The following is a 60948-nucleotide window of genomic DNA, read 5'->3' on the forward strand; positions in this document are numbered from 1 at the left end:
CTTAAGCTTGGTCTCAAGAATTTGCCTATGAGTCTCGAATCTTTCGACTCGAGCCAGATCTTGGAACATGTTCTTCAACTCACTGATGATTGTGAAAGCATCTGAGTTGATGAACGTTTTCTGCAGATCCGCACTCATGGTGGCGAGCATTAGACATTTCACATCCTTGTTGGCATCAATCCAACGATTGAGGGCTGCCTGAGTGACCCCGTCGCCTGCGGCTTCGGGCATCGCCTCATCTAGGACATACTCCTTTTCTTCCTGCATAAGAACTATTTGCAAGTTCCTTTGCCAGTCAAGGAAGTTTTTTCTGTTCAACTTCTCCTTTTCGAGAATTGATCGAATGTTGAATGAATTTTTGTTTGCCATATTAAAAACTACAATTGAAAAGAATAAACAAATAAATAACCATTCACAGTTTCTCTTAATAAACTTAAATTCTAGCATACATGCATAATTCAATGTTTACTAAGCATTTTATTCAAGTTATGTGTTCCGGCAGGTGTGAATAAAATGATTCCAAGATCCTAAAATCATTGAAGAACTAAGCACAGTTTGTCGACTTAATCCTAAAACATCTTAGGTAAGCAAAAGCCTTTTGCTAATAGTCTAGAAACTATTCTTGGTTGATAGGTACGTCTAAGAACTTATTAGGTAAACCTATCGATTTTGCCACGACATAAAAGGACTCCTTACTTATATCGTTGAGTTTCACCAAAACTAACATGTACTCACAATTATTTGTGTACCTTGCCCCTTTAGGACCAATAAGTAACACCTCGCTGAGCGAAAACTATTACTAAATTGATGTAAAGGATATCCAAGCAAGTGTATATTTTGGCATGGCACCTTTTAACTCAATTTTTAAGTTTGGAACTTAAGGCTCTTACTATGTTGGTTAGATTTTAAGTGAACTAAAATCCTTAATCATGCAACATAATCAAGCCACAATCTTATGCATAATTAAGACATATTTAAAGCAATAAATAACTTAAAGCATGCATAAGATAAATGTGATCTAGTATGGCCCGACTTCATCTTGAAGCTTTGACTTCAAAGTCCGTCTTGAAAATCTCCGTGGGAGGCACCATTTTCTTCAAATAGGATAAGCTATAACTAATTACAACTATTTGATGGTACGCAGACCATATTTGAATTGAAAAATAACTTTGGTACTTTAGACCAATTACATTCAAATTAATGGTGCGCAGACCATATTTTCTATCCTATTTGGGCCATACCAGTCACTTCACAACCTGCAATACAGTACATATACAATATATACCATTCACCCATTCATTATCATGAATGGCCCACATAGCTGGTTAGTAAAACACATTATGCATCACGTAAACATTTGCAGCAATTAATCAAGGGCACCAATAATCTACCAATTATTCAGTCCTTATTAATTCTAATCAAGTTGTTTTAACCTTAAGGATTTGTAGACCTAATCAAGAGTTTATGACTAAAAGGGCTCCCACTTAAACCAATAAATTCGTATGCTTTACTAATTTTAAACATAAAAATGTATTTCTAGTCTAACCGGAAACATACAAATTTAATTAAAATTTAAAGCTCATATGAATTCATAATTGAATCCAAAAAATTTAATTTAATTTCAGTCGTATTTAAATTAATTCATGATTTTAATTTTAGTAAAATAATTAGAATAAATAAAATTTATTATAATTACAATATTCAAAATTAAAATCCAAGAAAATAATTTAAATTATTAATTTTAAAATTAATTAAAATTACGTAAACTGAAAATTTCAAATTAAACATTCAAAACGATCTAATCGCAACGCAAACACCCTACGCATCGCACGCCCATGGGCCACACGCACACAGCCATCGCTGGCCATGTGCGCGCAGCCCATGCGCTCGTCGCATAGCTGCTGCATCTTCCCATCGCAAGCCATCGCACAAGTGGTGCTCGCTGCGCGCGCGCCAGCGCTCGACGCACGCGAGCCATCGCTCACTGTGCGCGAGCAATTGCGCGCTGCGCGCGATCAGCGCTGGGCGCAGCGCTCGTGGCACGCGAGCTTGCGCTCGCTGCGCGCGAGGCTACGCGCGCTTGCGCGAGGCAGTGCGCGTTGTGGCGCAGCTCGCTTGCTGCCCACACGCGACTGCCATGCCTTGCCTTCGCCCATGCCCATTCATCCATAGCTCGTGGCCCACGACACAAGGCAGGGCTGCTGCCTTGTGCTCGTGCACCATGCCCCTGCTCATTGCATTCGTGCCGCACGGGCGACGAGCTCCCTTGCTCGTCGTCGCATGCCCGCACTATACAACACCCCTTAAGGGTAACACGAAGCGTCCATTGCTTTGTGCGTGCAAGTTATATGAACGAATCGCATAAAAATTTAAAATTTATATTTAAAATTAATGACAAATTAATAAATAATATTAATTTCATAATTTTAGGGCGAAAAATCGAAAATTTATTATTCAATTGATTTCCGATTATTATGGATTCAAGCCTAGGTCATAAAAATTTAAAATTTAACATAAATTTACAATTTTTATGGTGGTTTTTAATCATAGGTTTCTAATTAAATTATAATTAATTATGAAAATCAAATTAATTCTAAATTATTCTAATTTTCAATAAATTAATCATAATTACAAATTAGATTGCATAATTAACAAGGCTAGGCATTCAAACTTGTTAAACATATACAGTAGGTCAATCAAAAATTCAAGATTTATCAACAAGAAACGCAAATATTTAATTTAACATCTTAAATTTACGAAATTTTGCATTCGAAAAACTAAAACCTTCGAAAAGTCATAGTTAAGCTTCGAATTTGAGAATTCTGGGTTCGGCAGGAAAAAGTTATTTTTGTCAAAATTTTAGAATGCCTTTTACATGCGGAATTGACACAAAAATCACTCGATTTGGTTGAGTAACGAAGAAACTGCCGAAAAACTGCGTACATATAATTAAATAAACGCAATTTGCAATTAAGTAACAATTACGAAAATTAATCACCCCTTTTAATTCTTGCAAATTTGTAATATTTAACCATGTTCATGCAATTTAGATTATGAAAATAATAAGGGGCTCTGATACCACTGTTAGGTTATGATACATATGACAATTCATAAATCATGCGGAAAAACCATTTAGCCAGGAATACATATTATTTACACATAATCATATAGCATAGTTTTAGATGCATACTCTTTGTTGCGTGCCTTCCCTAGCTGCGCCCGAACCGAACAAGAACAAGTCTTTAGGACTCCAAGTGTCGTCCCTCCGTAGATAGTCCACAGCACGTCCGGATCCGCCTTAAGATTGACCAACTAGAATCGCCCTTAAGGTACTAAAGATTTTCGGCACTTATAGTCAAGAAATGTGTCTGAATTTTCTCTCAAAAACTCACTTTGAATACTTGAATAATCTATGAAAATATGTGACCCTAGGCACCTATTTATAGAGTTATGGAAAGGGTTTTGGAATCCTATTAGGATACTAATTTATTTAATTATAACCCTACTAGGACTCTAATTAAATAATCATTATCTAATAGTTTTAGGATTTAATCACACTTCGAATCCCGATTGCTTCAGGATTCCCGCACAAGCATTGCACGAGCACCGTACACCCGCGCAAGCCTTGCGGCCCACGCTAGGCGCACAGCACTCGGCCCACTGCTGTGCTCCGCGCGCGCGCCCAAGGCCTTGGCTGGGCCTGGCCTTGCGCTGGGCCTGGTCGAGGCTTGGCGTGCGCTGGTGCGCGTTGGCTCGCTGGGCGACGGCCTGGCTTCGTGCTGGGCCTTCGTCTAGCGGGCCTCGTCCGATGCTAATTCGTACGATACGCTTCCAATTAAATTCCCGATTCCGGAATTTATTTCCGATACGAACAATATTTAATATTTCCGATTCCGGAATCAATGTCCGTTTCGAACAAATATTCAATATTTCCGTTTCCGGAATTATTTTCCGATTCCGATAATATTTCCGTTTCCGGCAATATTTCCGATTCTGGCAATATTTCCATTTCCGGTAATATTTTCCGATACGTACCATGTTTCCGTTTCCGGCAACATCTACGACTTGGATAATATTTATATTTCCGATACGATCCATATTTCCGTTTCCTGCAATATCATCGTTTCCGGAGTATTCATTTCTTGCCTGTGACGATCTCAGCTCCCACTGAAACCAAGATCCGTCGATTCCGAATATCCATAGATGGAGTATTTAATGACATTAAATACTTGATCCGTTTACGTACTATTTGTGTGACCCTACGGGTTCAGTCAAGAGTAAGCTGTGGATTAATATCATTAATTCCACTTGAACTGAAGCGACCTCTAGCTAGGCATTCAGCTCACTTGATCTCACTGAATTATTAACTTGTTAATTAATACTGAACCGCATTTATTAGACTTAACATAGAATGCATACTTGGACCAAGGGCATTATTTCCTTCAAAACGAACCTTAGAATGGCTACAAACCCTCCCAAATTCTAAGCACCACTTAGAATATATAAAGTCACCCCACTAACAAGGGTAACTGAAAATCGCGAGTCACCAAAACTCCGATCAAGCCACTGCACATAACGCTCGCCCTATAAAGCGCCCGTTACACAGTCTACATCGTTCCAAAGCAAAAGCGAAAGAAAAAATACTGTCAAAGTTCTGCCCAGAAATCATTTTCAACGCCCAGAGCTGGGCGCCGATATCTGTAACGCCCCAGCCTGGGCGCTGAATCTTTCTGCTAGCCAAGTTTTGCCCAGATATAAAAATAAGAAAGAAACACCTATGAAATCTCGCATCGAACGAAGTAATAACCCGTGCAAACCCACGCAGAAGGTGCTACGCTTGTTCGAAGACCTGAACGAGGCGTGTTGAGGTACTCCAATGCAAAAAATAATAATGTTATATCCCAACACCTGGAGAAATGTTCTAATACATGCGGTTAGGCCGCACAAGCCTACGTCGCACCATAAGTTCAACCGTCCCACGGTACAAGTCTAAAAGAAGAGTAAGGCATGTTGCACTAATGTAGGCACGACCAAGAGCACGTGTAAAAGAGGCAAAGACTACTTATCGCCCAAATTCAAAATGCAAGCCACACGACTTCTACATTAAGGATTAAAGGTAGCAAAATATTACCTACCACGGAAGGGATAGCTCGCACCTACACGAGCGGAACCCCAAGGCATCTTTCTCGAAAGAACCTACAAAAATCGTACGCCAAAAGGAAGCATCCCAACATGCATGCTTGGGAGCTCCAAGCTATGAAACAACCATAGCAAAATAAAAAGAAAATCTCGAAGCAAATGTTTGAACAATCGAAAGGGCACGATGTTTGAGCCCACTTCATGAATGGGCCTGAACCCTATCAAGCTTCTAAGCAAACTATTCAAAATCAGTCGTTGCTCAAAAAAAAAAAAAAATGAAACAATTCAAGCAATCTGATTAATGGACCGCACACAACGGCCATTCTATGAACGCTCGTTCACACATACATATCATCATTCACGAACACGTTCAAAAAAAATATAAGAGCGATCAAAGTCTTACACCTCAAGGTATGTTCCTCGGGCCATATAGACTCGCCCAACTATCGCAATAACTGTACGCCTTAAGAGCAACAGTTCCTTAAAATAATCACCCCAAAGCAACAAAGTGTTAGGTTATGATACATATGACAATTCATAAATCATGCGGAAAAACCATAAAGCCAGGAAAGCATATTATTTACACATAATCATTTAGCATAGTTTAGATGCATACTCTTTGTTGCGTGCCTTCCCTAGCTGCGCCCGAACCGAACAAGAACTAGTCTTTAGGACTCCAAGTGTCGCCCCTCCGTAGATAGTCCACAGCACGTCCGGATCCGCCTTAAGCTTGACCAACTAGGATCGCCCTTAAGGTACTTAGAATTTTCAGCACTTTATAGGCAATTGTATGACTGAATTTTGCTCTCAAAAATCACTTTGAATACTTGAATACTCGATTTAAATTGTGAGCATTGATCACCTATTTATAGGGCATGGGTATCGGATATTAGAATCCTACTAAGAAACAATTTAGTGAATCTGAATTAATCTAATCTAGTAGACTTAGGGAATTAATCTTATACGAATCCTAACCGATCAAGGTTTCGTACGCAAGCACAAACACTCACGCAGGCGCAGCAGCCCACGAGGGGCGCCGTGCGCGCGCGCGCGCTGAGCCCAGGCCCAGCAAGTGCTCGCAGCCCACGAGGGGCGCACGCCTGTTGGCCTTGCTCTCGCGTTTGGGATTTGCTTGCTTTGGTCGCGCGCGGGCTTTGCTAGGCGTTGGGCCTAGCTTCGTGCTAGGCCTTGCGTCTAGCAAGCTCGTCCGATGTTTATTCGTACGATACGCTTCCGATTAAATTCCCGGTTCCGGAATTCATTTCCGATACGAACAATATTTAATATTTCCGATTCCGGAATCAATTTTCGTTTCGAACAAATATTTAATATTTCCGTTTCCGGAATTATTTTCTGATTCCGACAATATTTCCGATTCTGACAATATTTCCGTTTCCGGCAATATTTCCGATTCCGGCAATATTTCCATTTCCGATAATATTTTCCGATACGTACCATGTTTCCGTTTCCGGCAACATCTACGACTTGGATAATATTTATATTTCCGATACGATCCATATTTCCGTTTCCGGCAATATCATCGTTTCCGGAGTATTCATTTCTTGCCTGTGACGATCTTAGCTCCCACTGAAACCAAGATCCATCGATTCCGAATATCCATAGATGGAGTATTTAATGTCATTAAATACTTGATCCGTTTACGTACTATTTGTGTGACCCTACGGGTTCAGTCAAGAGTAAGCTGTGGATTAATATAATTAATTCCACTTGAACTGAAGCGGCCTCTAGCTAGGCATTTAGCTCACTTGATCTCACTGAATTATTAACTTGTTAATTAATATTGAACCGCACTTATTAGACTTAATATAGAATGCATACTTGGACCAAGGGCATTATTTCCTTCAGTCTCCCACTTGTCCTTAGGGACAAGTGTGCATTTCCTAATTCCTTTGTCGCTCGATGCTTGCTCTTGAACATAAGGTAAGAGTTGTCATCCTTATTATGTCCAGAGGTGTTCCTCGGTTTCAGAGTTCAACTGATCAAATAAACAGATAATCATAGCCTATGATTCATCCGAGCACGGCCATGCATTTCACAGTTTCTAGCTCTCCGAGTGGCCTTGTACAACTTTTAAGCATCTCATCCCGATTTATGGGAGGACAATCCCAATCTTGAGATTAGACTTCGTTTGATAGGTGATTACCTGAGCGTTGCCTTTATAGCCTCCTTTTACGGTGCGACGGTTGGTCAACGTCAAAGCAACCAATTCTCAAACAAGTAATCTCAAATCACTCAGGTATTGAGGATTTAGTGTCTAATAATTTTAATGAAATTTACTTGTGACAGATTTTCATCTCTTACAGTAAAGTTTCATAGGTCTTGTCCGATACTAGTCTTCCCAAAGTAAGTATCTATGCAAATAATTATGACATTGCCATGTCCACATAGTTCAAGAAACAGAACTACTAGTCATCTTGTATTCTAATCGTCTAACGTTTTCTATGCGTCCAATTTTATAGAAAACTCCGACTAGGGACCATTTTCAACCTTTGACATTCAAGTTCACTTGATAGACATTTCTTAGTCACAGGACTGGTCCTGACAGTCTATCTTGAATATATCGTCAAATTGAAGGGACTCATCATTTAATAAACCACAAATTAAATGGAAAAATGAATTCTTTCATTTATTGTGAATGATTAACCAATAATGTTTTACAAAGATTTAAACTCTAAAACTTTAAAACATTAAACAGGGATATCAAAGCCATTCTCCAATATGCTTGATTCCCATAGCTGCAGTGTGCGAGTTGTGCTTCGCCTGCGGCAGAGGTTTAGTCAATGGATCTGATATGTTGTCATCAGTTCCAATCTTGTTTATCTCGACTTCTTTTCTTTCAACGAACTCTCGTAGAAGGTGAAATCTACGAAGTACATGCTTGACTCTCTGGTGGTGTCTAGGCTCCTTTGCCTGTGCAATAGCTCCGTTATTATCACAATACAGGGCTATTGGTCCTTTAATGGAGGAGACTACACCAAGTTCACCTATGAACTTCCTTAGCCATATAGCTTCATTTGCTGCTTCATGTGCAGCAATGTACTCCGCTTCAGTTGTAGAATCCGCAATGGTGCTTTGCTTAGCACTTTTCCAGCTTACTGCACCTCCGTTGAGGCAAAAGACAAACCCAGAATGTGATCTGAAATCATCTTTGTCATTTTGGAAACTTGCGTCCGTATAGCCTTTAACAATTAATTCATCATCTCCACCATAGACCAGGAAGTCATCTTTGTGCCTTTTCAGGTACTTCAGAATATTCTTGGCAGCAGTCCAATGCGCCTCTCCTGGGTCTGACTGGTATCTGCTCGTAGCACTGAGTGCGTACGCAACATCCGGGCGTGTACATATCATAGCATACATTATTGAACCAATCAATGATGCATATGGAATCCCATTCATTCGTCTACGCTCATCAAGTGTTTTTGGGCACTGAGTCTTGCTTAGAGTTATTCCATGAGACATGGGTAGGTAGCCTCGCTTGGAGTCTGCCATCTTGAACCTATCAAGCACCTTATTGATATAAGTGCTTTGACTAAGTCCAATCATCCTTTTAGATCTATCTCTGTAAATCTTGATGCCCAATATGTACTGTGCTTCTCCTAGATCTTTCATCGAAAAACATTTCCCAAGCCAAATCTTGACAGAGTTCAACATAGGAATGTCATTTCCGACAAGTAATATGTCATCGACATATAATACTAGGAAAGCAATTTTGCTCCCACTGACCTTCTTGTATACACAAGATTCGACTGCGTTCTTGATGAAACCAAAGTCACTGACTGCTTCATCAAAACGTATATTCCAGCTCCTGGATGCTTGCTTCAATCCGTAGATTGACTTCTTTTGAGAACATGTGGACTTACGGGCTCGCCTTTCTTAAGCTTGGTCTCAAGAATTTGCCTTAATCTTCTTGCCTAATTGATTCTCTACTTCACTCTGAAATTCCTTGAATTTGTCAAAGGATTCAGACTTATGCTTCATTAGGTAGACATAACCATATCTACTGAAGTCATCAGTGAAAGTGATAAAGTAGCTGAAACCACCTCTAGCATTTGTACTCATTGGTCCACATACATCTGTATGGATTAAACCCAATAGTTCATTTGCTCTTTCTCCAACTTTAGAGAAAGGTTGTTTTGTCATTTTGCCAAGTAAACATGATTCGCATTTACCATAATCCTCTAAGTCAAATGGTTCTAGAATTCCTTCCTTTTGAAGTCTTTCTAAGCGTTTCAAGTTTATATGGCCTAATCGACAATGCCACAGATAGGTGAGATCTGAATCATCCTTTTTGGCCTTTTTGGTATTTATGTTATATACTTGTTTGTCGTGATCTAATAAATAAAGTCCATTGACTAATCTAGCAGATCCATAAAACATCTCTTTAAAATAAAACGAACAACTATTGTCTTTTATTAAAAAGGAAAATCCCTTAGCATCTAAGCAAGAAACTGAAATGATGTTTTTAGTAAGACTTGGAACATGGAAACATTCTTCCAGTTCCAAAACTAGCCCGGAGGGCAACGACAAATAATAAGTTCCTACAGCTAATGCAGCAATCCGTGCTCCATTTCCCACTCGTAGGTCGACTTCACCCTTGCTTAACTTTCTACTTCTTCTTAGTCCCTGTGGATTGGAACATAAGTGTGAGCCACAACCTGTATCTAATACCCAAGAAGTTGAATTAGCAAGTATACAGTCTATAACGAAAATACCTGAAGATGGAACGACTGTTCCGTTCTTCTGATCTTCCTTTAGCTTCAAGCAATCTCTCTTCCAATGCCCCTTCTTCTTGCAGTAGAAGCATTCGGATTCAGAAGTGGGTTGACTGACCTTCCTCTTTACAGATTTGGCGCCAGTTTGCTTAGTTGGGCTGGCCTTGTTGCCACCTTTCTTAGCATTCCTCTTCTTTCCAGATTTCTTGAATTTTCCCCCACGCACCATAAGCACATCCTGCTTATCACTTTTGAGCGTCTTTTCAGCGGTCTTCAGCATACCGTGAAGCTCAGTGAGCATTTTGTCCAGACTATTCATACTGTAGTTCAGTTTGAACTGATCATACCTGCTATGAAGAGAATGGAGGATGGTGTCTATAGCCATTTCCTGAGAAAATTGCTGATCCAGCCGACTCATATTCTCAATGAGTCCAATCATTTTGAGAACATGTGGACTTACGGGCTCGCCTTTCTTAAGCTTGGTCTCAAGAATTTTCTTATGAGTCTCGAATCTTTCGACTCGAGCCAGATCTTGGAACATGTTCTTCAACTCACTGATGATTGTGAAAGCATCTGAGTTGATGAACGTTTTCTGCAGATCTGCACTCATGGTGGCGAGCATTAGACATTTCACATCCTTGTTGGCATCAATCCAACGATTGAGGGCTGCTTGAGTGACCCCGTCGCCTGCGGCTTCGGGCATCGCCTCTTCTAGGACATACTCCTTTTCTTCCTGCATAAGAACTATTTGCAAGTTCCTTTGCCAGTCAAGGAAGTTTTTCCCGTTCAACTTCTCCTTTTCGAGAATTGATCGAATGTTGAATGAATTATTGTTTGCCATATTTAAAACTACAATTGAAAAGAATAAACAAATAAATAACCATTCACAGTTTCTCTTAATAAACTTAAATTCTAGCATACATGCATAATTCAATGTTCATTAAGCATTTTATTCAAGTTATGTGTTCCGGCAGGTGTGAATAAAATGATTCCAAGATCCTAAAATCATTGAAGAACTAAGCACAGTTTGTCGACTTAATCCTAAAACATCTTAGGTAAGCAAAAGCCTTTTGCTAATAGTCTAGAAACTATTCTTGGTTGATAGGTACGTCTAAGAACTTATTAGGTAAACCTATCGATTTTGCCACGACATAAAAGGACTCCTTACTTATATCGTTGAGTTTCACCAAAACTAACATGTACTCACAATTATTTGTGTACCTTGCCCCTTTAAGACCAATAAGTAACACCTCGCTGAGCGAAAACTATTACTAGATTGATGTAAAGGGTATCCAAGCAAGTGTATATTTTGGCATGGCACCTTTTAACTCAATTTTTTTAAGTTTGGAACTTAAGGCTCTTACTATGTTGGTTAGATTTTAAGTGAACTAAAATCCTTAATCATGCAACATAATCAAGCTTTTGATCTCATGCATTTTAAGACATATTTAAAAGCAATAAATAACTTAAAACATGCATAAGATAAATGTGATTTAGTATGGCCCGACTTCATCTTGAAGCTTTAACTTCAAAGTCCGTCTTGAAAATCTCCGTGGGAGGCACCATTTTCTTCAAATAGAATAAGCTATAATTAAAACTAATTACAACTATTTGATGGTACGCAGACCATATTTGAATTGAAAAACAACTTTGGTACTTTAGACCAATTACATTCAAATTAATGGTACGCAGACCATATTTTCTACCCTATTTGAGCCATACTAGTCACTTCATAACCTGCAAAACAGTACATATACAATATATACCATTCACCCATTCATTATCATGAATGGCCCACATAGCTGGTTAGTAAAACACATTATGCATCACATAAACATTTCAGCAATTAATCAAAGGCACCAATAATCTACAAATTATTCAGTCCTTATTAATTCTAATCAAGTTGTTTTAACCTTAAGGATTTGTAGACCTAATCAAGAGTTTATGACTAAAAAGGGCTCCCACTTAAACCAATAAATTCATATGCTTTACTAATTTTAAACATAAAAATGTATTTCTAGTCTAACCGGAAACATACAAATTTAATTAAAATTTAAAGCTCATATAAATTTATAATTGAATCCAAAAAGTTTAATTTAATTTCAGTCGTATTTAAATTAATTCATGATTTTAATTTTAGTAAAATAATTAGAATAAATAAAATTTATTATAATTACAATATTCAAAATTAAAATCCAAAAAAAATAAAATAATTTAAATCATTAATTTTAAAATTAATTAAAATTACGTAAACTGAAAATTTCAAAACGATCTAATCGCAACGCAACAATCCCACGCAACGCACGCCCATGGGCCACACGCACACAACCATCGTTGGCCATGTGCGCGCAGCCCATGCGCTGCCTCGCATTGCTGCTGCTCACCATCGCAAGGCATCACGCGAGCTGGTGCTCGCTGCGCGCGCCAGCGCTCAAAGCACGAGCATGCTGCCGCAGCCCATCGCTGGGCGCAGCGCTCGTCGCACGTCGCAATAAGCACTCGCACGCCATCGCTGGGCGCAGCGCTCGTCGCACGCACAGCAAGCACTCGCACTCCATCGCTGGGCGCAGCGCTCGACGCACGCACAACAAGCACTCGCACGCCATCGCTGGGCGCAGCGCTCGTCGCACGCACAACAAGCACTCGCAGCGCGCGAGCGATCTGTGCTTGGCGCAGCACTCGTGGCACGCGAGCTTACGCTCGCTGCGCGCGAGGCTCCGCACGCTTGCGCGAGGCAGTGCGCGCTGTGGCGCAGCTCGCTTGCTGCCCACACGCGACTGCTCGTGCCTTGCTCTCGCCCTCGCCCATTCGCCCATTGCACACAGCCCACGACACAAGGCAGGGCTGCTGCCTTGTGCTCGTGCACCATTGCCTTGCTCATTGCATTCGTACCGCATGGGCGACGAGCTCCCTTGCTCGTCGTCACATGCCCGCACTATACAACACCCCTTAAGGGTAACACGTAGCGTCCATTGCTTTGTGCGTGCAAGTCATATGAGCGAATCGCATAAAATTTAAAATTTATATTCAAAATTAATGACAAATTAATAAATAATATTAATTTCATAATTTTAGGGCGAAAAATCGAAAATTTATTATTCAATTGATTTCCCATTAACATGGATTCAAGTCTAGGTCATAAAAATTTAAAATTTAACATAAATTTACAATTTTTATGGTGGTTTTTAATCATAGGTATCTAATTAAATTATAACTAATTATGAAAATCAAATTAATTCTAAATTATTCCAATTTTCAACAAATTAATCATAATTACAAATTAGATTGTATAATTAACAAGGCTAGGCATTCAAACTTGTTAAACATATACAGTAGGTCAATCAAAAATTCAAGATTTATCAACAAGAATCGCAAATATTTAATTTAACATCTTAAATTTACGAAATTTTGCATTCGAAAAACTAAAACCTCCTAAAAGTCATAGGTAGGCTTCGAATTTGAGAATTCTGGGTTTGGCCGAAAAGTACTATTTTTGTCAAAATTTTAGAATGCCTTTTACATGCGGAATTGACACAAAAATCACTCGATTTGGATGAGTAACGAAGAAACTGCCGAAAAACTGCGTACGTATAATTAAATAAACGCAATTTGCAATTAATTAACAATTACGAAAATTAATCACCCCTTTTAATTCTTGCAAATTTGTAATATTTAACCATGTTCATGCAATTTAGATTATGAAAATAATAAGAGGCTCGTGATACCACTGTTAGGTTATGATACATATGACAATTCATAAATCATGCGGAAAAACCATAAAGCCAGGAAAGCATATTATTTACACATAATCATTTAGCATAGTTTAGATGCATACTCTTTGTTGCGTGCCTTCCCTAGCTGCGCCCGAACCGAACAATAATAAGTCTTTAGGACTCCAAGTGTCGCCCCTCCGTAGATAGTCCACAGCACGTCCGGATCCGCCTTAAGCTTGACCAACTAGGATCGCCCTTAAGGTACTTAGAATTTTCGGCACTTTATAGGCAATTGTATGACTGAATTTTGCTCTCAAAAATCACTTTGAATACTTGAATACTTGATTTAAATTGTGAGCATTGATCACCTATTTATAGGGCATGGGTATCGGATATTAGAATCCTACTAGGAAACAATTTAGTGAATCTGAATTAATCTAAAATTCAATCACTTAATTTATCTAGTAGACTTAGGGAATTAATCTTATACGAATCCTAACCGATCAAGGTTTCGTACGCAAGCACAAACACTCATGCAGGCGCAGCAGCCCACGAGGGGCGCCGTGCGCGTGCGCGCGCTGAGCCCTGGCCCAGCAAGTGCTCGCAGCCCACGAGGGGCGCGCGCCTGCTGGCCTTGCTCTCGCGTTTGGGCTTTGCTTGCTTTGGTCGCGTGCGGGCTTTGCTAGGCATTGGGCCTAGCTTCGTGCTAGGCCTTGCGTCTAGCAAGCTCGTCCGATGTTTATTCGTACGCTACGCTTCCGATTAAATTCCCGGTTCCGGAATTCATTTCCGATACGAACAATATTTAATATTTCCGATTCCGGAATCAATTTCCGTTTTGAACAAATATTTAATATTTCCGTTTCCGGAATTATTTTCCGATTCCGACAATATTTCCGATTCTGACAATATTTCCGTTTCCGGCAATATTTCCGATTCCGGCAATATTTCCATTTCCGATAATATTTTCCGATACGTACCATGTTTCCGTTTCCGGCAACATCTACGACTTGGATAATATTTATATTTCCGATACGATCCATATTTCCGTTTCCGGCAATATCATCGTTTCCGGAGTATTCATTTCTTGCCTGTGACGATCTTAGCTCCCACTGAAACCAAGATCCGTCGATTCCGAATATCCATAGATGGAGTATTTAATGTCATTAAATACTTGATCCGTTTACGTACTATTTGTGTGACCCTACGGGTTCAGTCAAGAGTAAGCTGTGGATTAATATAATTAATTCCACTTGAACTGAAGCGGCCTCTAGCTAGGCATTCAGCTCACTTGATCTCACTGAATTATTAACTTGTTAATTAATACTGAACCGCACTTACTAGACTTAATATAGAATGCGTACTTGGACCAAGGGCATTATTTCCTTCACAAAGTCCACCAATCAGCTACGGCTTCTCAAGAAAATCATCAAGTTCTAAAAACAAAGAAAAAAAAACAAAAGAAGAGAGAATACATAGAACTTCCAAGTGAAATAAGCGAATGAACAAGAGGCCAACTGTGTCATCAAAAGACCAGCCCAAACAACACTTTCAACGCCCCACCTGGGCGTGAATTATTTCAACGCCCAGGCCTGGGCGCCGAAAATGAACCCAGGCTCAAAAAGGCCCTAACTTCTATTGGGCCCTGCCATATTCATTCGGCTTGAAAATTGCCGATTTCGTCACTAAAAGTCGCACCTCACGGCTTTGTTAAGAGTAGCACACCACTATAAAGATCGCTCGCACATACGAGCGTGACCCAAACATGATTACAAAACGCAAAAAACAACCGACGAGCCCCAACGCTTGGGGGCTCGCAAAAATGGACTCCAACAAGGAGCGCGCAATCAAAATCACATTCCTAGACTGCGCCACGCGCCATATCATGTGTGGATGTCTCATAAAAAATATATTGTTAAACATAAATATACACAGTGTGGACCCACTTACAGGACACATCTAATCAGGAAATATTACGACCCACCAACAGGTTGTAATCACCAAAAGCTCTTCTACATAGACAAAATAAGAAATTCAAAATGGGCCCGCCCACCCTCAGCGGGCGGGGTCTGCGTCATTAGCCGCGCAGGTCCTCAGTTTTCGAAAAATAAAGTTTTCAAATTTAAAATAGGCTCGCCATCTTCAGCCGGCGGGGTCTACGGCGCAAACCACGTAGGTCCTTATTTTCAAAAAAAAAAACAACAAAATAAAATTTCAAAACAGATTCGTCCACTTCTATCGGACGGGGAGTCCACCCTCAGCGGACAGGTTCGCCATCTTCAGCCGGCGGGGTCTACGTCACAAACCACGTAGGTCCTTATTTTCAAAAAACATCAAAACAGATTCGTCCACTTCTATCGGACGGGAGGTCCACCCTCAGCGGACAGGCTCGCCCACCTTCAGCGGGCGGGGTCTGCGTCACTAACAGCGCGGGTCCTTAGTCGCTGCAGCGATAACTTTTATCGGTTTTCCCTTTTTCCGAAAATCAAAGGATCGGTTTTCCCTTTTTCCGAAAATCAAAGGATCGGTTTTCCCTTTTTCCGAAAATCAAAGGATCGGTTTTCCCTTTTTCCGAAAATTAAAGGATTGGTTTTCCCTTTTTCCAAAAATTAAAGGATTGGTTTTCCCTTTTTCCAAAAATTAAAGGATTGGTTTTCCCTTTTTTCAAAAATTAAAGGATTGGTTTTCCCTTTTTTCCAAAAATTAAAGGATTGGTTTTTTCGTTTTTCCAAAAAAGAGCGATGTGTTGGATTTTCCTTCGTTTTACGTCCTATAAAAACAAGGGGGTTTTCTCGTTTAGCTAGCCCTGAAAATGAGAATCTTTTAAAACGTTTTACCTCGTGATTGGGCTTGGCCAGGCCCAATTACACTTTACAGCTTTAATTTTGAAAACATCTGTAGTTACTCCCAATGACAAAGTGAGGGAGTTTCTACGCATCTTTAGATCCTTCCAATGACAAAGTGAGGAAGTTTCTATACTATCAGTTGACAAATCCCAATGACACGTGAGGGATATGTCGACACTTCAAGTGATGACCCTTAAGTCAAATGTTATCACTCGGGGGCTCGTGAGACCCTCGCAAAACAGGTCACATACACCATGGCTTGTGTGACGCACTCCGTCTAATACTTTGACCATCGTCTTACTCCAAGACTCAGTCAAAGTGGGGGCTAACTGTAGACACCTACTTTTGTCCCCGTTCCCGCAAGGGAAAGGTTCGATGATGAAAGCATAAAAACTCCACTTGACAACGCATCTCCTATAAAATAAACGAATCTCGATTCCCCATTTCATTTCACCCGAAACCTGCTACTTATGGAAACCTGCTAAAAATAGTAATTGCCGTAAAAGGTAGCTTCTAAAAGTGGCAAAACATAAAGGATAGAAACCTGTCAGAATTAGGTGTTGCATTCCAACATAAATCCTAAATGAGATAGAAAACTGCGAGAATCCTATTCCTAATATGATTCGGAAATAAGAGTTACGTATTAATCGAAATCCTAACGAGCCTAGAGTTCGTAACGGGCCCAGACGCATTCCGTCATGAAATTGATACGCGCTAAAAGACTCGAATTAATCTCAAACTCTCCGGATTCTAGGAATCCGAATTTGACAAAGAAACGGCCCAAACAGCAATTTCAACGCCCAGCCCTGGGCGCTGAAATTGCCAGGATCCTATTTTCAACGCCCAGAGCTGGGCGCCGAAATCTTTGACGCCCAGAGCTGGGCGCTGAAAGTACCTGGGTACGTGTTTTTTCCTAACTCTTTGCGGATTAGAACTCTGCAATTCTATCTTTCCACGAACTCTTCCCTATAAATAGACCCCTAGTTTCGACGTGAAACAACACACAACAACACATAATATATTCTGAGTATTGACTCGAAACCCCTTAGCCTAAGCCTCTCGCTGCGAAACTGTTCACGCGTTCTGTCGCAATCGATCCATAAATCGAACAGAACGTATCCTGTCCCATAATTAAGATTCGTTAAATAAAAAGGAGAAATAGAGAAGTCAAAGTGGTTAGTTTTCTGATAACCGTGACGCACCTCTCAAGGGTGCGTCGTAACGTGTCCCTTTTCGATGATTTAACTGCTTTCCTCGCCCTTTTTATGAACTGTTAAACTAACCTAATCTGAATGTTCTATCACGCCTAACAAGTATAATATTTTTGGGAAATCGGATTATCATGCTAGGTCCCTTAATGCTATTTAAATCAGATAATCACGATCGAATTAGTATTACATGTTGCATATTGTTAAAATCAACTCAGATTAGTTTAATAGTTAACGCATGTCCCTTCAATTATTTATGCTGAGCTAGTAAGGATATCCTGCCTCTGGAGTTATCGACGAGCGAATTACTCCTCTCGGTAATTACAGTCCCCCGAACCCTCAATCTCTACCTTGCGGGTGTATATTGAGAGATCCCCACACCAGGGATCACAAGGGAATCTACGGCCGTCGTGGTCAAACATAATTGCACTACCTTTATGTCACGATAACCGAGTTTTGTCAGTTTTTCTCATTGTCGTTAAAAACTGAATGGCGACTCCTATATTACTAGTCAATTGGGTGTATACTCACAGGAAATCCAATTACACTTGATTGAATAAAAAGAATCGTCACACCCACGAGGGACAAGGTCACGCATTAGCCTCGCGCTTTTTCGACCCCCTCACAACCATAAACAAAGAAGTTTTAAGTAACACCGGCTAAGTATTATTATGTTTAATGTAATGAATATAAGTTCGTAATGGGTTTCAATTCGTAACCAAAGAACGATAGATTTATCAAATAAAAAAAATAAAAAAAATAAAACAAGAAATGGCTAGCCATAGGATTCGAACGTACAACTAGAATTTTGGCAGCTAACACCAAATACCAACTCAGCCAAGGGAGAGAAGTTATTCACAAGTGCAACTTTTATTATATATTTTTGGAATCTTGGGGGGGGGGGAGGGGCATGGCCTACCTAGGCCCCCACATAGCTTCGCCACTACAAATTGTGTTTTTTTTGGAACCCATCCATCAAGCATCCAAATGTGATGCTCACATAGGGTTGGCAAATGAGATATACACAATTTAGTTTCTATCTTTAAAGAATACAAAAGGTCTGTTAATGGCCCATAAATAAGAGATCACAAATCAATTGTCTGTGTGTTTAGTGGTGATTGGATCTGAACTTGGTAGGGAGGAATCGTGTTCGATCCCTCACAACAACAATTGGGAGGGCACTGGAACCTATACACCCAAAATCCAGATTACCCGTAAGGGTGAACCGGGTGCTAACACCAAAAATAAGATATCACAATCCTAAAAGGTATGATGGAAGTTGGCCAACTAAAGCCCACAGAAAAGAAGCCCATACTCCAAACAATGAAAGTTGGCGCCAACAGAAAAGACATAGATAATTTATTGTTATTTTTTTTGATAAGGAAAGGTACACGGTTCTAAGGTCTCCCTATCTCACGAAAACACCAAAAAATCTAAAAGCCACCCTATCTCAAGGAAAGGCTAATAGATGAGAAAAAAAACATAAAAATAAAAAAGAAAATAATACAACCAACTAAAACTTCTCAAGGAAGACAGAGATACAGAGCTTCTCAAGGAAGCTAATACAAGGTGTCAGGGTAACTAGGAAGTTTAACTCGACCCGAGTCTAGCTGATCGACGTTGAATAGAAGATCTTCATAGTGGTCTCGGAGGCAAATTACTGACTTGGGTTAAAGAGGTGCAGGGTTGGCCGACTAAGGCATGGCCTACCTAGACCCCCACATAGCTTCGCCACTACAAATTGTGCTTTTTTTGGAACCCATCCATCAAGCATCCAAATGTGATGCTCACATAGGGTTGGCAAATGAGATATACACAATTTAGTTTCTATCTTTAAAGAATACAAAAGGTCTGTTAATGGCCCATAAATAAGAGATCACAAATCAATTGTCTGTGTGTTTAGTGGTGATTGGGTCTGAACTTGGTAGGGAGGAATCGTGTTCGATCCCTCACAACAACAATTGGGAGGGCACTGGAACCTATACACCCAAAATTCGCCCGAAATCCGGATTACCCGTAAGGGTGAACCGGGTGCTAACACCAAAAATAAGAGATCACAATCCTAAAAGGTATGATGGAAGTTGGCCAACTAAAGCCCACAGAAAAGAAGCCCATACTCCAAACAATGAAAGTTGGCGCCAACAGAAAAGACATAGATAATTTATTGTTATTTTTTTTGATAAGGAAAGGTACACGGTTCTAAGGTCTCCCTATCTCACGAAAACACCAAAAAATCTAAAAGCCACCCTATCTCAGGGAAAGGCTAATAGATGAGAAAAAAAACATAAAAATAAAAAAGAAAATAATACAACTAACTAAAACTTCTCAAGGAAGACAGAGATACAGAGCTTCTCAAGGAAGCTAATACAAGGTGTCAGGGTAACTAGGAAGTTTAACTCGACTCGAGTCTAGCTGATCGACGTTGAATAGAAGATCTTCATAGTGGTCTCGGAGGCAAATTACTGACTTGGGTTAAAGAGGTGCAGGGTTGGCCGACTAAGACCTGTTTAGTTCACCTTATTTCTCCTGATCTGATCTGATCTGATCTGGTCTGATCTGATCTGATCTGAACTTATTTTTTCTGATCTGATCTGATCTGAACTTATTTTTTCTGATATGATCTAATCAGATCTAGTCTGATCTGATCTGATCTGATTCTTCATAACTAAGTTTAAACAAAAATCTACATTTATTAATATTAAACGACTTACGTGTAAAATAAATGTTACACAAATTTATAATATTGATATTATTTATTTGACTTTGCTCATGATTTAACTATTCCTTATACGGAGTATCAGATAGACCTAGACATGATCTAGATAGATAGGTTATGATCTAGACATATAAGTTCTGATCTGGATATGATCTGTATGGATCGATTCTGATTTGGACATGATTTGTACAAATCGATTCCGACTTGGACATGATTTGTACAGATCTGTTCTGTTTGGACATGATCAGTTCTGATCTGGACATGATATGTACAGTTCAGTTTAGATCTGGACATGATCTGTACAGACCTATTCTGATCTGGACATGATCTTTACAGACCAGTTCTGATCTGAACATGATCAATACAGTTTAGTTCTGCTATGGACATGATCTGTACAGATAAGTTCTGATCTAGACATGATCTGTACAGGTCAGTTCTGCTCTGGACATGATTTATACACACAAATTCTGATCTGGACATGATCTGTACAGACCATTTCTGTTCTGGACATGAGTTGTATAGTTCAGTTCTGATCTGGACATGATCTGTACAGATTAGGTCTGATCTGGATATATCAGTTCTGCTCTAGACATGATCTCTACAGATCATTTTTTATCTAGACATCATATGTACATATCAGTTCTGATCTATTCATGATCTGTACAGACCAGTTCTGATCTGGTCATGATCAGTATAAATCAATTCTGATATGGACATGATCTTTGTCGATCAATTCCGATCTGAACATAATCTGTATAAAGCCGATATCTAGACCAGTTATAATCTGGACATATCGATTCTGATCTGGACATGATCTGTACAAATCGGTTTTGATCTGGACATATTGGTTATGTAAGGATTGGTTCTGATGTATACAAGATCTTTGCATATTTGAACATGATCTGGACATGATCTGTACAGATCAGTTATGATCTGGATATTATCTGATTCTATTAGTTCTGGTCTAGATATATAATAGTTTTGATCTATAAAAATCAGTTTTGATATGGACATGACATGATCATATCGTTTCTAGCTGATCTGGACTTAATGGTTTTAATTTGGACATGATGAATTTGAATGTTTTGTTAATTTTTTTTATGCCTTAAGTAATAGATTTTAATTGCACCGACAACAACATTCTTTTTATTAAAGCAATAATAGTAATAAATATTAAATATAATAACAATGATATAAATAATATAATAATAATCATCATCACAATAATCTGATCTGATCTGAACTTATTTTTTCTGATCTGATCTGATCTGATCTGGTCTAATCTGATCTGATCTGATTAAATCTGAAATAAGTAATAAGGTCCTAAAATAAGGTGAACTAAACATGGCCTAAACTAGAGAGGCATAGCAACGACCCACCATCACGAGAGAGACAGAGCAAGATCAGTTGTAAACAATCGATTACAGTAGATTAATCACCCAAACAATACCACATTGCAACAATCGATTTCAGTAGTAAACGATAAAATAGGAAGGCAAGAACTTTCATTTAAAATTGACATTTAATGTCAAATGCATCAGATGATGCTATTCATGGCCTGAAGCCGGCCAGAAGCAAGAAATTCTTGCTTAAATTTTCCAAAGAAAAAAAACCAAACTAAAATAAATAAAGGCCACCAAAGCTTCTGAATCAAAACTCCCCAACAAAGAAGGATACAGTAAGGAGCAGAGGAGAATAAAAAGCCATAGACAAGGCAAAAGATTTGAAAGAACTATATCTTTTTTAAAAGTTCTCAAATTTGATTGTTATAGCATCTTCGATGAAATACATATCTGATATGTATTTGTACTTCCTCTCTTACGATGTGAGCCATGGCTCATAAGAGGTTGTTTTTTCGCATATCACATATCAACTAAAAGACAAATAGCTAAAAGACAAAATAGGAAGTACCATTCATGTTAAAAAAAGTTCCATTCTGTAAAAAATAGTACCATTCTATAAAAAAAAAGTATCATTTTTGTTTTAAAAAGTACCATTTTTGTTTAAAAAAGTACCATTTAATTTATTTTTTTGTCCTTTTTCCTATTTCGTATTTTGTTCTGATATGTATTTGCCCATACATATCTGATATGCGTTTGTACTTCCTCTGGCTCATAATGTCTGAGTTTGAGGTTTCTTTAACTGGTCGTAGTTTGAGATAAGCTAAAAAATGAAACAAACTGCAGTTAATTGCCAGAGGTTGATTGGTCAGGTTTTTTTTAGGATTTTTTACGAAAAAGGACCTTTTATAAACGTTTTTTTGCGAGAAAGGACCTTTTATGACGAAATTGGTGAAATGGGACCTAAAATATAAAAAATTTTGTTGACTGGGACCTTTTACCGGTTTATTGGAGTTGACCCAAGATTCCGGCAAAGACTTTGACACGTGGCAACCGGAGAAGGCCACGTGTCCATTTAATGATTAAAAAAAAAATTGCCCAATTTTTTTTGACCCCTCTCAATTAAAACAACCATCAAAACCAGCTCCTACTCATTTTCTCTCTCCTCACACCAGAAACCTCGACGGATCTTCTTCGAGAGTCCAACAATGGTGGAAACCCAGCCAGCAAGCGGAGCAGCATTCTGGGACACTGTCCTAGAACTCACCAGGTCAGCTCAAGAGAAGAATATTGACCCTCTCGCCTGGGCGATTCAACTCGGCGCCACCCTCAACTCGGCTGGCTTGACTCTTCCCTCTGTCGAACTCTCACATCTATTAGTCTCTCATATTTGCTGGAATAACAATAATCCAACTACTTAGAAGTTTCTTGAAAAGGCCATGGTTCTTAAATTTGTTTTCCTCCTCTCATAATAAGATTCCTTGAGGAGGCGCCTTTCTCTTTCTCTCACTTCCATTCTTTGTACGCCGCTGCGACCGACGAACAAACCCTAGGGTTTCAATCTAATCGGAGCCCGCCAAAGATCCTTTTATCATCAGATCTTCAACTCAATTAGAAGGATCTACAGTCTTCAGATCTTTCGATTTAATTTTTAGGGTTTCTACGATTGGAATCCTTGTTGATTAGAGAGGAATTGGGGAAAAAAAAGAGGGGTTTAATTTGATTGTTGTTGCTGTAATTGATATTGTTGGGGAAGATGGCTGGATGTTTTCCATTCCCGTCACCTGGGTATGCTAGGAAGTGCTCAAGCCACGAGGCCTTGATCTTATCGATTAAGCTCCATAAAGAAAAGGAGAAGGCCAACTTGAACAGGGAAGTAGAGAAGTGCATCTCAGAGAGGGGAACAGAAAAAGAAAAAGAAAAAAAATTCTTTTTTTTTGGGATTTTTTTTTAATCATTAAATGGACATGCGGCCATCTCCGGTTGCCACGTGTCAAAGTCGTTGCCGGAATCTTGGGTCAACTCCAAGAAACCGGTAAAAGGTCACAGTCAACAAAAAAATTTAATGTTTTAGGTCCCATTTCACCAATTTCGTCATAAAAGGTCCTTTCTCGCAAAAAAACGTTTATAAAAGGTCCTTTTTCACAAAAATCCTTTTTTTTAAGATATTTGAACTTTTGGATAAGAACTGAGCAAGTCTAATTTAGGATTTGAGTAGGGTCTAAGTCTTAAGGGTTTGGGTACAGTATAGGTGTGAAAACATTGAACCCTTATCCTAAGAATACCTCATAAACCCATACTCTAACCTAATTCATAGGGTCTAAAAAATAAGACTTTGGATTTGTTGCACTCCCTATGCTTCGGGGTTTATTAGGCACATTGTAAAAAATTTACACTTATTTTTTGAAGTTACCCTTTCTCAAAAAAAGTTATCCCAATATAATTATAAAGTTATTACCCTTAATCTTTACGACTTTTACGAAGTCCAAGCTTGATTTTTATCACTTCGTAGCCGTTACATTTGCTTTAGAAATTCATATCTTGATTCGTATGTGTGGAGAATAAGGGGGTAGGAGATGACAGCTACAATATATGAGTACGAGAAAGAGAGCCCCCATTCTACGGAGTACAAATTAGCATACACTTGATTTTTTTTAAATGTTTGACAAAAGTTTTGCGAGCCCACGCTTTACAATATATACTACTCTTATGAGGTGCGGCTTATTAGGCATAAAGTGAAATGTTACCCTTAACTTTATAAAGTTCTTACCTTTTAAAGAAAAACATAATAAAGTTCTTACCTTTAATTTTACGGATTTTTCATGAAATGCCCCTGAGGTTTGCCTTAATGCACAAAATACCCCTAAACTTTCCAGAATGCACCAAATACCCCCGAGGTTTAGTATAAATACACAAAATGCCCAAAAGGCTAACGAACGTTAAGTCCCCGTTAGCGTATGTTTACCTTTTTGCCCTTAATAAATCGTTTTATCTATTTATCCTAACATTAACCCTTAATTACATAAATTAACCCTTAATTACATTAATAAACCTTAATTAAATTAATTAAACTCTTAACAAATTAATTAACTATTATCTAAAAAAATCAAAAATCAAAATCAATTACCCCTAATTTTTTTTGGATTCTCCATTGCTGCTCTTCTCTCGATTTTCTCTGTCTTCACCACCTTCTTTCTCTCCAATCCCTTCTTCAAACCCATCACTCAAAACCCCATTTTCTCCCTTCTCTCACACACCCAAATCGATTGAACAAGACCAAAACCGAGGCTCAGATCTGCTGCTTTGTTTCTCGCGACGATCTGGGCATGCCTTTGGTCCGCTGGAGCACGCTGGTGTTGGTGGCGGTGTGTGGTGTTGGTTGCGGTGTGTGGTGTTGGTGAGGAAGAGACGGGATGGTGTCGGTGGTGAGGAAGAGAAGGCGTTGGTGTCGGTGGCGGTGTGGGGTGGTGGTGAGGAAGATAAGGGGTTAGCTAGCGGGGCGGTGTGTGGTGGTGGTGAGGAAGAGCAGGGCTGGTGTCGGTGGCGGTGTGGGGTGGTGGTGAGGAAGAGAAGGGGTTAGCGGGACGGTGTTTAGTGGTGGTGGTGAGGAAGAGAAGGGCTCTTCCTTCTTCCTGCCATGGAAGCCAGTTGCTTCCACCTCCACAACTTCACAGGAATTTAATCACCATCTTCATACCCATCAAACAACAACAAAGATTTTCTCTCTTTTCCCAACAAACAATTAGATTAAGATGCAAATTTGATGATTTTCGTTCTCAATTGAGAAATCCCATTGGAACATGGTGGTGATATGGGCTTCCATGGTACTTCCATGGAGGACAGGGAATAAGGAAGGGGAGAGAGAGAAAAAAACAAATGAAAAAAATTAAGAAATAAAAAAGGAAAGAGAAAAAATAAAAATAAAAAAAAATAAAAGTTAAAGTTAACGGATAAGTTAACGGAGTTAACGGAAAATAGGCATTTTGGTCATTTTGTGTATTTATACTAAACCTCGTGGGTATTTGGTGCATTCTGGAAAGTTTAGGGGTATTTGGTGCATTAAGGCAAACCTCAGGGGTATTTCATGATATAAGTAAAAGTTACCTTTGTTGTGAGGTAATAGAAAGAAACAGAAGTTTATATCTGATATAAGTAAAATACAATACAAACTTTTGTGAAGCAAGTGTATTGCTCGTATCATTTGCAAAGGTAAAGCAAGGAGTATTTATAGCCAAATACTCTTACTATTCATGCCTAGTAGCTCTACTATTTACTAGGGTAGGTGGTAGAAAACCTTGTGTAAAAATATGACATTCACCTAAGTATTAGTTACAATTGTTGACTCCTACAATTGTTGACTCTCAACACTCCCCCTTGAATGTCAGTTTAAGCATGGTGTCAGTTGCCTCATTACTTTATAGAACTTAGTGGAACCAAAAACCACTGTTAGGGGATAAAAGTCTATGATTATATGCTTTAGCATACTGCCTCATTAAAAACCTTGTCAGGAAAAACCCAGTGGGATAAAAACCTGATCGAAGGGAAAAAGAGTGCAGTGCATATAATACTCCCCCTCAATTTAATATAGCTCACGAAGACGACGCATTCCAATTTTGTGTACCAACTGCTCAAACCTCTTTGAAGGAAGAGATTTGGTAAACAAATCAGCAAGATTGTCACACGATTGAATCTGTTGTACGTTTATCGTTCCTTCCTTTTGGAGATCGTGTGTGAAGAATAACTTTGGAGATATGTGTTTTGTTCGATCACCCTTGATGTACCCTTCAGTTACTTGTGCGATGCATGCAGTATTGTCTTCGTAGATGATGTAGGATTTTCTGTTACTAGTTCATTCCACATCCTTCTTGGATATTGCTGATCATTGACCTGAGCCATACACATTCTCGTCCAGCTTCATAAAGAGCAATCAATTCCGCATGGTTTGATGATGTAGCGGTCAATGTTTGTTTCGTTGATTTCCAAGATATTGCAGTACCTCCATAAGTGAACAAATATCCAGTTTGTGACTTGGCCTTCTGTGGGTCCGATAAGTATCCAGCATCTGCATATCCAATAAGGGTGGCATCTTTTCTTGACTGATAGAGTAGACCAAGATCTGGTTTTCCTCGTAGATAACGGAATAGATGCCTTATTCCATTCCAATGTCTCTTTGTTGGCGAATTGCTATACATGGCTAACAAGTTCACAGAAAAAACAATATCGGGTCTAGTATTGTTAGCTAAATACATTAAAGCGCCAATTGCACTTAGATATGGTACTTCAGGACCAAGAATTTCTTCATTTTCTTCTCGAGGTATGAATGGATCATCTTTCATATTCAAAGATCGAACGATCATAGGGGAATTCATTGGATGTGATTTGTCCATGTAAAAGCGTTTTAGTACCCTTTCTGTGTAATTTGATTGATGGACAAAAATTCCCTCTTTCAAGTGCTCAATTTGTAGTCCAAGACAAAATTTGGTTTTTCCAAGATCTTTCATTTCAAATTCTTTCATCAAGTATTTTGCAGTTTGTTCAAGTTCTCGTGGAGTAGTATAATGATATTTAAATCATCCACATATACTGCAATGATAGCGAATACTGACTGGGATCGCTTAATGAAAACGCAGGGACTGATTTGGTTGTTTTTGAATCCTTCTTTCACAAGGTATTCACTAAGACGATTATACCACATTCTTCCAGATTGTTTTAGCCCATAAAGTGACCTTTTCAGCTTTATGGAAAGCATTTCTTTAGGTTTGTGGTTTTCTGGTAATTTTAGTCCTTCAGGGACTTTCATATAAATGTCTGCGTCAAGTGACCCATATGAATATGCGGTCACAACGTCCATTAATCGCATTTGCAGTTCTTTCGAAACTGTCAAGCTTACCAGAAATCTTAGCGTAGTAGCATCAACTACTGGAGAATATGTCTCCTTATAATCAATCCCTGGTATTTGAGAGAAACCTTGGGCAACTAGCCTTGCCTTGTATCTTGTAACCTTATTGTTCTCATTCCTTTTTCTCACAAATACCCATTTGTGCCCGACAGGTTTTACACCCTTTGGTGTGGTGGATATTTTTCCAAAAACTTCTCGTTTTTCAAGGGATTTCAATTCTGCCTGAATTGCCTCTTTCCATTTTGGCCAATCATGTCTGCGACGACATTCATCCACTGTTTTCGGTTCAGGGTCATCATTATCTGATATCAATTCAATTGCAATGGAGTAAGCAAATATTTGATCTACGATAACGTTTTTCCGATTATAATGTTTCTTAGTTGAAACATAGTTCATTGAAATTTCATCGTTATCGACTTCTTTATGATTTTCTTCCACCTCTTTAGGAGGATCATCTTTATCAATATTTTCCTCTTCATCTGGTCTTTCATGACCTTCTTTTGGAGGATCAATATTGATTTCATTTGTTACTCCATCAGGCCTCTTTACTTTTCTTGGCTTAGAATCTTTTGAACCAAATGGCCTTCGACGTTTTCGTCGTGCCATAGACTCATTTTCAATGGCCTTATTATCAGTGGGAATTTCAATGCGTGCAGGTGCATTCTCTGCTGGTATATGTGACTTTGTCACCTTCTTTGTGTCTGTGAATACATCAGGCAATTGATTTGCAACACTTTGTAAATGAATAATTTTCTCGACTTCTTGCTCACATGAATTTATTCGTGGATCAAATATTGACAGTTGTGTTGCATTCCATGTGATTTCAATCTCCTTTTTCCGTGGGTCCACTTTCTCTCCCCCTAAGGCTGGGAATACTGACTCATTAAAATGACAGTCAGCAAACCTTGCCTTAAATAAATCGCCAGTCATTGGCTCAAGGTATCTAATTATGGATGGGGACTCATATCCAACATAAATTCCCAGCCTTCTTTGTGGACCTATTTTTGTGCGTTGGGGTGGAGCAATGGGAACATACACGACACAACCAAATATTTTTAGATGTGAGACATTTGGTTCTCGACCATATACCAACTGTAGAGGTGAGAACTCATGATAAGTTGTCGGTCTCAATCTTATTAATGATGCCGCGTGTAAAATAGCATGGCCCCAAGCAGATGATGGTAATTTTGATTGCATTAACAATGGTCTTGCAATCCATTGTAGCCTCTTGATCAGTGACTCAGCGAGACCATTTTGTGTATGTACATGAGCCACTGGATGTTCAACAACAATCCCAATCGACATGCAATAATCGTTAAAAGTTTGGGATGTAAATTCCCCAGCATTGTCGAGTCTTATTTTCTTTATTGTGTGGTCTGGGAATTGATTTCGTAATTTGGTGATCTGGGCAAGTAGAATTGCAAATGCAACATTTCTACTTGACAAGAGACTCACATGTGACCATCGTGTTGAAGCATCGATCAATACCATAAAATATCTGAATGGTCCACTTGCAGGATTAATTGGCCCGCAAATATCTCCCTGAATTCTTTCTAAAAATGATGGAGATTCAGTGGCAATTTTGCTTTTGGATGGCCTTATAATCAATTTGCCAAGTGAGCATGCAGAGCATGTCAATTCATTTGATCGGGGTATTTTAACATTCCTTATAGAATGCCCGATTGAATTTGCTATAATCTTGTGCATCATTCCTGTTCCAGGATGACCCAAACGGTCATGCCATAATGTGAGCAAATTCTTGTCATCTAACTTCTTGTTAGATATCATATTTATTTCAATTGGTCTTATATCTATACGATATAGCCCTGAAGAATATGCTGGAAATTTCTCAAAAATATGTTTCTTGCCACATTTTTCTGTCGTGAGGCATAAATATTCTTTTTGATCCACTGTCATTGTTTCTAAATGATAACCATTTTGACGCACATCTTTGAAACTTAAGAGATTTCTTCGAGATTTACTCGAATATAAAGCGTCATTAATAGTCAATTTTGTTCCATTTGTGAGCACAATGCAAGCTTTTCCGGATCCTTCTATTAGCTTTGCTGTCCCAGAAATTGTATTGACATTTGCTTGGTACATTGTTAGTTTTGAAAAATACTTCCTATCTTTTAAGATAGTATGTGTTGATGCACTGTCCAGAAGACATTGGTACTTGGAATCAACTTCAGGTAGATTCATATCTTCATAAATGAATATGCAATTAGTTTAGAGAAACGATTATAATAAAATACTTTATTCATGAAAATTAGAAATTCATAACAAGGTAATTAAAAAATACATAAGAAAATATATAAAAACGATACATGATATAGTTTAGATGGGGTATTTATATGTTACTATTATCCCCAAATATCAGATCATTGCCACTGTCAGGGTTGTCATTGAAGAAATCAGATACATCAAAGCTTGGCCCTGAGGGATTTTCCTCATCTACATAATTTGCCTCAGCAACTTTTCCTTTGCCTTTTATGGAGGCTTGGTACAGATCTACCAAATGTTTTACAGTACGGCATGTTTTCCCCCAATGGCCAGTCATGCCACATCTAAAACATGTGTCTTTCTCTTTTGAGGGGGTGTGCTTTTGATTTCCTTGTTGATGCCCTTTCTGATTATTATTTCTAGGGCTCAGATAACCCCTGCCACGACCACGACCACGGCCACGGTGGTTTCCGCGTCCTCTGCCGCGGTGGTTAAATCTTCCACGTCCACCTCTATGGGCAACATTTGCCTCAGGTGGGTTTGAGCTTTCAACGGCATTCGTTTCATTGAATGCCATAGACCCAGTTGGTCTAAGATTATGGTTCTTTAACAGAAGATCATTCTTCTGTTCAGCAACCAACAATAGAGAAATCAGCTCAGAATATCTCTTAAAGCCCCTCTCTCGGTATTGTTGTTGCAATAGAATATTATTCGCATGAAAGGCGGAGAGGGTTTTCTCTATCATTTGATCTTTTGTGACCGCTTGATCACAGTATCTCAGCAATGATACAATTTTGAATAACGTGGAATTATATTCACTAACACATTTAAAATCCTGGAACCTCAGATTAGTCCAGTCAAATTGAGCCTTTGGCAGGAGCACCCTTTTATGGTGTCCATATCTTTCTTTAAGACTATCCCACAACTCTTTGGGATTCTCCACCATCAGATATTCAGTTTTCAGGCTATCATGTAAATGATGCCTTATGAGGACTGTGGCTTTGGCCTTTTCCTGCTCGGTGGCAGTTTTGATTTCTGTGGTGCCTGGAACCATTATATCTTTTATGGTATGATCCAGTCCTTGGGCCTTTAAGTTCATTTGTGCATCAACAGTCCATTCCAGAAAATTGTGCCCAGACAAGTCTAGCACATTGAATTGTCTTTTCATCAAATCTCCCATTTTAACTACAATCAAATAATCATTAAACTTAGTAATCAAGATTATAATTAATTAATCATATTCATAATAATTAACTATTAAAATTTTATGTTTCCTTCTCCCCCTTAGTTTATTATTATGAATCCCACATAAATAAATCAAATAATTCATGGTAATGACGTTAATTAAAAGCGAAAAAAAATAATGATAACATTAATAATAATATTATACATATGGTTAAAAAAATTAAAAATGCGACAAAATGCAATTAATACATCAAAATGGAGAATGAAGTACTACAAAAAATTATGCATTTTGTTCTTACTTGCCGGAAATAAACAAAAAAAATGGAGATCTTCATTTGTTGAAAATTATGAAAATCATTAATGCCATAAGAAGGACTACTAAGGCCATCATTAAAACAAAATATTGTTTTAATTTTCTTAAATCTTCCTCGAAGGTGAAGACGTGTGGAGGGTCGGGGTTGCCGGCCGGAAACATGTTTGATCGGAAAATTGGAGGAGGAAAATTTTGTGTGATTTTGGATAAAAAGTAAGAAGGGGATAAGATGTTTTGTGGTGAAAATGGGACGGGTAATCCCCCTTTTATAGGGGATAAATCATGATTGTATTATACAATTTGTTACAGTAAACTGGTATATTATAGTCTAAAGAGGTTAATAGTTTTATTACTTACTACCAAAAAAAAATATCACTGTGGATTTGAAAAGAAATAATGGATATATAGAATTAAAATGGTAAAAAGATATCCCCCGGGATGCAAGCCGTAATGGTCCGAGAACCCTAGTCTGTTTAAGAGATCGTGGGTTCGAAAAACAAAAATAAAGATGTAGCTGAAAATAAAGGCTACATCGTTTTTACCAAAAAAATATATTTTATTTTAAGTATAGTCTAGCTATATGCATGTAGGCATGCAAAGGAATAGTATATATATATATGTAATGATAATGCATGGCTAATATTACTATGCATGCAGGTAGTACGTAAGAGTGCATATATACAACTATGCATGAATGAGAAAAAAAAAAACAACCAAGTGTCATAAATGTAGTACACAAGCATATTCTCCTTTTACCAAGTTGATCATAATACCGGTAGCAATGTGAACTCTCTTTTATGATTAAAACGGGTGTTTAGAGTTTCTGATATAGAGGATCCCAAATATGGGCAACTATAGAGCATACTCCTCAAAATATTTTGTTAAGAATATATACTACATTTTATAAAAATTTTGAGTAACAGGTAAAAAATATACCTGAGGAAAATTGGTGCTGATTGTAATCCCCGTAAATTTATAAAGTTATTAATATATTTTAACGTTTAATTATTTATATTTAAATGAAATTTGTGAATTTTAGAAATAAATATATATTAAATGTATATTTATTTTATTTAAATGCATTTCAAATATTTTAATGATTTATGAAATCAAACATTTTTGGAATCATAATTCAAAAAAGAAAGATTTGAAACATAGAAACAATTCGGTTTTAGAAAAGTATTCCTATTCGGGTTTGACTCGAACACTATTAAAGTTAGAAAAAGAATCCTAATTCTAGCCCAATTAAAATAGCCAAGCCCAACTCTCTTCTCCTTGCTCTTCACGTGAAACAGAAAAGAAAAAAAAAAAAAAAAACCCTCATAAACTCTCAAACCTGCTCTTCCTCCCTTTCACGTGAAGCAGTAACTAAATCTCCTCCTTGCTGCGCCGCCACCTCCGTTGGCCAACCACCCCCCAACCGCCAGCGCTAGCCTCCTCAACCGTCCGGTCAGTTCCTTCTGGTACTCCTCTTTCGTTCTTCTTTTTCTTTATTTTGTTTTTCTCTCCTCCTTAATGCTTGTTTTATGTTCACTCAACTAGACACCTCCGGCCACCGCCGTTCGCACCACCGTCTCGCGTTGTGCCACCGACCACCCGTGCGCAAGCCATCGTTGTTGCCTTCGGCCAGCGTTCTTCTTGCTTCCCTTTTCTTTGCTTTCTTCTTTCGCAAGCTACACCACCATTCGCGCCACCACCGTTGGCTGTACCCGCTAATCGTGCCGCCCAGCCAGCGACCACCGTACCTGCTGCCGCCGTGCCTTGCCTGCTGGCAGCCTTGCTCTCTCCCTCTTTTGGTTAATTCCTTTTAAACCCTAAGCTAATTTAATTATTTAATTACGTTTTATTAATTCAATTTATATTTTTCTTGAGTTAAGTTTATGATTTTATGATTTAATTACGAATTTAAGACTTACTTGTTTGCATAATTAAATTATCAAATTTCAGATTACATAATTCGATTGAAACAAGAATTTGAATTATTTAAGGCATGAATTTTAATGTTTTAATTGTTTTAAATCATGGTAGAATGAGTATGAATTATTGAAACTATTATTTTTATGTTCTAAGCATGATAAGTTGGTTTTGGGAAGTTTGTAAACGAATTTATATTGCTGAAAATTTAAGTATGATATTTGCAAAGAGTTTTCAACGAATTTCAATCTTTAGGCGACTTTTGAATTATTAAAGTGGTCTTGCAGTTTGTTTACACAAGGTACGTACATACCTGTGTGCTTGGAATGTGTGCTAATTGTTGAAACCATGTTGAATTGTTGATGAACTTGGTTATGTTGATATCGTTGATGAATTTAGTCAGGTTGAATATTGCATGTTTAATACTGTTGGTTAGACATATTGAACCTATATTGCATTTTGAGGATTATAGCATGTTAGTATGGATGATTGATACAAACATGTTTGATTGGGAACACTAGATTACTTTGAATATAATTCAGATCAGTGGATTGTTGTTCCCCTTTAGCTTTTCACTACTTTATGAGGGCCGAGGACCTCATTTAGTAAGTTGAAACCTTATACCCATATACAGGGTTGATCAGTATTAAAGGAAGGATTGGAGTTAATTGGAATGAGTCTTGTTTGATGCCTTTGTGATCACTTACTTAATTCCAAGATAAAAACAGTTGTAAATAAATGTGGATTGTATGCCTTATGTGATTGTTGAGTCATAACAGAGTGTCAATTTGTAAATCATGTAAAGTGAAACTGAGTAGCAATAGCTTTAGACTGTGCACGTCTAAAGTGACGGACAAACATGAGTTGGGGTTCATGGTGGTAGCCCATGGCCTTTAATTCGGACCGGATTGATCACCGTGTCCTATTTTTTTATTCAAACGTTCCTCGATATCGCAGGTCACTGAGGTTACGGAGTCGCGCCCGTACCTCGTCTTCCTTAGTGAAGCCTCTAGCTAGAAAACTCGGTCCATTGTCTATTTCAACTAAAATAATATTATTGTTATTAAAGTCCAGTCTAGGCTAGTCTAGTTAAGTATGGTCGTCAAATTATCATGTTTGTCTGCCCTTATTTATGTTCATTAGTATCATGTTAGGATGGTTCGTTGATAGTATCATGTTAGGATTATTATTGCTTTTAGTATGTAGTACTCAGCTTTGCTGATTACGTGCTTTGTTTGTGTGTGTTGATCATGGATATGCCTTTTTGATCCTGTGATGACCCATCTTTGGTGAGCAGTCTCTAAGGATCAATAAGCGTTGTCCATCTACAGGTTTGAAGATGATGCATCATTGGGATCGGGATTAGAGAGCTTGTAGTTATATTTGTTTTATTAAGTGATTTGGTTTGTTAACTTGGATTTGAAAGTTGTCGTACTATTCGTGTTTCCTTATTCCGTTAATTGGTTTTGGACTTAATATGTAATCGATTATTTATGAACCTAAAAGTTAGTTTTATGTTTTCCGCTGCAAAATTCTGAATAAGCCGTTACGTTTTCACACGGGCGATAATGCCTTGATAATTATCTACGTTTTATATTAAAAGGTTATTTTAGAAAAGAGAGAATTATCGGGGTGTTACACTGATAACGTGTTGTGAGGTAATAGAAAGAAACAGAAGTTTATATCTGATACAAGTAAAATACAATACAAACTTTTGTGAAGCAAGTGTATTGCTCGTATCATTTGCAAAGGTAAAGCAAGGAGTATTTATAGCCCAATACTCTTACTATTCATGCCTAGTAGCTCTACTATTTACTAGGGTAGGTGGTAGAAAACCTTGTGTAAAAATATGACATTCACCTAAGTATTAGTTACAATTGTTGACTCCTACAATTGTTGACTCTCAACAACCTTCAAAAAATTGCTTACCCCATTTCCCTCAACGACGTACGGTAAAGTTTGAGCTTGTTTTTTCTCACCGTATCACCTTCACTATTGATTTAGAAGTCAAAATCTTGACTCATATATATACATTAAGATGGTAGTGAATGACATGGGAGCTAATAGGGGAATAGGAGAGAGAGGTATACGAGAGAGATCGAGAGATATCCGTCATTCAATAAATTAGTGTATAACAATAACAAGTTTCAAATTACATTAGACAACTTTTTATATACAATTGTAATTTGTGACCTTTAACATCATTCAAAATAGTTTTATTTTCCTTTTATTGTCGACTTTCAAAATCAAATTATATAATTGTCAAATTTACAAAATCAAAAAAATGAAAACTTACCGTGATTCACAAGTTATGGTATTTAGTGATCAAGTTGTCCCCTTTGTATATCTCTCCTAAGAAGTCCACGAATTACATAAAAGAAATATTCCAATCGCATATTCAATTTGTAATTGTAATGTAATTCACCAATATACCCAACCAAAAAAGAATCAAATGTTAATAATAGATGGGCAGAATTGTCAATCTATAAAAATAAACTAAGTGGGAATTCTCATTTTGCAACCCAAAAACTAGTATAAAATTCAACACTCTCTCTTCTATCAAGTTTAGCAACAAAGCTATTTCATAAAACCTAAAATAAGAGAAAGAAAATCCGGCCGAAGCCAAGTTTCCGGTGACCGGGAAATAAAACATCACCGGAAAATAATCCCTATACACAATCTAATAACCATTTTCGAGTTGCGAAAATAATTAATTTTTGGGGATGATGGGATTTCGCATATGCCCTTTGGGATCTCCTGCAAGGCTATTATGGAGTAGTACTAGCTTCTTCCGTCATAGGATCTTGCTCTTTTGATGCACTAAAAAATCACCAACTTTTAATCTTTTTTTGTTGGTGTTTTTTTAGAAACATTTTAAAACTATTTATTTTGCTACATTTAGCAAAATAAATACAACCTTTTAGTCGAATAATTATGGAAAGAGATTTGGATTCTGGTAGTCTTTTCTTTGATTCTTTGGCTAATCGTACAAACATGCTCTTCCTAGGGAACACCAATCTCATCTTTCCAGGTAATTCCTTTCGATCCTTGATGTTTCATAAAGGATTCCTCCCTCCGCCCTAAAAGATTGTCCAAATATTCACTTTATTAAAAAATTGGGTGTATTCAAAAGTAAATGGTAATTAGATTTGTCTTTCTGTTAGTTTAAACTATACTCCCTCCGTCTCTTAATACTCGACCTATTTTGACTGAACACGTTTTTCAATGCATAACTTTGACCATCAATTTCTTTAACTACATATTATAAAAGAGCTTATAAAAATATTAATATTTTGAAAATTTATATTAAGATGAAGCCAACAATATATTATATACTAACATTTATTTTCCTATACTAGAAATAAAAAAGGGGTCAAAGTGAATTATGTGAATAGTGCAAAAAGTCAAAACAGGTCGAGTATTAAGGGACTGAGGGAGTAGTGAGTGACGAGAAGCGCGTGAGTACCACAAATCCAAATAAGGACACCCATTTATAATATATTAATATAATATATTAATATATGACACAATCTTTAGGGACGGAGAGAGTACATACATGTAAAATCAAATTTGTACCATAATAACAACAGTACATTTTCTTAATTTGTCTAGTTAAATTATTACTCGTATTAGTTTATTACTCCCTCTGTTTCATAACATAAGGTACCGATATTACATCCCTAAAACTACATTGTGTTCGATAAAACTAAATCTGATTGACTCATATCGACTTTACTATATCGAATTTTAACATCATATATACAAGAAGGGACGACTTGTATTATGAAACTTATAAGTCGTCCTAGACTCCTAAGCATGTTGTTTTTATTTTTTTTAATCACCTTTAGAGTTTAGAAATAATTTTAACTATTTTGAATTTTTCAATAATTTACGAGTTAATAATTTCAATTTATACATCATGAACGAAGGCATAAGAACAACGATGATCAACATGGACAAGAAGCGACCATTTTTAAACTTGCCGGATGAAATGATTAACGATGATGGATATTATTTCGACGAACAGTTGCCTGAGAAGAAACGAAGACTAACTCCTGAACAGGTATATTCCATTTTCTTCTTAATTGTTGTTTATAATTAATTTAATATTTGTGTATTTAAATGATTAGTTAAATAAAAAGCATATTACGTAATGCTGTTTATACGACGTTATTATATTATTAAAAAGCATAATATATAAAAATGGCCAAAGCATATTCTAATTATATGACGTTACTATCAGAATCAAATGCTGTTTTCCACTATGGACGGTTTATGTGGATATTAATTCACATACAAAATGGTAACCTAAGTTTTAATGTAAAAAAGAAAGTTTTATCATAAAACAAATAAGAATAGGTAAATCATACTTTTCGCATAAGAGAAATGATAAACTCACCGGGCTGTACACAAGTTCATACGAGAGAAAAGATCGTCCACGTATAATTATGACAAGGTTCCATCTTAAAATCATTGGTGATGGGTGAAGTAACCCGCCAATCTTATATGTTAGTTAATCTTTCACTATTTCTTCTATGTGAGATAATTAGTGTGACAATTAATTAACTCACAAGTGGGTTAATGTTCTCAACAAAAAGTTACTTATAATTGGTATGGGTGACAAGGTAACACAAAAAATTAAACATGGTGCATCATGTCTTTGTTAATAATGACATTATCAGTCTTATGTGTATGACAGTGTCATGACAAGACCAAGTACTGAGTAAAATGTTGCGTTGCAGGTAGTATTACTGGAGAAGTGTTTTGACGAGGAGAAGAAGGTAGAACAAGAGAGGAAGAGTGAACTGGCAAAGAAGCTAGGGTTGCAGCCAAGACAGGTGGCGGTGTGGTTCCAAAACCGGCGAGCGAGGTCGAAAAGTAAGCAGCTTGAGAGAGACCTTGATGCCCTTAAGGCTTCTCATCACACTCTTTTATCCGAATATCAATCTAGGCTCAAGGAGCGTGATTTGCTCAAATCTAAGGTAACTGTCATACTTCATCCATTCTTATTTATTTGACAAGTGAAAATAAAAAGCGTAATTAAGACCCTGATTAATTCACCTTATTTGTTCTTATCAGATTTGGTCTGATCTAAACTTACTTTTCTGATCTAGTCTAATCAGATAAAAAAAAACAAATAATAAGATAATAAAACAAGTTAAAACTAAACATGGCTTAATATAGGACGCAGGGACTAGGGAGTGACCGTAGTCCGCAATTCCGCATAAAACAACGGTGGTAGATCACAGCGACACCGTTTCCATAATTGGGGTTTATGCACTGTCAAATGTGAATGGGACCCATTTGTACAATGAATTATTTATGAATGTGATCCAAATTGCTAAAAAAAGATTCGAGCTTAGCCACACTCACATGCTTCTTCTAATTAATCCTCCCTTCTTCTCTCTCTTATTTTAAGACAAAAGTTTAATATGCACCAATTCATGCCTCGATCACCTAATTATATTACCAATACTCCCTACTGTCGATGATCTTATAAAACTCGGTACCTAGCGAAATGTGTTCCCTCCTATCGTGATTTCACTTGTGCTCATTCTATTAGTGGATCTAATACAACTTCCAACTTATGTCTGTTATACGAAATATATATATATAGGCTCTATTCGGCAAAAATAACTATAGTGCATTATATTTGTATTTATATCTATCTACCTATCTATCTCTAATGGCTTCTAAAGAAACTATCATCAAGTGTCATTGTCTCTATAACGTCAAACCATTATAAACTATATATAGCACCTTTTTCCTATCAAAAAACACAACCTTTTGGTTTAGTGGAAATTAACCCCATATTCAACTGTCCATCTCTTTTAATTAGCTCCATGCAAACACCTTATTTTTCGGCCAACAAATAGTGTTTCATGATGTCATTTTATATTTATATTTATATTTATATTTATATTAAAAATAAAATAACTATTGTACGATTATACAATAATGTTTGCTAATTTCATAACCATAAATGTAACAATTAATGAGCAGGTAGATTCATTGAAAGAGAAGCTTCAATCCATTAAGGGGGAAATTGAAGGCCCAATAACTAGCCCAATAGAATCACTTCAAGTAGATGGGCCTACTATACAAGCCCAACAACAGTTGAGTAAGATTGAAGATAGGTCAAGTTCAGGAAGTGGAGACAGTGCAGTGGTAAATGAAGAGAATAACCCCCAAAATATGATAGATAGTGGAACTTCATATTTTGACTGCCATCCTCCTTCTCCATACATGGTTGCCGTGCAGTCGGAGGAAGACGATATCAGCATCGACGGCAGAACAAACTTCTCTAACATCATCACCGTTGCTGCAACAGTGGCTAATGATTCTGATCATCATCAACTACACGAAGAAGAAGAAGAAGTTGGACAAGGGTTCGGGTGGTGGGTTTGGGCATGACCACCTTCATTCATTTTTTGTCACCATGCATGCATGCATGATGCATAAGTTAAAATATCAACATTACCCTTCTGTTTTTAATATAATGTCTGTTATTTGCTTTTGCTTTTGCTTTTATGTAATTTTTAAGCAAAGGAAACAACAAAAATGATAACGTCAAACCAAAATGTATTTTATTTTTCAATACGTACATTTAATATTTTGACATCCACGCGCAAATTAATTGTTAATATTTTAGTCATGTTGATACTTTCAAACTATATATATCAAGACGAATCTAACAAGAATTCACACCCAAATAAGCACTTCGATATTTTTCCTAAACTTAAAATTCATTAGATGGTCAAACGCTAATGTGTAAAAGATGTAAAAGCTCAGACTTTGCGTTTATTAAACCCCTTTTTAGAGTTGTTTGCGTTTGTGCCATATTTTGAAAATGTTGAATAGTTATGTACTTATGTTGCAACAATTGAATTTATATCATATTTGGTACATTTTGGCATACTAGTTGATGTACCGCGCACTAATGCGCATTGTACCCGAAGTTATTGTAATAGTGACTTTAATTAATTAAGTGTATTGAGCCTTTTAAGACGAAAGGGTGAATTAAAAAATTTGATAACTTGTACAAAGTACTATGTAGAAACCTAAAAGGTGTACTCCCCAACTAAAGTACAGTGATTGAACTTTACTCCACTGTTAATTCAGATCCAACACATGTGAACATGGGATCTCTTGACGAACAAACCATATATTCATAACATTTCGTGAATGTTGCAATAACATGGTTCGTTAAAAAGTCAAACAAGTCTGGCATAACCAAAACCAAACTCATGACATCTTCCATCCATAAACTCTTGAACCATATACAAAACGTTGTTGGATAGCTCCTCAAACAAGCTTTTGAACCATATACGAAACGTTGTTTAAAACCGAACTCAAACCGGACTCCCTTCACTATTTGGGCCATATCTGGAGTTGTACAAATGATGATCCAATTATTTTAATTGTGTTGGAAGAGAAAATCCGTAACTTTCTGACCCAAAACCGAGCATTTGGGAAAGAATTTTGAGCGTCTTAATGTGGAGAAGACGGTGCTTGAATAGTGCTTTGGGCTCGCATATACTTACACACAAGTGTGTTAACTGCCCTTGGGGGTAGATTCGACAACAGTCCCTCTAATGCCTAAGTCAGACAGTGAATTCACATAAGAGAGATCTTACTATATTCGTGTGCAAGGACAATAAATGAGCATACCTTGTAACAACACATGTCGGCCTAAATGCTCCCTTAATGAAGTGAAAAATGCAACTCTTTGGGCACGGAGGGAGTATCAATTTTAATCTGTCTAAAGAGAACAACTATAAACTTGGAAGAAATATATTTTCCTTGGTGAGATGGGGCAATTTGTGCTGTTAAAAAAATGAACAATTGACTAATTCTGCTAAGGACTGTTATTTATACATTTCTATTCCTACACTATCTTTACATGCTTTCTGATTTACATATATCAATGTCGCTCAATAAAGACATACACCTTGAGGAAAAGGTACCCACTTCCCATTTCAAATCAAGAAGCTGCAGCAATAGTTAAAATTTGACGCATTACCTCCTCTCTGCGGGGAACTTAGTTCTTTCCCCTAGAATCCAAGTTAGTATATTAGCCTGAAGTACTTTAAAGACGGACAGCAAACACAGTTACACAGATGCCATGGCTCCGTACTATGGCGTTCAGCTCATTACTATGGAGCAAACATGATCAGGGAAGATGATTGTCTACATGACTAGATTGCTGTCATCCACTTCAACTAACTGGAATCCAAATTTTATGGAAAATTTACGCCAAGCATAAACATCTCACGACTGTCAACCCTCGGCATCCTTCTTCCTCCTACTAGATCTTCTACTCTGCTTGGATTTCTCCGATGAATCCAAATTAGACGGTGATTGCTGATCTACATCAGTACTGGGCTTCAAACTCCCAACACATGTTAGATCAGATACAGTTTTCTCATAAACAATGGCATTGTCCAAAGCATATATACGCAGAGCAAGTGAAGATAATGTCGAGGTTTTTGCAGCTGCAGAAAGCGATGACCAATACCATCTTTCATTTTTCAAGTACTCTGTCTTTATCATATCCTCGAGTATAATTGACGCCTGAACCATCTGAAAAAGGTTTATCCAACTCAAATTAATATCCTTGATCAAATAAGCTAAATATATATTTAAACCGCGGAACTATGTAGCAGCTTATGTAGGACGTGGCATTATATAGCATTTTGTGGGTAACATAAGTTGCAGGCAAATTATTGTTTGTAAAAGAGGCATTTCCATTTTGTAGTAAATGTTACTTTTTTTATCCTCTACTCGCATCAAAACTCTACTCCTCTACAGCACAACAATTTCTTTTATTTTTTCTTCTCTATCCAATGCCAAATTCTTCATCAACTATGAACAACTATTCTTAATATATGTGCCGAAAACAAATGTAAAATTACTTTAGGACGGAGGGAATATCATTATCACATTTCTACTACAGACAAAACAATTATGCAGGCCATAAGTGATCAAAGGTGATGCAGCCAGGGGGATTTAGGTTTAAGAGAACATTTAAATCTGAAAACAAACCTCAAATATAGTTTCCGCTGTCTTTACAAATGCATGCCAGGCTCGCCTTTTTTCTGGATGAACCTTTGATGGCCTAATTGCTTCTTCAGATAACACAGCTTCCATGTCAAGTAAGCAAATTTTAAGTTGTCTTAGAATTTGAGCATCTCTGCCAACCACAGGCTTCAAAGAACACTCTGGCACCAAACAGTATGGATCTGTTATGGTGGATGATGCGAAATTACTCGCAAGAAATTTCTTCGATCTTTCACGAGGGATCCCTGGTAATAACATGCCAGGTTTTAAATTCTCATCATGTTTTTTGGGAAGAAACCTCTGAACACCAGGATCAACCACATTACCAACACAGCTTTTACCTGTAAACTGGTCACTTTGGCCGACTGTCTGTTCAGGTATCTTGCATTGATCAACATTTGCAGCAAAATCCTGTTTTGATATCCTCAAAGTTGGATCACTCAAACAAGAAGACATAGCTGAGACAAAAGATGGCACCCCTTCTGATCCTATTAATCCTATTCCACGCACCAACTCTCTGATCGAGTCATTTGTAACAAACTTGGAACTAACTTCTTCCAATTTGTGAGGACATTTTAAACCCTCATTTTGATATTTTAAGTATATTGACAGATCAGAATCTGTCTTTTTTGATGCTTGAACTCTATCAGTTGCCTTGGAAAAATGCTGTTGAGTTTCAAGTTTTCTCATGATACCATCCACAACAGGTTCACTCTCTTTTCTCTTCCCAGGGACTGTTGAACTTGATTTGCACTTGCCGCTGTTATGATTTTCAAGTTCCTCTGAGGTGTAAAAGGTTCTATGGCAAGAGAGACAATGGTGTCTGGAAAGCCATATGGGTTCAAAACATCTACATCTATACAATTTTTCATCATTGGTACCTCTTGATCGCCTCAGTCGTTTCTTCCCATCTTCCATTTTCTCTGCCTGACAGAAAGGTCCATAGTTACGCTCAAGCAGAGTATCTGCTCTTGTGACAAGTGGACCAGGCATTTCATTTTCTTCTGCAGATATTGAAAGAGAAAAAGAAATCTTATCTTGTTTTCCAGTTTGATGCAACTCATGACATCTCAGCTTTTGCCAATTCAGAATAGAATCCCTCAGTTCTCTTTCTTTTGGGTTGTTGAGTTTAAATGACTTCACTAATTCCTTGATTTCCTCCTCAGATTGATAATAGACCCATTGTGAGCAAATTGGACGAGAACAATCACGCCCATAAACAAATGGACAAGCAGCACTTGAACCCTCCATACTCAAATGACTATGAAAGAAACCATCAGACCTCGTATTTGCCTGACCCGCAGGCTGCGTTCTAGGTTGTAAGGCCATCGTACCATCAACAATGACCCAAGGATATGCACCATGCTGGACTGATGCCCAATACAATCGACCAAAAGAATCGCTGCCCAGAAATTCCATTCGTGTAGAGAACTTTAAAAGCTGTGATTCTGCATTTGCAATTGTCTGTTGCAGGACAGACAGCTCTTTTTGTACAGAATTTAGCTCCAGATTGGAAGGTTGCAACTCATTTAAACTAGAACAAGAGGCAGTTTCAGCAGCCCCAGTGTTCACAAGACCCGAAGTAACAGAAACTCCGTGCAAATCTTCAGATCTGCAAACAGCAGAGACATCTGGCATGCTATGCTCATGTGTTTTACCTTGGCAAGAAGATTCACTGTCCATTCCACTAGTTTCAGGCACAACATTTGAAACAGAACAATCCTGTAATGGTGAGCTTTTGTGACGTTTAGATGACCGCTCGTGAAGGTCGTGATTTTCAAGGGAGGCACTTCCTTCAGTCACTGCCTCGGCAACATCTTTCACTTGACCTTCACAATCTACAGGCTGCTTAACTTGACTGTCACTATAATTGATTTTCTCCAAGTGGTTAACATTTTCACGTTTCTTGAAACTGTTGGAATGCAAAGCACCAGCATCCCTTTTCGCTTGAGGAACAGTATCAGAGACTGAAGGAATGCAGTCAATTCTTTCAGTTAAAGGATGCTGAAGCTCTGTGGAAATGCTATGGTTAGCTACTGAACCAAGTTTCCCCTCAGAATTAGCATCTCCGGCCACAATAGGAACACTTGGACCAAGTTTTGTAGCTGTTGTAGCCAGTATATCTTCCCGTAACTTCAGATTTTTCAGCTCTGAATATAGCAACCGCAACTTCTGCTGCAGATCATTAGATGTTTCAAAACATTGCTCTAGGTGTTGACGAACTAGAATTGAATTAAGAACCTCATCAGACAAAAACTTAAGCAGCAAAATTCTCTGCATAAAAAGGGGAAGGTCTGTCAGAACAAAAATCTGAAATTTTTAGTTTCAACCCCACCAAGCTAAAGCTACTTACAATCATTTAGCTCAACATACAGCATTCTCGACAGAGAATTTAACAAGTCAACAATTTGAAATCACATCTAACTCATAGAAACCAATATGACAGCTATATGTAGAAGATGACACAGAATGTAGTTTATGCCTCTTCTTGCATCAATTTTCTTTGCTAGAATTTTATCCCTTCTTCCATTGGTGAGAAATTCAAACTTAGCAAGGAGGTAGCTTTCAAACCTGATACCACGGATTCCTGACACTCACCCCAAAGGCAGCACAAAAGAAAGAAAAATAACTGTTACCTAAAACACAATAGAATTTGTCTTGAAAGGTCAAGCTAAATTTTGACCTTTAATATTATTGTATTAATAAATTGAAAATTAACAAATTATGATCTTATGAAAGCGTTATGTACCTTTTTATATGCCAAATGAAAGAGCATGAAAGCCAAACTGAGCAATTCAGGAATAGAGGGAGCAGAATCAAAGGAACTTATGATAGCTCGTCCACACTAAAATCGGTCTTTCAGGTCCATTTTTTTCCCAGATAAAAAAACTAATCCAGTTACTTGAAGGCATTTAAAGTATCTAAGGGCGACATATAGGCCCATTGTCTTTTCAGATTTTGGTTTGAACGCCTCTTGTAAACATGGTTTTTTTTCCCACATACCTCCGTCTTTTTCCATTTAATAGTAACTAGGTAGATACAAATTTCAATTGAGCATTAGACATTTAGAAGGGGCAGCTGGCAAAAGTTCTACTACAAATAAACAATAATTTTTTAAAAAAACAAACAATAATTAGCTTGTAAAAACTGCCATATTAACCAAATTCCGCAAGCAAGTGAGCACAAAGGTTGCTCGGAGATACTAAAATTACCTTCAAGTTGTCTTTTTACTACTACACAAATCAAGTAAAACTAAATACATGGGGCAAACTTAATTCAAAGGATAAGAATAAGAATGTGAAAAGCACAGGAGAGTATTGAAATGCTATAACAAACCTCGTCCACACTGAAGTCCCAGTATTCCTTCTGTTCTATTACAGCAGCTAATTGAGCAAGCTCATCCAAGTGATTACGTATTCCTTCCCCGTGATTTTTTCTCCGGTGTCGTTGGCCAATGAACTGAACACCTTTAGAAGTGTCCTTTAACATATTTACCCCAGAAACACAAGAGGGGCAATACCAATTACCTTCGGGGATTCTAGCAAGAGGAGGGTTCAGGCAGTAAGTGTGGTACTCTGCATCACAAGTATCACACAGAAGAACACTATCATCATCTTTATCAATGCCACAGACTTTGCAGACACCCTCATCCCATGGAGCTTTAGGAATATCGCTCGTGGAGGCAAGAATATCTTCAATCTCCTTCTTTGCATCAGGGCTTATCTGTTCCATTTCCGAATACTCTCTAAGTTTGTCAACAAGAGAAACAACCTGCAAAGACCCCGAAATCTTAAGCAAAAATTAATCCAAAATAAAGACACGCAGAGTGCATAATAAAGGGAATGAAAGGCCTGCCAGGAAAGGGAAAGGAAACCAAGATTTCTGTGTCCCTCTGCAAGAGTTCAGTTAAGTTTTTTCATTCATCCTTTTTACCCCTTTGCTTAATGACTTTACCCCAAATCATGTTATGATTCTGTGCCCCACCTCTCCCTAAAATTTTTGTTTGCCCCCAAATAAAGAATCATGAGACACCAATCTAGTACCTAGTTGGAGTCTGCCACCCTACTCCCACAAGTCCACGACAACTACAACCCAGCCCTAAAACCACCAGCTCCAGCACTCCTCCAACAAGACCATCCCTACTCCCCTACACTCACCTTCATAACTTCATAAGTATCAATCTCCTACAGTCGACGTCAACACCGCTTTATTACCTTCACCTCTACCACTGCCCCTTAGTAGCATGATAGCATCCAACACCACCAAATCCTAAACAGGCATTCCCTGAACATAGGCTTCAATTCTCTACCGGTTCTAACAACTGCAATACACACCATCCAGCTTCATCAAACTTGAAATTTGACCAAATATGAAAGAAGCTCCAGAGTCGGGCCACACTATAGACAACAGGTTCTCCATGAGATAGAGACAGGGAGCATATCTACCTAGATTGTAGGTTGAATTCGAAAATTTGTGTCAATAATGGGAAGATCCAACCTTTTGATGGTCAAATAACGGAACCAAGCTTCACGATCAGGAGCCTTGGTCCATTAACTCCAACCCTAATTTGCCTATAAAGTCTAAAGCCAACACTTACAAGTAAGGAGGAAGTTTAACGTTGAATGGAGGACTATGTTACTCGGACTTTTGATGGACATACACACTTCGGCACTTCATTTTAGGCCAAAATCATAGAAAAAATACAACAAAATAGCCGAGTTGGACACGTAATGGAGGACTATGTTACTCGGATTTTTGATGGACATACACACTTCGGCACTTCATTTTAGGCCAAAATCATAGAAAAAATACAACAAAATAGCCGAGTTGGACACGTACTCATGTGCGACATGAGTATTCGGACATAGGTGGAGGAAGTCAATATGTGTTGAGGGATATCTGACAAGACGTTGGGAATGTGATGATCTTAGTTTTAAAAAGCGCCCCTTGGACGCGCCTAGGCACAAGGGCAAGTGAGGCGCAGGTCTTAGAGCCTTAGCCGTGACAGGCGCAAGCACCTACAAAAGGTGTGTGCCTTACGGTATAAGACACCAATTTGCTGACATGTAACTATTTTTTAAAGCAAAAATCGCTCGTGTTTAATGGCTCTCCAACGGTTGGAATTTACTATAATGACAAGAGGAGAGAGAAAACCCCAAATTATTTACCTTCTTTTTCTTGTCTATTTTAGTCGAACATCGACTGGACATGTAAACTCCTTTTTTTTTTACTATGAAGTAGTTGTTTCAAGCAAGGTGTAAGCCCTCTTCTTCTCAGATCTCAAATAAAGAGCCAGTATCTAAAAAATCATGTAAACCTTCCCCATTCGCTTCCCCAAATTTTCTGCTTTTTTTCCTCAAAAAGGCTTTTAATTTTACCGTAATTACTATTTTACCCCTTTATAACAGCAAGTACAATTTTCATTTTTTTACAGAAAATAAGTTCCACAAAAAATTTAAAACAAAAAAATAAATTGTGTGTCTAGCCTATGAAAGGTGGGCGCCTTCGCCTTGCGCATGGGCTCCAGGAACTTGTGCGCCTTGGTGCACCTCGCACCTTCTAAAACTAGGGTGATGATCTCCTTTCCCCCATGTAAAACAAAAAACGTATATGGTAATCATTTTCTTTATCTCATATTAACCAAACAATTCCTTTTCCTTTCCTTTAGTCACATCACATGGCCCCTAAATAGAAAACAGAATATGAGGCTGCCAGGCAGAATACAAAAGTTTGCAAACCTCTTCTTCATAAATTGTCTCAAAATTCTCAGACAATTTTGCTACCAGTTGAACCAGATCCGGCTGCTCCATGTGAGCGATGCGTATATTTTTGTACAGCTGCCAACATGATCAAATATGGTCAGCAAACAATAAATCCATACAATTTGCTCACCAATCTTTCAGTAATGTCAAAAGTTATACTCCGTACTAAGTATAACCAAAGATATTGTCAGTTACAAAACAAAAATCAAGGGAATCTCACTAATACTAAAAATCTAAACAGCAATTACAGAAAGAAGAAAGTAGTCAGATGCAGTAAAGGACCAAACAGAGGGTATATTGAGCTTTATCCCCGGTCCCATTCATGTACTGAAACTCAATGCTTAGTGTCATCTTGCCATTATCCTTAATTCCTTAATTTTCCATAAGCAAACAAATATAATGAGGGCCAGAAGCAAGACCCGGCAAAGTGGAACGGGAAGAAGAAAAACCATACAAATGATACAAGGGAGTCATCCAAAAAAATATTCCCTCTATCCCAATTTAATTGCCACATTAGATTCTCAAGGAGTTTTATGCAATAATTAGATGTTGGCCTATCTATTTGATGGTGTAAATGTGTAATGGGAGACAGTGGAGAAATATTTTGATTTTAATGAGAGAAGTGAGACCCTTGCTTTATGATAGCAGGAAGATAGTGGTAATAAAATATTAGTGAGTCTATAATCTATACCATAGAAGGAAATATGACACTTAAATTAGGACAGATGAAAAAAGGAAACTATGACGATTAAATTTGGGCGGAGGGAGTATCATTGCAAATTCAAGGTTTCTATCAAGTACAGTATATCAGGAAAAAATAGCCATTTCTGCAGAACTGAAATCCTATTAGCAATTCAGTGCTTACACTTTCAATTTATTTACTAAATCAAGACATACATCACTATAAATAGTAGGTTATACTTCGTATTTAATACCAAGCCTCTATTTGCTAATGTTGTTGTACAAGGACAAATACATCATTCATCTAAAAAAACAAAGTAAAATAACATCATGCAGACAATAATATTTTTACAAGAAGCACGAAAATTATATGACTGTACAAACTGTATACAAAATGAGGTTATACATTACAGAACAGGATTATCTGTCTACACTTACGCTACAATGAAACTAATAAATTCCAAGGTTAAAAAATTGATGTCACATTGGCTAATCAATAAACTTAAAAAAAAGCGACAGGTTTTGAAAGAATAAGTGTGCATTTAATCAACATTTTGCTAATTGAAGATTACCTCCTGAACATCTTCAAGGAACGCACCATGTGATCCCTTATAGGCCCCAAATGACAACCTCAAGTCAATTGTCCGGAAATCTAGCGGGCGAGACAACATTCCAGGAGAACCAAGCATCCCTTCATCGTCATTTTCAGAAGAATGGATCAAATTTCTTCCAACCAAATTACAGAACATTTTTTCCTCATCAGCAGAAGCAGCACGACGTAAAAGAATACGACATTTCCGCATAATAGTGTCAGATATAGAAACAACAGTCTTCTTTTTCCTTTCCTTGCGAGCTTTCTGTTGTGAGCATTCACTGAGAACTTCTGCCAGCACTGAAAGGACAGCTTTCTGCATCAATAGGCAGGTACAATATTAACAAGATAGTGTAAAACGATTAAATGCACACTTAGCACAAGAAGCAACATTCAACATGTCTTACAAAAGCAACCAAAACAGCAGAAAAATTGAATCTGTAAAACAATTCATATAAACAAAAATGATTGCATGTGTTGGATAACGCACACAAGATGAATCTAGACTACTAGTCAAACTAAATTACACTTCTTCCCGTGTATCAAATGTGTTTTTTTCGTCATATGTACAAATCACCAGAATGATTGTACAAGTCACCAGAATGATTACACAAATTGGAAAACGCACACAAGATGAAGCTAGACAACTAGTCAAAGTAATTACAATTTTTCCATACATCAAATGCATTTTTTTCACCCTATGTACAATTTCCATGTGTAGGCATCAATTGCCCACGATAGCAAGAGTATTAAAAAGACAAAAGGAAGAAAAACTGATGGCAAAAATGTATAGCATAGTGCAAGCAATTTGGGACGTTCAGAAAAATTTTACATAACAGGATAAGAGTATTGCACATACAAAGACAAATATAAGCACCTTATGTCTGTATTTAAGAATGATAATGTTTTTGTTTCAAAAAAAAATGAAAAACCCACTCTACAATTGTCATATAGGCACATAGCAAACACATTGCAAGAAAATCCGAATTTTGATTGCCCCTGGACCTCGGTTTTCCTTTCCCCTCCCTCATTTCCCGCAAATCTATTTGCAGTCTCCTTCCATCATTCAAAGTCTACAGACCGTAATTTCAGTTCAGCAAGCTACTTTCAGAGGAGAAAAGCCGACATTAACCATTCAAATTCTCCCTGACCAGCCTTTGAGTCCATTCACAAACAAATTGTAGCAAGTCCAAGCAAGCTCATCATAGATATAGTGTTTCTTGGAGATTTCTGCACTTTTACTTTGTTTCTGGTGCAGTGTATCAGAAATCTCCAAGCATTTATCTGTGTTCCCACCCCTCCTCAGTGATCAGTTATCCCTTTACTCTGGTCTTAAATGGCCGTAAGCTCTTCGGTGTTTCCAAAGGGGGAAAAAGAGCAGCATCCAGGTTGAGTTATCATTAGGTACTTAGACCTGGGATTCTATGAAATATATGACACCAAATAATGCATTGAATGATTAAAATACAAGGATATAGAAAAGCGGCAGAGACAGTCTTTGACCAGCCATGCCAGAGACATTACAACAATAACAAACCCTTATTCCCAAAATGATTAGGGGAGCCATGCCAAAGACATTAATCAAAAAATATATCCTGGGGAAAACCAGATAGATAGGATGGGTACTGAGAGTGACAGAGAGAGACAGAGAGAGAGACAGATAGAGAGAGAGAGAGAGAGAGAGAGAGAGAGAGAGAGAGAGAGAGGGTGGGGAAAGATCCTTCAGGTTTGTTTTGGTGAGTCAACAAACAAGCGGATTTTTGTTCTTTTTATTCACATTTTTGCACTAGGTTAATAAACCTTTTAAAATTTCCTCCGATAATTAAGCTTCAAATGGCAACAAACCTTTTTTGGGACATTTTGAACACCCTTTTGGCAATATGTCAAGATTCGCCACCTCCGTTCTGAATACTTAAAGATCCAAAACAGGTGACCAAAAATATAATTTGAGCGCCACCCTGGTGTTTTGTAATATTTCATACACATTTTTGGCAAGTTAGTGTCAAAAAAAATTGAAAAACGCCAAGGGGTCCAGCAAGAACATAGAGATGAAACTTAAACATACTTCCTCTGTTTCTGAATACATGATTAACTTGTGAAATTTTTGGAAATATTTAATATTTTGGTAGGAAGTTAGTTCTTTCATCTTGCCAATGCCTAACTTTGACCATCAACACCACTAATTTGTATTTATAGAAACTTTAAAAAAGTTGATAATTTGAAAATATATATATTGAGACTAATCTAACAACATTTTACATAATAACATTTTTTTAATGTACTACTTACAATTTGAAGTCTAACGCAGAATGTGAATAGTACAAAAATCAAATTGTTGCATGTATTTAGAAACGGAAGAAGTAATAAACTAGAAGAGGTGTTTATATGAACTGCCCACTACTGATCTCTCTAAAAGCCTTCCGGCTACCATGCTGCAACAACACCCCCACCCCTTCTCCTCCCAAACCCTAAACAAGAAAAACAAAAATAGGACTCCTTTCAGCTATCACAGACACCAATGTGAATTATGCAGTGAGAAAATCCTTCCACACAGCAGCCTAATCTAACAATGTTTTACATAATAACATTTTTTTAATGTACTAGTTACAATTTGAAGTCTAACTTAGAATGTGAATAGTACAAAAGTCAAATTGTTGCATGCATTTAGAAATGGAAGAAGTAATAAACTAGAAGAGGCGTTTATATGAACTGCCGACTACTGATCTCTCTAAAAGCCTTCCGGCTACCATGCTGCAACGACACCCCCACCCCCTTCTCCTCCCAAACCCTAAACAAGAAAACAAAAACAGGACTCCTTTCAGCTATCACAGACACCAATGTGAATTATGCAGTGAGAAAATCCTTCCACACAGCATTTACATTTTCCAAACTAATAAAAAACGTAACGTTATAATCCTCACTGATCCAACAAACAAAAAGATGGAAGAACAATTATTTGAGACGACAAGAAAAGAAAATTTCACACATGAAGCAGTACCACAAGTAAATCTTCTTATTCTGAAGGATGGTGATAATAGCTCATGAGTACTACCTTAGTTGGTCCAGAAGCATTGCCCTTGTAAACTTCTTTGCTAATTGAACGCTCCAGGATATTTCTTGCCCAATCTGGCGGATTCTTGCTCAAAGCCTCATAAACACACTTTCTGATTCGGGTTCCTACGTTTGTAGGCAATTTTCTTGCAGGTTCTAGGGCCTGGGCCCAATCTGGAATGGTTCCATCACCATTACCCATCTCTCCAGAAGAACCAACCAGTTCAGGATCCTCCTCCACTATAATCAGGCGATCGTTTTCACTGCTTAGACATCCATAAATCCGTCTTCTGGCTTCTGCAAGCAACTGGCAATCAATTATGTTATATTTCTGTCCCATAAGAATTACCATGTATAGAGAAATAGGGAAATTAGAAACAGAAAAATTCAGTCCGACATTAGAAAACAACAAATGAGAAAAGGATGAAATAACAATCACCAAAAGATTAAATTAAGATTAAATTACTTCCAGCACATATAGCTATATTAAATTACTTGTCAAGAGAAGATACAAGTCAGACAGAGGATCCCTAAGCATGCAAAAAAATTCATCTAGGCATACAAAAGAATCCCTATTTCTTGCTTGAAAATAATACCCCAATCGTCACAAAATTCTTATGTAGTCCAATCGCCACAGATCCTAATGTAGTCCAATAGTAACAATTTCTGACATTTGTCTTTACATCCCGGGTAATTACACAATCTATCACAAATGAGAAGATTAGATAATTTGATTTTGATATGCACGTTTGCATTTATTGAATGTGTGCTAGTGTGTGTGTGTGTGTGTGTGAAAAAACAAAATCAATTAGACCCCTGGAATTTTTTTAAACTAGGGATGGACAAGTGGTTACAATTTCATGGATTCTACACCGCACCTGCCTGAGTGGAGAAAATATGAGCGTTAGTTTAGTCATACTCGCTACGAGTGTGGAACTGTGGATATCAAAATCCATATGTTGTATACTTGTATGGGTAATGGTGGATTTAAAAGCATATCCTCCAGTTAGATCGCATCCCCGGCTCGTCCAGCCCCTGCCTTGTAACCTACTCTTTTAATATATATATATATATATATATACACACACACACACATTCTATCCAAGTCAAAATATGGTATTATGTAATCAATAGTTGGGTTTTGTACTCGTATGATTGGGAAGTATTTTTGGCATGAAACATCTCACATCCAAATCAGGAAATGTTCCCTTTTGGTACAATACCATTTAAGGAAAGTGGAGGTGATCAAGAGAACAGTGTTCTATTGGCAGAGGTCAGCAAAATGACAAAAGGAGAGGATCAACACAAAGAAAGAAAATGAACTGAGCTGGATTGTGGCAGGTGCAAAGAATGATCAGATGGAAAATTGGACACAAAGGATTAGCTGAATAAATAATTCCATAGATTCTCTCCTAAGCATCAACAAGAGAGCTGCATTCGGTCCACAAGTAGTTGTTGCTGTTGTCATTTTACAGTAATTAGTACTGCATATTTCTTCCAGTTCAGCATTTGTAAAGGCTATAAAAGCCTGAGATGTAATTGAAGATTATGAATTGAAATAAATCTTCACTTCTCTTTCAAAATATTTCCTCTAAATTTATTGCTTACTATAAAGCTAATTTCCTCAAAATTACTCTTCCATTTTATGGTTGTTTTCTGGAATTAGTGAACACAATCTCCATCTGTAATTCTGCATCTGAGATCAGACCATAGATAAAAAATGCGGTATCGGTCACGGTCGTGGGATCGGTCGCGGAGTTTCGGTAACGGAAATGATGCGTTAGTTGCGGACCGTGTCGCGGTTGTCGCGCAGGAATTTGAAATTGAAAAAAAGTCCCATGTGAGCCCCACTCACTACCTACCCTAATCCCTCTCCCCTAAGCCGTACACGTGACATACTTAAATGAATTCCTTTCTCCACCTTCTTTCTCCTCTCTTGTTTTAGATCTTAAACTGGAGTTATGTACTCTATTTCAGTTGAGTTTCTCCATTTCTCTCTTTTTTTCCCTTTCTTTTTGTAAAAAACATGGGGAATTTGGCTGAAAACTGAGTAGATGTGAGGCTAATAACGTTTAATGCGGACAAAATTGGTTCGGATCGGTTGTACCGGCCAAATCTCGCCGTTTTTAAAAACACATTTACAACTCGGGATATCTCGTATCGCCAGCCTCCAAAACCTAGTTAACTCGGGCGATACGAGTTAACTCGGGCTAGTTTTTACACCATGGATCAGACTGACTTGTAATCAAATACAATTTTATGCACTCTTAGCAAGTTAAAAAAAAAAATGATTTCTAATAGTAAATAAATAATTACGTTTGTGAATTGTGAGTTTTCTTTACAATTAAAAAGAGCTTATCAGTGAACGAGGCTAACGGTTATTAGGCAGGTACTGCCGTACTGGATATTCACTAGGGTGAAAAGAGTGGATGTACATTTGTACCCACTTGAGTGAGAATGAATGTTGGATATAAAGCCACCATAGGTGGTGGGTTGATGATGAGCATTGTAATTCAGGTGGGTACGAGTATAGGGGAGGGGGTATCCTCACCCTCCCTGCCAATTTTCCATCCCTAGACTAGCTTACTGAAGCTAAAATGCTGATTCACTGGATTTACAGATCCATTGTGAAGCCATAACAAGATGACAACTAACATAATCCAACACAATTTAAAGGACCTAAAGGCCATCTACTGGTATTGGGAAAAAGAGTGGTGACTAGTGACTTAAGAGTTAAGAATATCAAAACTAGTGCCAAAGTAGTTGATCCATTTACCAAGACTTCGGACAAGTGATAAACAAACTCATGATTCTATGGTCGGATTCTCCATTTGACCTCAAGTACCCATGTCGGATCCTCAACACTTAGACATGGGCCAAAATTGTGAAAAGGTCAGAAAATAGCAGAGTCAGACACGAGTACCAGAGTGCGGGTAACATAATTCTATATTTAATCGCGAAACTGTCCATCCATACTAACAGATAAAAACACTATGGCGCAAACAGATTCCAGAAACCATAGTACAGATAATATGGAAACAATTTTCAGGATAACGAACAAACCAATATATGGCATATCCGCAAAAATCTTACCAGTGCATCAGCCTCGATTCCTGCTACACCAACTAGAGAACCACAAAGGACCCCTCCGTCACCTTGTAAGCAACGGAAGACTCTTCCACATTCACGGATACCATTTTCAGTCGAATCAAGATTCCCATCCATTGACATTGCAGCTAAAATATATCTCCGAGCTAATTCCGGCCAAGTCAAATCATTGATAGGCAGTAGATTAAGCTTTGGTCGAATGGCAAGAATTGAGCTGTCAACATCTCTTCTTCTACCTCGTCTTGATTTGGATTCTGTGTCTATGCTTGGATCCACCATTGCTGCAACCTTTATCTGCAGCTCACTCACAAGCACATCAAGCAATGAGATATGGGCCCTCCTCAATGATATGCCGGTGCACTTACTGTAAGTAGACATTGCTAAACTGGCATCAGCCTCTTCCCTCATAGCAGCAGATTGCATCTCTACAAATCTATTCTCCTCGGGAGGGGCAGTTTCGCTACTGGATGATGAAGTATGCTCGCTGAGGATACTGGATTCATCAGCAGATACAGCCTGGTCACCTGGAGAATCCCTTTCTCGAGCTCCGTGAAGGAAGAAACTCTCAAACCAAGGGCTAATGAGTTCTGCCTCAAGTTCATCAAAATTCAGAAGCTCCAGGCCCAGAATTTCATGAAAACGACGTAGTAACTCCCACACCTGTAAGAAGCAAATTCAAAAAAAATACAGAAATTCATTATAGCCTAAACGGAAATATAACTCTTGAGAAATTTTAGCACGAGTTTCTTTGAAATAATTGAGGACATACCTGAAGAACATCTCCAACACGATGAGGTGGAAGCTTAGCACCCAAATGCATCCCAGGGGGACGAATATGATTGTTGCTAGTAGGTTCCTCGGTTGTCCTGTAACTTTTGTACAAATCATTAAATACTTTGTCTTTCTGACATTGCTCCATGCTCTTCCCGTTGATGAGTAACAGCCCATTTCTAACCAGTGGTACGGTCAAACAATCATTTCTCCTCCTCAAAATTTCATAGTTTGAACAATGATGGACATCAGGAGATTGTTCAACAAGTTCTTGGACAAATTCTACATTTAATCCAAAACGATCCAAACTCAACCAATCCTTTAGAGCTTCAAGTGTTAAATCAAGTTCGTCGTCACTTGTTGCAACCAATGGGACTTTCAGCGAGCCCAACAAACTACAAAATTTATCCAATGAAGAAAATGCATCTTTGTTCTTGTAAGTTGTGATATCGCAGAAGGATGATATGCCATCTTCTACATGCTTGCAGAAGAACTTCAGAGAGCCCTTCTGCTTGTATAATTGGCGGCAAGCATCAACAAGTTTCTGGGATAAAATGCTCCAAACTTCGGATGACGAGCGGCCGTCTACTGAAAATTCACCAATCTTCTCCCCTGTAGGTAAATTATGAGCAAGAAGATCTTGTGACCTTTCAGAAGTCGATTGGCCTTCAAGTGGTGAATGGGTTGCCTTCTGACCATCAACCTCATTTGAACTACTTAGAAGCCACGACAAAGAATCATCTTCTGGTGGAAAGTAAGGATCAGAGAGAAGCATCTCAATACAACATTCTTCTTCTAAGGGAGTTGTTTTCGCTCCAACTTCTTTACTCGGACCATTCAAGCAGATACCACTTTGCCTCTGCAGAACAGTTGACCCGTAAGGAATGGGGAGTGCAGAACATGAAAACCTCCTCACCTTGAAAACAGGTCCGGTATCACCACCATCCAACACATGGCAAAGAAAGAGGGAGCCAGTAATTTTATCATGCCAACATGACCTATAACCTACAGGCCAAATCTCACAGGCATTATGATATGATGTTCTTGCATCAATCCTGCCCAAGGAAAGAACGAAAAAATCTTCATACTGGAGGGGAAGCCCTTCCTGAAAAAAACACAATCACACATAAAGCATGAAAAGTATCAAGTCTGACTAACCATTGAAGCAAATGAGATGCAAACAAATTATCTCACAACAAGAATCATAAAATCATAAAACAGAGAAAATACCATAGCAACCCCATGAGGACCGGCAACTTACATGAAAGTGATGAAAGTCATCGACACCATTTTCTCCTTGTGCAGCTACCGTAGCTTCTAAACGTTTTTCAGACTTACTCATAAACTGCTCTTTCTGCAAATTCGAAAAGAAAACATTACAAAAACCACTCATCAATTTGTCTTTGTTCTCCATTAAACCATTGCCTACTGGAATCTTCATCAACTTCCTTCTTTTAGGTGTATGCAACCCATTCCTTCTTAATGCAGAGCCACAATCACTTCTTGTTTCAGGCTCCAAAGGATTTCCATTAGATGTTAAACCAACATAATTAGCAACATCAGACATTGTTTCAAACATCTTCCCGTCTGGTGCGCAATAAACAGCATATGATTCACAGCCATTCTTAGATTGCTTAAATTCAACACGCCAACCTTCCTCTAAAACACCATGCCTTTCAGAAACAAATTCTCTAAGAGACTGCAAAACTTCACTTGAATTCCAAGAAGGTAATTTAAATGTTGTGCCACTACTTCGTCCTAACTGAGATCGATATTTTATGTCCTCAAAGCTTCTAGCCATAGATCGTTTGCTATGTAAAATATCTTGAAAATCCAATTTCACTGTATGTGCTACTATTGTAGGTGCCTTCTGAAAGCCAAATTCATTACCCGAATAGATAAAGTTGGGATATGACAGCAGGGCACTAGATGCATAACCGCTGAGAGTATTACCCCCAAAACAGAGATTTCTATAAGAAAAAACAGAAGGGTAAAATCAAAGGTATCAGTACTGAAGTGAAGATTCAAACATGATAAGATTCATGAGCATTCATTAGATTTAATATTACGTCTTCTTGTTCTTTAGTCAGTATCGGCACTGGATGCAGCAATGCACTTTTAATTAATATGTTCCTCTACTCAGGGGGGGGGGGAGAGAATACATCAAAGATTACAAAATAGTTTCCTAGCTAGTGAGCACAAAGATCTGCACAAAAACTTTTGACCACAAATACAGCCCTAAAAACCCTTCACTGCAGTATCCCTACTAGCATAATGATGTGGAATTAAGTAAAGCTGTTGTGTCAAGTAAAAAAGGATTTTCAACCTAGACTTCCACAAAAAAGCACTCTATAACATGGGTTCAAATTACACCACGACAGTACGACACCCACTGTAGCCCATAATAAAGTTGTGTTAGCCGGAACAATTGATTATTGAAGCCATCATACATATTGAATTACTGGTACTTCAAAAACACTTTTTATACTCCAATTTCAATCACAAAGATGTTTGAAACCACTTATTTCTACAATGAAACAAGCTAAGGAGTTCAAATGTATGCTAAGGTGAAATTCAAAATAGTTAAAATTGTATATCAATTTAATCATTTAGTTCAGACTTAGTTGTCACATCAGTAACCCCTACTATAGCGTAATGAGATGATTTGTGGATGGAATAATCTTCAATAATATGTGTGCATTTTATAAAATTAAGCAGGAGAAAAGAAAAATCCTCTAGCGCCATTAACAAAAATGCACAACTTGCAAGCCTGAGATGACCAATATAACATCCCGAATTTCATCAATGTCAATTTCACCAAGTTTGGCTTACTCCGACGCATAGTCTTTTACTCAAAATTTTCACCTAATGTTTTCTCATCATGTGTTTTTCTAACTATTCCCCTTCTCCAAACCCTCGATAAAACATTGCTCGCCTTACCCTCCCATCAAACCATTACACACCGAATCGTTTAATTCTTCATTAACATCGATCGCAAAGGCAGTTTCCAGCTATCTACATTGACATTTCCATACACTAAAATATGCATTTATATTAGGCAAAAATGTAGCATTATAAACCTACACATATTAGCTCACATTATGACATTATCACATGCAGTAAACATGATTATTTCCTCGAAAAACTACATAAACCCAAAAACTTACCTAGAACTACCAGCAGCAGCAGCAGCAGCATCGGCGGCTGCCAGAGATTCGACATCACCATCACTCGGCGGCGAAGCATTCATATCAATCAGCCTAACACCTCTATCCTCCTTCCTCCCAAGCCGCCACCGCTTACTTCCAACCCCTTCCGCGACACAATACCTACAAAGCCACTCCTCTCTCACAACCGGCAAAACTCCAGTGCAATTAAAATGAAAACCACGCTCACAGCCGTCACAAACCAATCTGTCGGAAACCAACTCCGGCGAAGGTCCACCACAACCAGAGCACGGCGTCACATCGTCGGGGATCTCCGCCGGTGGACCCTCCGGAATGGGAGGGTTGTCGTTGATAGCGCGGACGAGCGAAGTAGGAGAGAGAATAAAGGTAGAAGATGAAGAAGAAGGAGAAGGTAGGGTTTCAGAAGGGGAAGGAACTTCGTTAAGATCGATGGCGAGAAACGAACGGTGGTGAGAAGATGATGGTGAAGACGGTGTTGACGAAGATTGCGCCGCCACAATCGACGGCGATTCTGAGTCGTTGAGTTTCATTTTTTTTGTTACCCTTCAGTTTGTCGTCGCATTTTTTATTTAATTTAATCTTTTTTAAGAAAATAGGTAGACCGAAAGTGACTAGAATAGGGAGTGAGGAGGAGAGAGAAAGTGAGATTTTAAAGTGAAAGGAAGGGCCAAATGTGAGTTTTAAGGAGAGAGAAAGAAGATGAAGATATTAAAGTCGCTGCTTTAAGCTAACACCTTGGCACGTGGTGATGTAATGTTTAGGGGAGAAAACAAGAAGAAGAAGAAGATGAAGGGAAAGTAGAACGTGACTGCGTGAGTTTCATTTTTTTTTTTTTTTTTTTTTTTTTATTATTTTTACAAAAAAGGTTGAGCGACTTGGAAATTGGAATCGAGGTTTTTGCTTCCCTTGATTCCATCTATATTCGATTGCTTGCCTTGCGTTTTACGGTTGCCCCGATGCCGATCATGTTACATACATTGTTAGGTTCTGTTTAATTCACCTTATTTCAAGATCTTATTACTTATTTCAGATTTAATCAGATCAGATCAGATCAGATCAGAAAAAATAAGTTCGGATCAGATCAGAAAAAATAAGTTCAGAACAGACCAGATCAGACCAGATTATTATTATTATTATTATTATTATTATTATTATTATTATTATTGTTGTTGTGGGATCTTTTACGGTGCTGACGTGTCACGCGTTCCTCGGAGGTATCAAGTATGACCTGGCCCGAACTTCTGACAACCTGCAAAACAAGAATATTCCCGTAGGAATATTCCCTCCGATGCTTAAATAAGTATAAGCTAGCGAGAGAAGTAATTTATAGAGAGAAGGCAGAGCAATAATAGTTTTGGTTGCTGGGAATGAATTGATTGCCCCCTTTCCTTGGGATCTGAGCCCTATTTACGGTTGCTTGGCTTTACTTGGACAGTTTCTTGAGATCATGACACGTGTCTTGCGTAAATACTGGGGGTTGGAGTTGAGTCTCGCGGGCCTATTAAG

The 60948-nt window shown here is 38.0% G+C and overlaps 3 protein-coding genes across 4 annotated transcripts; 1 reads left to right on the forward strand and 2 right to left on the reverse strand.

The window, feature by feature from the left end:
- Positions 1-29944: 29944 nt before the first annotated feature.
- Positions 29945-30997, reverse strand: LOC130465554 (uncharacterized). Its single transcript, XM_056834361.1, has one exon. It carries the CDS (start codon positions 30995-30997, stop codon positions 29945-29947), a length of 1053 nt encoding a protein of 350 aa, XP_056690339.1.
- A 4759-nt stretch (positions 30998-35756) lies between these two features.
- On the forward strand, positions 35757-39850 carry LOC110805477 (homeobox-leucine zipper protein HAT5). Its single transcript, XM_022011088.2, has 4 exons — positions 35757-36260; positions 37159-37292; positions 37972-38211; positions 39233-39850. The coding sequence occupies exons 1-4, from the start codon at positions 36164-36166 to the stop codon at positions 39641-39643; spliced, it is 882 nt and encodes a 293-aa protein (XP_021866780.1). The 5' UTR covers positions 35757-36163; the 3' UTR covers positions 39644-39850.
- A 1162-nt stretch (positions 39851-41012) lies between these two features.
- Positions 41013-60188, reverse strand: LOC110805468 (methyl-CpG-binding domain-containing protein 9). 2 transcript variants are annotated; one of them, XM_022011077.2, is made up of 11 exons: positions 59422-60188; positions 57516-58224; positions 56253-57359; positions 55469-56143; positions 52377-52682; positions 49305-49640; positions 48028-48126; positions 45626-46060; positions 42631-44563; positions 42275-42534; positions 41013-41812 (listed from the first exon to the last, which is right to left on the reverse strand). In XM_022011077.2, the coding sequence occupies exons 1-11, from the start codon at positions 59970-59972 to the stop codon at positions 41510-41512; spliced, it is 6714 nt and encodes a 2237-aa protein (XP_021866769.2). In that variant the 5' UTR covers positions 59973-60188; the 3' UTR covers positions 41013-41509. The 2 variants fall into 2 exon arrangements, with proteins under 2 accessions (XP_021866769.2, XP_021866768.2); XM_022011076.2 differs by having other exon boundaries at positions 42275-44563; positions 59422-60187.
- Between the last annotated feature and the right edge of the window lie 760 nt (positions 60189-60948).

This window comes from Spinacia oleracea, chromosome 1 (assembly GCF_020520425.1).
Source record: "Spinacia oleracea cultivar Varoflay chromosome 1, BTI_SOV_V1, whole genome shotgun sequence".
NCBI lineage: Eukaryota > Viridiplantae > Streptophyta > Magnoliopsida > Caryophyllales > Amaranthaceae > Spinacia > Spinacia oleracea.

What these genes read in the sequence shown, in the direction of transcription:
- LOC130465554 (XM_056834361.1), bottom strand. Translation starts at nt 30,997, where the DNA reads ATGGGAGATTTGATGAAAAGACAATTCAATGTGCTAGACTTGTCTGGG.
- LOC110805477 (XM_022011088.2), top strand. Translation starts at nt 36,164, where the DNA reads ATGGAAAGAGATTTGGATTCTGGTAGTCTTTTCTTTGATTCTTTGGCT. An exon ending in CACCAATCTCATCTTTCCAG is followed by an intron (nt 36,261 to 37,158) that starts GTAATTCCTTTC and finishes TCATGAACGAAG; the next exon opens with GCATAAGAACAACGATGATC. An exon ending in GAAGACTAACTCCTGAACAG is followed by an intron (nt 37,293 to 37,971) that starts GTATATTCCATT and finishes GTTGCGTTGCAG; the next exon opens with GTAGTATTACTGGAGAAGTG.
- LOC110805468 (XM_022011076.2), bottom strand. Translation starts at nt 59,972, where the DNA reads ATGAAACTCAACGACTCAGAATCGCCGTCGATTGTGGCGGCGCAATCT. An exon ending in AGACAATTTATGAAGAAGAG is followed by an intron (nt 46,061 to 48,027) that starts GTTTGCAAACTT and finishes GGGTCTTTGCAG; the next exon opens with GTTGTTTCTCTTGTTGACAA. An exon ending in GGGACTTCAGTGTGGACGAG is followed by an intron (nt 44,564 to 45,625) that starts GTTTGTTATAGC and finishes CTTTTTATGCAG; the next exon opens with AGAATTTTGCTGCTTAAGTT.